The following is a 60,948-nucleotide window of genomic DNA, read 5'->3' on the forward strand; positions in this document are numbered from 1 at the left end:
ATTAATAAAATAATATTGACGATGACTACATAAATGTAACTAACACCTCACCGCTTACCAATGTGAATTCTCTGTATGTATAGCTGCTTCAGGACGCAATTGACCGTTCATTGAGTGTGCGAAATGGTGGTTGGGATAGCTATGTTTCATACATTGACTGGAAAAACGGCGAAAAGACATCCGATAAGTAATTGAAGACGCCGAAACTAATTCTTTGGTTAAGTAATGAACTTGTTCATAGGAAATCAATGATGGACGAGGTAGAATTGGCATTGACGTTGTACATTAACGAACTCCGTTCAAAACATTTGTCGATAGCATGCGTCATGGCCATTGGTAATTTGAAAATAGTTTGTATGCGTGACACGTATTCAGCGGTTGATTTAAGGCTTCATCTGAGTCAATTACCTAGAATGCCTTCCTAAAATTCTAATTACTGTAAAATAGCTTTAATATCGTTCCTCATTCGGAAATATTTTCGATATTAAAGAGCCGCCGGAATGTGTACTAACCGAAAATCAGATTACAATGTGTCCAATTTCCTTTTCGAAGCGTGAATGTAATCGAAGCCCCGTAAGTATCACTTTAAAGCCCTAATACCTGCGAATGTGTAATACACCGATCTCAAAAAGTCCTCCGTTTTCTAAGAGTTTTCTTTGAATAAGACCCATTTAAGACTGAAAAACTGTACAACACTGTCATAAGTGTCGAAAGTGGCACGTGAATTCAAACGTTTAACATCCTTTAGATTTCCCGCCATTTTCAAAAACTAATCATGTGACAGAGGAAATAAATATTACAACAACAAAATCTTTGCCATCGTGTGTCAGGCATTCAAGCAAATGATATCATGTTTTTTTTAAGGTCATGATGTGTATGTGCCGGAAATACTGCATTTTTGTACTTTTCCGTGGGGCGCCAATTAATTCATGAGTGCGGCACCGTTTATTATTTAACCTGTTAAAACGCGTAGGCATAGTCCAAATCAGCGAGCAGTGATACTTCTATACATGTCATTCAGTTAGCACATTTACACGAACCAACTTTGGTTGGAAAATAAAATCATGAAAATAATGCATAAAATTCGCAGCTATTGGGGCTTTAGGGAATATAGGGGCTGCAAACGACGCACGCGTGAAGGCAGGTTGCTGCATAGTGTCTAGCCGAGTGCGTTTGGTCAATGTCAGTTAAACGAGCGCGGAGGGTGGAGTAATAACGCGGACTTTTTGTCTGAAGCCCTGTTTAATCTCCGCGGACAGGCCTGTCGAGATCCGCATGGGGCGGAAAGCCGACAAAATGCACCGGCGGATTAGGGAATGTACCGGCGGACTCGCCAACGGCACGTTATTTGATAAGATTTGATGTCGTTTCCTGCCGACAGAACGGAATGTTTACCAAGCAAGGTATGCTCCGGGAGAACAAATTAACACATGAAGCGAAATCCAAACAAGATAATGAATACTGAAGAGTGACATGAAATCTACCTCGCTGAGATATATGATAATAAAAAGTTATCATATATACCTTAATACCTACATCACATCAAAGGAATCGTTTACTTAAAGACGGCTACCTTATCATGTTGATGTTTCATCGGCTGTAAATGTCGGATGTATTTTCATTCTGTACGTATAGTACATATCCCTTTCCTATTCCCCATAATCGTGTCAAAATGCCAGGTGCCCAATTTATCAACACAGCCCGGATGTGTGTTGAATGTTGATCTTCTTGTCGACAACTTCTATAAGCAATGACAAGAATTCACTTTCCAACGATGACATGACACAATAATTTTGAACAATACGTCGTGTTTGCAAGACGTATGCTTTGTATCAGCATATTTAAGGAAGGATGAGAAATGTATTTATATTTTATTGAGCGAATAAAATGAAAATATCAGTGGTTTACAACCATGGTTCCACTGACATAACACATTACGAGCAACAAGCGAAACTTGTCGACATTTTGATTTTATCATATATTTGTTCACTGTCTGTTTGCCCTTGATTTGCCTGTCTGTGAATTTTCTGTCTCTCTTTCGGCATAGTATCTGATAACATCAGAAATAACCATTGGAGGTAAAGTGAAACAGAGGAAAGGTTCAAGAAAATGACAAATAACCTTAGAGCTCTAATCGACGACACCTATGAAGCTTCGTTCTCAGAGCAAATAATCTTTACATTTACCTGAAAGAGGAAAGAAACACAACTAACAAATAACTTTTTATCAGCCTCGATTACATCAAATTGACAATTTGAAGTATCTCAGGAATTAAATTTATACATTATCATGCAGAGATTTTTGATCATTAAGGGAGAAAATGTACTCAAATTTACTAAAGTTTTACATTGAAAAGGTACAATTCATCCTGTTCATATAAGGGAACATAATTTGACTTTTACATAATAAGATAGCGAAAATTTAACATTCTGTGCAAGTTCTAAACTGAGTCTTCAAAGCTGTACCTACGATGGGTTTAAGAGTCAAAATATCAGGCCCCTTGGTGCATTCTGTTATTAATGATGAGCCTGTGGCAAGAATGACAGTAGTAGTGTTACGAACATCTCTTTCCATCGCGGTTTGCCGTGCCGCCCATGGTTCCAAACTAGCAGTGATCGATCAAATGCACGTTTGGCGTCAACAAATTTTACCAGGATAGGAGTTGAAACTTCTAAAATTAACCTTCCATCACGAATCTGTTGCAACGTGTCTTCTGAACAAAAATCATTCAATTGTTAATATCTAAAAAAAATCGCATCGCATTTATTTACGCTGAGAAAACAGCTTAAGGTCGTTAAATCTATTCTGCTTTTTCTCGTTAAGAGCTAACTAGAGGTTCAATTCAATGACTAATATGTGAGAGTTGTTATAAAGCGGCTTCTACAAGTAAGCTTGAGCGTGCTCTTCAATCCTTACCGGCTGTAGTAATGTTCTCGCTCCAACATCTCATCAGCGTCGCCACACTGAGCAGATAGCCCGCAAAAGAAAGAACAGCATGTAGGCTACGCCGTTAAATTTACATTTCCATCATAGGTTCGTAAACATTTGATGTCCCCATCGATAAAATGGATCTCAGTGTAAATAGAGGGCACGTTTTTGTGAAAATTCCATGCCGAATGTCTTCAAACAGATGTCGTTTTCGCTTATCTGATCAGTTGCCGGTTTCGAAAAGTATCAGCGACGTGCACAATCAAAGTCAGGATATTGGCAAATAATTGCAATCAGAGTCATTCCATTTTATGAGTGGTTTATGAACTTTTTAAACGGAACATTCCCTGTGGACGGTCAGGCTCGGAAACGATTCACTTGTAACACTCCTTTTCATGGTGCTCGGCTTTTTACCATGTAAAAGGGATAAGGTAAATATAGAATATTTAGATCAAAATGAAACTGTTCCCTCAGATGCAATAAACGCTGGGATTTTTCCCGCTTTACACGCTACAACAAAAATTGAAGTCTTAAACGGCGCGTCCCCCATGTTAAAAACAACAGCTCGCGGCACTTTTTTTCCATCTAAATATAATCAACATTTCAATGTCTTCTATTCCTTTGTAATTTTCATTGATGGCAACAGGACCAATATACATGAGCGCCCTCAGCCGAACAACTGCTCATAACTTTCGCGGGGAGGACAATTGGGTGCTCCTTTAGAATTGATGCGTCTTATTTGTTAAAGCCGACTGCAGTGGACTTTCCTTTCAAAAAAACCCAAAAAAACATGTGCAATAACTTGTAAACCATGTCTTTTCTTGATGAGAATGTTTTTGTACAGGGTTATTGCTTAATGTAGTACGCACCTCGAAAATGAAAGACTTAAATTTTGCTCAAACTTTCGTCGATGAAACTTTCAATCATTCTCTTACGAAATTACGACTAAAAACCCAGGGATCACCGTTAGGCATTAGAGAAACAAATTACCTAGCATTTACCAATATTTAATATTCAAAATGGCCGCCATCCCTCTGTTAACTCTACGACGAGGCAAAATAAAATGTTTGATTTTCGAAACACTAAGACGGTAAAACTTTTCTGACTTCAAGAGCTTTTAAATGAGCCCTCACATGTGCTAGATTAGCAAAGAACTTAATTCAATTTTTCTAATGTTACAGACTTGACGCAATGTTACGTGTTACTCAAACACCATCTTGAATTTTCCGGATATAGACTGATAGCGTCAGATTTCATATTTGTCTCTGGATTTCAAAAGAGTTTCTCGCTCTGCAACCGTTTGTCGTGGTTTCGGAGTGTCGTAGAATGAACAGTATGCATCCTTTTTGAAAAAACTGCCGCCTGTTCGTGAAGATAGCTACATCCCTGTTGGATAACAACACAATGTAGCTTTTCAGCTACACACCGCAATGAAGTAAAACCCATCCATTTACTTTATTACATGCCTCGTATATCGATCGTCGCGCGCTCCATAGGATTCAATGGTAACTAGTAGATGACGTCGCGGGCCGCATAGTCATCACTGGACTGAAAGTGAACCGGAACTATTTTCAACTTGACAACGTTTTGATGCAAAAATGTTGAAATATCATGTTTTGCATAGAAAATCCGAGTTTAGGAAATTTTGTGGGCAAAAATGATAAACCGCATAACAGTTGTTTAAATATATCAATGCGCCTTTCGATGATAAAAATCGTTCTATTTTTAACGCATTTTCATCTAAGATGGAAATAAAGCATTTGATTATCATTTGCCAATAAATCTTAATATTTTGAGAGAAAACTGTGTAAGAGAGACATGTAATAAAAACATTATAGCCCAAACAAGGGACTATGTACTCTCGGGGCAGGAGACCATTTGCCCTCCTTACGTTGGGCAAAAGGTCACCTACCCTCGGACATATAGTCCCATGTTTGGGCTATAATATATAATATGCAGCTCTTACTGCTACATGACAAATCACAACATTCAGAGAAGCAGGGAAAATGATGATGGTAGTGGTAATGTTATGGAGGTGATTGGGATTCAAACAGCGCCATTTCCTATCAATGTCACAATGTATGGAGAAATAGGTCGGGTCGGGTTCTGACCAAGCAATACAGATGCACAGTGATATTTTTATCAGGCGCCTCTAGAAAAAACTGGTCACACATTCAAGTTGTTTTTTTCCCCGCAGGTCCTCCCGTGAAGAATGAACTCATTTTGCCATTTTATCTTCAAATAAGGAATCGTGGATGCTCTAATATGGCTGCTCTTATAAAGAGCTTTGTGAAAATTTCAAGAAAATGGCAACATTACCAAGTCAATTGAACTCGGAGACCGTACATGACCTATTGCAGTCCTCTGCGTTAATACTTTCCGTTACAGCTGTTGGCGCTATCCAGTTTTGATATGCACATCAGAGTATCTCTGTTGGAGATAAGGAACTGGCTTTGCCTTGACATTTCACCTTAAAGTGTGTTCTCCGATCTGTTGACTTGATAAATCAGTGTGTCTCCGAAAATGCGGGTTGTAAATATATCCAGTTGCTTTTGATTCTGGCCTCCTCAGTGTATTATATCCCTCCTCATGATCAAACATCGCATCACCATGTCCATTTATCAGGCGGTTCGATAATCGCGGACTGTCCAAGAGTGAAATGATGGAAGTCCCGGATGTAATCGATCACTTCAAGCAGTAGCAATGCTTTACGGTATCGGGCTTACACCATATTGTGATATATATTCTATGTGCACTTTCGCCACCCATGACTTAGCAAATGATGAGAATAGATTCAGTGTGTAGGTCAGCTCAGGTCTGTTCAGTGTAATGGTAACACTGTTAAATTTATCCTTTGAATTTGGATACAAACACAGTAATTACGCCTTTGAACATTGTCGTTTCTATTTATGGAAATGTGGTAAATCAGCCATAGCATTTTTGCAAGTTGTTGCGGTTGTGCAAGCGTGCCGTATTACAGCGCCACCGCTCGTTCATGTTGGAGTGTGATGTCAGTGGAATCGCTCTCTCACTTTGACCGACTCCGATATCTACAATCAAGTCGTGATTCACGGGACAGGCGAAATAATACTGACGATTAGTCTTAAAGAAATTTGCGTCGACACTGCCACACATGGACGCTGGCTGGTAACCTTGTTCTACATTTGTCTATTTAGTCGATGGTTTGTGAGCATATTTATGATAATACATTAAAACCTGTCTTCGTAGTCACCCGTACAGAGCGGCCACCTCTTTACAGTGGTCACCTTGTGGCAGTCTCGAGACATTGTATATGTAAAGAGCCCTCTCCAGAACAGCCACCTCTCTTCTTTGGTCAGTGACCAAATATTATTGCTTCACTTGGGTACAAAACCTGTGTATAATGGTCAGCATATCTGACTGTGAATGACCTTTATCAATCGATTCTTGGACTAAAAGCAAGAGATTACCCAATTTGGACCAACTGTTACAGCTGCATCACAAGTGTTTCAGAAATTAAAATCAAGTTTTATGATTTTTAGAGATTTATGATATTGAATTTTATTATAATTGTTATTGTCTCCCGAAGTCACCACTCGAACACCATCTGCACAGAATGTAATGCAACACCTATCCTCTAGAAAAGGCTTCCGCCATATAGTGGTCACGTTTTCATTGGCTCGAGTGTGAGCCACTATACACAGATTTGACTGTAATATCATAATAACACGTAGCCATGCATAGGCTTTGTCTATTTATACCACTCTAGGTCATGTGACCTATTGTTCTTGCCATCCATTTATCCCTAAAAACACGACTGACATCTATTGTTCTAATGCAAAATAAGTAATCAGTCTTACTTTTATTCATATGTAAATAAGTAATTATCACACTTTAATGAAAGAAAATCATTATCATATCAATAAAAGTGTAGTGATTACTTATCTAAATATGAAAAAAAGTATGACTGATAACTAATTTGCAAGAGAACAATAGGTCAAGTCGAGATGTCTAAAGCATTCACACACATTCAATAACAAAATGAAGACAATTTGTTCAACTGATATGTTATAGCATCACATTTTATAATTCGATTTTAACTTTCTTTGGACCATGCTCAATGTAAGCAACATGATTTGTTGATGAAGACTGTCCATCTTTAGATTCGGCGTCTTCTTGGGTTGGACCAATCTTGTCTGTTTTGTAACATTGTTTTGTCGTAACTTGAGAAACTGGTTTACTAACAGATTCCTCTGATTTAACACTAGATGGAGGTGGTAGTAATATATTCGACACATGCTTTTGTTGTGCAGTAGACATACATTTGAGGCGCGTAAATCGTCATCTGATCTGTGATCTGTTTGTTCTTTGATAAGCTGCTCATCGAATCCCTGATGGTACAGAGTTGTTGCCGCATTCACCTGAAATTATCAAACACAAGACATATGTGACAAATATCATGGAAATAAGTACAGCCTTTTTGTAACGTTTGTGGAATAGTCGAAAGAAATTCTGTGATACTGCAGCACACACAACGAATTGTTTAGGTCAATGAATTTAATTTTATAACGTTACAGAATTCGTTTTATGTATAAATATTTTAGTAAAAGAATAAATTACCTTGCCAGAATATCCAGTGTGCTGGCAGTCTGGCCAAGCCATCTTGCATATTTGCTTTGTGTAAAGACGTATATTTTCTGGCAGGAGAACTTGATTATCCCTTGGCAAGGGTCATCGATGTACAATCCCGTCCGGTGTTATCATCGCCAATATAAGTTGAAGTACACATCGTGGATTTTATGCGCTCCGTAGTAGCGGCTGCTCTTATAGGGCAGTTTGCCCGTGTAAAATCCACTTTGGTTGTTTTTACATGGCCGTCCATGGAACTCTAGGAAGTCCCTTGGGTCATCAGATCAGACAAGTTGACAAGGTCCATCTTGACCAGTCGAAAACACGAAAATGGTATTGAAAGCCTGATGCATCCACAAGGCAATCGCATGCATCTACAGATTGAATTCCTTCTTGCTAGCCAATAGCCAACAAGATAGAGTAAGGCAAGCCATTTTATTTAACCAATCAGACTAAAATAGCTTCCTTCTACACAGGTGCATTATACCACTATGTAGCCCTTATTCAAATGCATATTTGTAGTTGACCAGAGCCCTTGTCCGACTTGTCTGGGATAGGTCATTCTCCCAAACTCGCATAATGACCTCTGCAGCCTCTGTGAACCTTTTGACGTACAATGGGTCACTCCATTCCATTGTGGGAATTCAAGTCAAAAGTAGACGATTTATTGACAGTAATTTTCAAATTTTAGAGAAGATTGGCCTGTTTTTTCGTTGTATAAGTCGTTAATCGCACCTCGTAGGTGAGCTGTTACAGTTGTAATCACCACACTTATGGTCAGGAACTTGTAAACATCACTCGGCCTTGTGATGTTTACAAGTTCCTGACCATAAGTGTGGTGATTACAACTGTAACAGCACACCTACTCGTGCAATTAACTATACAAATATAGCCATGCACCAGAACAGTTTTTCTCAGATAGTTTCTTCTATAGTTATCTATTAGATTTTTCAGTTTCCCCGATTCCAATACAAGCTGTATTGATTTCATGGTTTCTCTCAAGAAGACGTTCCAGGTGTTCAACTCAAATGGGAAACGAGTGAGGGCGCTCGTACTGACACTCACCTCTGAAGGGAGATCGTTTCCCGCACCATACCTCGACAGTTGCTAAGTTGCCAAGTGGACAAAATAACTTTACAATGTCATGAATTTGCATCTTTTCATTGTATCGCCCAAAAGTAAAACAAGATAGATTGCGATCAACAAAAGGTCTATAATATTTCTTAAATGATGATATTTTATCGTCGAAATAATTTATGAATAACTATTCTTTCAGATGTCGCGATGCAACGAACTCTGAATTTGAATTTAGACCCTCGAGGGTCTATGATTTAAACTTCTATATCCTGCCCATGTGTGAAAACCAAATCTCAGGGACAGCAACTATGGCAGTTCAATGGCGAATGTGTCTTTACTTTTTTATAAATTCAAAGACTGTCTTTATCTCGATTGCAATTTTTACGCTCGTAGTTAGGGGAATTACGAGTTTAGGTACTAATCTGGATCGTAATGCTTTCAGTAACTGAAGTGGACACCAAGATGTTGATTGCACCACAACTTTAAATCTTTATTCAAGATGGAAAACGTAACATTCAGCGTCTCAGGTCTGATCGTCAGTGTACATTCGCTCTAAAGTTATATACCTTTTATAGACTTACACAATTACAAAATTATTATCATTATGAAATGGTCATCACATGGAAATTTCCCGCCAGTTTTTTATTGTTTCTTAAGATTAAACAACATTACACCATGGAATATCCCGTACTCGATCGTTCTCATTCTACATTTACAAATAATGAATTAAAAGTATGACGCTTTGTCCAATCTCCTTCTCGTACGATCTTGACCCGACCTTTACACGCCTTGACCACGTGAGGGACGTTTCGAGATAAAATCTTTACAAGGGAGGGCGTTACACAATTATAAATGAGCCATTATAATTGACTTTTCGGTGTTGCCCGATAATCCATGATAATTTCTCTTACAGGTCGTCAAGCTCGCAGAAACAATATAATGTGAAACCACGTTCCCTATTTACTAAGGCAATTATTACAAGTATTTCGACGTTTACCGGTGTTTACCAGTCTGTAATTACCGCAGGGTACATGTTGTAAACTAGATACAGTTGTTCTGAAGGAGTATGGTTAGTGTCAGGTTCTGGGTGCTTGGCTAGCGCCCTCTACATTTTGTTATAGTGTAGCACTTTCATTACCCACATATCTGATTTGTGTGTAGTTCAACAATTTTAGCGCGGAGTTTTTTTCCGGTCTTCAAAACTTGCCGTTGTGAGGGTATTTTTAAGGACAGAAGACAGACATGCATGCACCGTAGCTCTCTTCACTTATTAATCCTCTTTCTACCTGGCTCCATAGACATCGACAAACCTTAGAAATTATACAACTTGGGAGATAGAGGATTGAATTCTATATGTACAAAGATGTGAAAGAGAAAGACAATCAATTTCCTTTCTGTGCTGATGCATGCTCTCAATACCCACTGCTCTGAGTTCAGTCTTTCCAAAAGTTGGAAGTTGAAGACGATCGGCCCTAAAACTAATCGAAGATATCTTTTCAGCCAATTTTCTAATTGAAATGATCGACAATATGTCTACAAGTCGTCACTGTCCGTATCACTAGAGACGCCATAGCATCGCGCTGAAAACCCTCGAGTGCAAACGCAACCTGGCAAGACATGACAGGTAATTTACGCGCTATAAACCATTCACTTTTGTCACTCTATCTATTCCGCTCTAAAACTGCAAGCTCCGTCCTTTACAGATTTTATGGGATAGAGACCCAAGTGATCCGCGAAAGCATAATAAAAATATCAAAAATTTTGTGTATCATGAGGATAAATCAATTCATTGTCAAATGATTAAAAATGGAAAATCAACATTATAAGACATTAAACCATTAAATTTCTTAATATACGACAATCCTGTCTTATTTTGACAACAATCATGTACGCCGAAAAAATGATAAACCCTGGGATGGGATAAAACATAACAGTTAGATAAAATCATGACTTTGGATGACAGCAGGTGTGAAAGAAAGCCTCTCACTGGTGGTGTATTATTGTATTCTAAGTTCAGACCCAGGCTTAGGGTCATGATAAATAAGAAAAACTGGTCCGCGTTCACACTGTATTTGAATCTCCCGCCTTTGAATCACTTGTTAACATCGCTTTGGGCAAACTGTCAGGGCACAGGAAAAATTACGTAAGTCAGGGCTCTTTAATAGATGGTATCAAACACGTGTTTTCTATCAAGATAATCGTCTCCGTTTACTCATCACCCTTCTACAACCATGCTTTACTTAAATGACACTTTAACTGCAAGCTCTAAGCTAATCACTTAGCGACACACTGCTTTTTGTCCATGCCTGATGAGTTTCTGTTTCTTAACCAATTCCTCAGACCCGACATGAATTAGGCCGGCCCTGGACCGACCAAGAGCTAAGCTACCCAGCGCGTTCACATTTGTTTCTTAAAATTGTTCGCGCCTCAAAATGAAACACAAACTTTTGTTCAAATTTACCTCAAGCAAACTTTCAACCATTTTCTTTAAAAATCAAGAATAAAAATTTGAAGTCACATTCCAAATTTTGATACTGAAAGAGACAAATCACCCAATATATTTGAAATTCAAAATGGCCGCCTCCCTGTGTGATCTTTATGGGGGAAACAAATTCTCGATTTCGACAAAACTTAGCCGATGGAAACTTTGCTTAATCCAAGAGCTTCAAAATAAAAACCTCCATAAGTGGTAGACAAAAGCATAATTTTAAAAGTTTGAGAGTCCTGATATCTGTCCCGTGAGGCGAATTCTACTTAGAAAGAGTAACCACCTCAAAGGCGATCTGAATTATGTAGTGTGAACGTTGTCACTGTCTCGGTACGGGCCTAATAGATACAAGTCTAATTGATACACACACACACACACAATCACACACACACACACACACACACACACACACACACACACCAAAAGGAAAAACGTTTCAAAATATACAAATGAGATAACCTCTAATAATAAGTATTTACCAAAACCACGGTGGGTAGGACGCCTCGGGAATGGATTTTAGAATTCTAAAATTGGAACAGAACTATCTTGGTCTACCACTTGCGGGAGTAAATTTTGATGCTGATGAAGTACAGAAAGTACGTATCTGTAGGCTTATTTTTGAATGAAATATAATTTAATTTTATTCTACGGTTAACAAGAGTTAGGGGCCATTTTTGAATTCAGTTTCAGGTGTCGGGGAAATATTGAGTAATATTTTTCTTTAGTACTAAATTTTTACTCTGTGAACTCTGATTTCTATTCTAGATTTTCAAAGAAAATAATTTAATGTGGTTTCCCTACGGAAGGTTTGAGCAAAATTTTAAGTCTTTGAACCATACCGAGGTACCTTAAAGGAAGAATATGTTTCATTATGATATTTGAAAAAAATGTCATTTTGGCATTAACTTTGACAGCTTTCATGCAACACAGATTAATAGCTATCAGTAATCGGATGCATATCGCATTCTGAAAAATCTACACCGCATTCAATGATATTGGCAATGTGCAGCGGCTCGGAAGGTTGTTTCTGACTGGTAGATAGTCATTATTTACAGCAACTGCGGAGAGTCTGAAAGTTGGTCTATTATCTTGCCTGATTGGCTGTTTTGGAACAATTTACAAAACAGTTAGTTCCAGCCAACTAATAGCTTAAATCTTCTGAGACGCTGCACATGGGGCCCGGTGAATTTTCGTCAGCTTTACTTGACATGTTTGATTACTTGGCAAAAGGCCAAACCTTGACTCCATGTGCAGGCTATTGTGTCTTATTAATATGCGGGTGTTAACCGTACTCGTATCATGTCTTGGTCAGAATCTCGAACATTCTATATATCACTTTATATGATGGTTTGCGAAGATATTAAGGAGAAAGTAATTTTCTTGTAAATCATTGACTACTTACAGTTCTGATCAACATCTTATCGCGCCAAAATCTTATCTGTGTCTGTCAAAATACCAGTTTGTGCGATAAGGAGCTAGACATTTTTATAGACATAAACGTTAACCTCTTTGCAAAGGTTCGCTAAGTCCTAGGATGCTGACGACCTTGCTCTTAGGCTGCATTCACAAACACCTTGGGGGCAGGAGAATTGGCGGGGGATTTGAAAATATCTAGGGTATGTCGGGTGGCACTTGAAGGAATTTTGGAAAAACAAATCTGTCTCTGATTGACATGAAATCTGTGTTGAGTTGTCATTTATAGCTGTATCGTTTGGTTAATTTTGGGTGGTTTTGTTTTGTGTATCCATTGTAGTTTCTTACTCTACTCTCTGAAACGTGATAAAAATCCGGTTTTAATTTATCAACACAGCCATATGTTTACAATCAGTATTGTTATTGCTTAAATTGAATTATTTTCCAGACTAGAATTCATTTGTCATCGGTCTTTGCACATATGCAGAGTACCATGACAAGTGAATAATTGAATTAAAGTAATATTTTTGGGTAAAATTCCAATTTGTTGTCCCCATCTGCATTTTCAAACACCCAATTCTAATCAAGTACATTTATATCAATTGTCAAGCACTTATAAAAGCACAGATTTAGCTATTTTAATGTTGTAAAAATCATTCATAGTTTTCTCATAGGATGTCATGTATACTGGATCAACATTTTCGATGAAGTTCCAAAATCAAAGTTTTTGTGATACACTCCTGCACTTGTAACCATCCTGTTCTAATCAAGTACATTTACATATATATATATATATATATATATATATATATATATATATATATATATATATATATATATATATATATATATATATATATATATATATATATATATATATATATATATATATATATATATATATATATATATATATATATATATGCCCAGAAATTGCCAGTTTTACGTTGGAAAAATATTGCTCATAGTTTTCTCGTAGACAACCATGTAGAATCCACAATAAAAAAATCTATTTTTTTATACACACAAGCACTTTTTATCTCCCACCTCAAGTAAAATACATTTTCATAACATGTATAAACATGTATAAATGTACAGATATAACTTTATGGGAAAATTAATAATGGTTTGCCCAATAGACTCCCATGTAATATCATTTGATATTTCTGGACGAAGCGCTATATCGGCCACATCTTGCTTTCTAATAGTTGCACAAAATATGGTGCCCGCTGACCCTCCCCAAAGACATTGTGTAAAGTTTCATAACCCTCCAAAATGCTTGAGAAAAAATTTCTATAATTTCTGTCCAGTCCCTAAGAATGGGATTTCAAAATTGTAACAAGCCACAAGGGGGCATTTTAAGTTTGTTACGGAGGGCATTTGAAAAAAACAGGACTTTTTTTGTATTCTCCCGCGCCCAAAGAGGTGTTTGTAAATGCAGCTTTATTCGATAGAAAAGCTAAAAATGCAGCCTTTCTTTCATACTACTTGCATGCCTTGTAGTAGTGTGAACATTTTCGTGAAAAACAGGGTTATTTGAATTAAAATCTGGTTATCAGTGTATTGCCGACATTCTTTCTGTTTCATTGACATCGTTCGATTAAAGACTCAACAGTTCGTCAAAATTGTGACGGAGAGCGTCCGAATATTTAAAAACTGGTCGCATTCTTTCATTGTCAATGATTTTTCAAACCACGCCAATCCAAAACTAATCAAAATTATGCATGTTCTTCTGATTATTCCTACTGATAACACGACCTTCGACCCGACGAGTTTTAGTCATCACCAGAAAAATCCCCGCGGACACAAGTCTTAGACTAAAATTAGGACGCTTTGCAAACCGACTTACTGACCCTACAGGACATTTTAGTGTTCTCAAATCTTCTTAATCTCTGTCTGTCTTCGGCTCTGTCTCTTCCGTCTTTCGCTCCCCTCTCTCCTTGGAGTCTTCCCTCTGTCTATCTCTCTATCTCCCTCTGTTTTTCTCTCTTCTCTCTACTGACAAGGTATAGCCATCCAAGAATATCTAAGTCGATGCCCTGAATTGCTTCTTAGTCTTCAATAAATGTCGTCACTGTACCTAGTTCACCATGGCAACCTTTCAGAGTTTTTCTCACCATTTCATGATATTGAAACATAAGTATATGAGCATATGGAAAATGATTTACTGGGTTCCTTGTGATCAATGTTAAAGCGATGTATTCGTTGCTTCGCTTCGATAAAGTTTGTATGTGCGATGTGTGATAGTGAGCATGCGTGCGTGAGCGCGTCACGAACTCTACAACGTGCGGAGCGGTCTCAGTCAGAAAAATGTAACAACTTAGCCGGCTATTGAACCACTCTTTTTGGGAGTGGAGATTTAGCCGAGCGGTTCTCTCTGTGGCCTCTCCGCTAGGCTACTGATGCCGTATGTTGTGGGTTCGAACCCGATTGAAAACTAGCCGTATTTCCTATGTATCAGAAGCACATAGACGGTGATAAATACGGAAAGAAAAACCCTGTGACTTGTTAGGCCGACCCCGATATAATAGTGTTTGGTCGGCCGTAAATGAGTTGCAGAGATCTATTAAACAATCACTGCTTACCTGAACATGTGGTAGAATGCAATATCGATATTTTCGTTAAAGGATGATGAATTATTACTAATGTACAAAACGAAAACCACACCATGTCAAAAAATTGAATTGACATAATTCCAAAGTATATTTTTGGTTTACGTGGAACATACCCTGATTAATCTAATTGGTTCATCAGAGCTGAACTGCGCTCCTAAGATCAAGCACGATGATAAGTTTGTAACCGGCGGCTACATGTGGATTTCGTCTTCTTTGGCAGCGGCTACATGACTGTTTCCTGTTTAAGGTGACATTTAAGCGTTGTTGGATAGACGAGGCAATGACCCATGTCCGACCCCTGTCTTCAGGTATCAATGCTCATCCTTTCCTATCTGATCCCGTGTGATGTAACCACGATGCTTTTCCCTGACAACAGACTGTCTTTGAGATTCAGTTCATAGATATTAAAAGATTGTCAGTTCCCCAAGAGATCGTGAAGAACTGCTCTGTATAATACTAAAGGGTGAATTTTAGCGACATAACACCATCATGATCGTCGAGCGGATTCAGCGCTGGCATTGACGGTCATGACATTATAAGTCTTTCCCGCTAGTCTTTTTGTTTTATTATAGTACAGAATCCCGGCTCCTAGTTCCCCCCCCCCCATGGGGAAGTATATATTTTGTTTCAAATAGAACAATAATGACAAAAACAAGTATCTCACTGAATAAAAGTGCAATGGTAAAAACGCCTATGCTGAATATTCATGTCAAAATTTGACTTTCTCTTGAAGTTCGTAATCAATAAAATCAGTAAAATCAAAACATTTCCACTGATCGAGCAAAATCGTTTAAAGTAGCTGACGTTATCACAGCGTCTATCACTGCAAAATTCAGTTTTATTTTTTACATCAGAATTCAAGTCTGAACCAGAATTTACTCATGAACAATGTCAATTCAGTTTACACACGTACAGATTGAGTTGACAAGCTTGATACCGTGTAGATCGAAACGCTTTAGGGAGTAGAACAAGAAATTGTAGTTTACAATAAAAACAAAAACAAAATAACTGATGAAAAAATCATCAAAAGTTATAGATGCTTGGTCCTTTTACGATTTTTAATATACTCATTAGGTAAATGCACTGGCGTTTTTTAAATCTATAAATCGGCAACACAATTATTTCATTTATTTCAAGAAAGACTGAGAGGTTCAAATTCACAATTCGGTGTTGATTTGTTTTACAGTATTGTAAAATCTCTAAAAATTCTGGCAGTCATAATAGTTTTGGGCCGTGTAGATTTTAAAAATCTTACAAACGTTTCTTTTCTAACTTTCCAAATGCCATCTATTACAACCGAGAATTTGTTCATCTGTAGCAGATAATCGTCCCGCAAGGTTAAACGAGTTCACTAAAACCACTTCTCAACCACTTTTCTCGCCGCGTGCCAGTTTTGTTGCCACGACTACCTTCCTGGATAAAGCCACAAAGTATGATTACTGACGCAGTCATTGCATCCGTGTTTCTCGGCGTCCAAACGAGGCTATTTAAGGATAAAGAAGCACCATGTTTCTCCTATGCGCGACTGTCCCGTTGCCACGACAACCATCCAGCTCCAATCCCAAAACGTATATATGTACGCATAGATATAATTAGTGCATTCCCCTTGATGATATATAAGGTTGACTTTTCCAAGAATGTACTTCTTTGTACTTTAAAGTCGCAGCAAGGCAAAACTTAAGCAATTTAATGAATGGAGGATATACAGAGAGTTGTTAGGGCATCAGATACCCAGATTATGCCCGTAAATGGTTCCGTGCATTTAAGTCCTCTGAACAAGTAAGGCATCGCCGAAATACGCAATGACTCCCCTAAACACACACGGCTTATATTACTCTGCAATCGATAATTGGCATTATCTCAGCAAACAGTTACAGCTGTTACAATTCAAAGTCTTTATTTAGCCCATTTCTCCACTCAAAGCACACAGAACATTTTTCCTTTGCACACCCCCCCCCCCAGTTTTTCACAGTAATATTTCTATGAAGTCACTTTTAGATTTTAGCTAGATGCTTTTGGACATCAAACATTAAAAGATGGTTGCAACGTACAGTTTCAACAATGTGACAATTGAAGTAACGCTGACCCAAGCATTGGTCTTGATAATCACTCAATATGCAGTCGACTATACTGGCAATCCATGAGTTGAAAGCCTTTCATTTCACGGGTGCGTGGTTCAGTACATTGGAGGCGAAAACAGGGCAATCGATCATGTGTGACGCATGGCGCTGGAACAGCAACGCTTATTGCGTGCTTTGCTTACAAAGTAAAGTTGTGAAAGCGATGTATCAATAACGAATATCCTGAGTGCTGTTCAGCTGGAAATATAGCTTGATGTCGCACAGAGTGGTTAAGTTCAACTTTCTTACCAGGGAAAGCTTTTCCATTCAAAAATAGGCTATACAAGTAGAGTCGATTGACAATTTCCTCAGTCAATCAACCGAAGTCACAGTGTCTATTTATCTTAATTTTGTCATGCTGACCATTCCAACTTTTTTCTTTAAAAACATTAAACGCATAGAGGTTAGACTTGAGAGTTGGACTGTTCTACCATTTGGACTACTGAGTGAGCTTGAGACAGATAAACTTGTAGAATCATTGACCTGCTGTCTATCTGTCTGTCTGTCTGTCTGTCTGGCTGGCTGCCTGGCTGGCTGCTGACTGTCCATCCATCCATCTATCTATCTATCTATCTATCTATCTATCTATCTATCTATCTATCTATCTATCTATCTATCTATCTATCTATCTATCTATCTATCTACTCTCTCTCTCTCTCTCTCTATCTATCTATCTATCTATCTATCTATCTATCTATCTATCTATCTATCTATCTATCTATCTATCTATCTATCTATGTCTCTGTCTGTCAGTCTGTCCGTCCATCCATCCATCCACCCATCCACCCATCCATCCATCTATCCATCCATCCATCAATCCATCCATCCATGATCTATCTATCTATCCATCTATCTACACCTCTACCTGTCTGTCAGTCTGTCTGTCTGTCTGTCTATCCGTCTTTTTGTTTGTGTGGCAATATGGGACGGTTTAGGACGACTGCGCATTTCAGAAGACTGTGACACTTTACACAACTGAACATTTAAGATCATAATGGATTATTAAGAAATGTAAAGAGACACTGACGATAGTAATTCTAAGGAAACTAAATTTTCAAGTTGCTAAGAAATTAATAAAAGTCAACTTATAGTAACGGTATATAAGTTAGCTCGGTTCGTTGTTTTTGGCACTTACCGAGAAAGTTTAGCTCAGGACATTTTATGTCAGCAAACAAATCTGAATTTTCGAATTTGCAGAGTTGAAGTAGATCGACATCTGCAAATATTGAAACACTTCCTCTATTATTGTGGCACTACATGATGAAACTATGAGATATTGGACTCAAGGTTTAAAAAATTTATGTTGACAAGGATCTGCTAAGGGAACTAACAATTTTGACGAATGAAAGAAACGGGCAGACGCAAAACAAAGTTATTATACCTGTCAGATAAAATATGCGACTATAGATAATTCCGAGAGAACAGAACGATTTTTAAATTTACATGTATTGGTTGGACATTGCAGAGTCGCATTTGATCCTAGACTTCATTATATCCCTCGAAAGGGACATTTTAACACAGTAGCTATATAAGATTCTTTAATTGCAGTTTTCTCTTTAGTCACACGTGAAAGAACCTTCTTTACAATTATTCTAGTCAGAAATCTTCCCAAGGACATACAGAATGATTTCCCAGTGGTGAGTGCTTTCATAATTAATGCACCTTCTCTTCATTTTTCATTGTAGCAGCGTTCAACAATATTGCTCAATATTGCCAGACTTTCGCGCGTACAGTGTTAAAACTAATAATTATTTAATTACGCACTTATCGAAAAATTTGGAACAAAGTCTTTATTCATCTTTGTTTGTGAGTTTTATTCGTGTTCATGAACGCGCGGGAATTAAAATACTGCAGCCGAAAGGAGGCTTCCATTGTAGTTGTACGGTAAAATTGTTTCCACTTCGGGCCCGTGGATAATTAAATCACGCGACTATGAAACGACACCAAGAGTACTAAGCTTAGTGTTTGGAAAAAGGTTTAGCTTTATTTCGATTGAGGTGCGCACTTTCGCATTTAAGGTATTATGCTCCAACTTTCGTCAAGGAATCTTTCAACCACCTCTCTTTCAAAATCAAGAATAAAAATCGTGGGTCACAGTGCAAATTCTGATACAAAAGAAACTAATTACCCAAGATTTACCGATATTTGAAATTAAAATGGCTCCCATCACCATGTTAACTCTATGGAGAAAAATAAATTTTCGAATTTTGAAAAACTATGCCAGTAAAAACTTTTCTTTTGCCAACAGCTTTGAAATGTATCCCCACAAGTGGTATATCAGAAAAGAATTGTGAAGTTTGAGAGTCCAAATATCTGTCCCCGAGGCGCGTTCTACCTTAAACAGGAACCCTATAAAAGCCGGATTATCGTAAATCTATGCAAATGTGAAAAGCCACGCTACTGATCGGACGTGCCGTGTTTGGTCCCAGAATCCCATCACTTTGCCATGTTTTAGGCATTCGTTATCAATGAATCTTGCATATGATGTCTGTGAATAAATAGCGACCGTAAATTTGAGTTGAAAATAAAGTGAAAAAATCCTCCGCTTTTTGTCGGAGAACACACATGTTTCAAATGTGTTCCTTCTACGACCGTTTGGCCCCTCTTTGCACATGTCCCGAAAGTGCCCATCATGGTTATTCAAATTTATCATACGGTCAAAGCGATGCTATGATAATTCAAAAACTCCCACCCAGAGTATGCAAATGGCTGAGTCGTCAGTAATCCGCTATTGTGCGCCCCCGTCCTGTAACTTCCCGTTTAAATTTGATCTGTTATCCTGACAAGTTCAAAATCAACCCATCGTATCAAACGTGGTACAGATTAGTATCAGCTGAATAAAAATGAGTGTAAAGACACCTGGTCATCTTGTTTAGTCTTTTTTCATTTAAGTAACTTTTGCTTACTTACTTATCGTTAAAGTTGGATTAAAAAAGTAAATAACATTTGACGATGCGGAACGTACGGTGTCGCATCAACGCTAAATACTTTAGTCAGCAGGCGATGTATTCTTACAATAGTATTTCCTTTGGCCTTTATATATTTAATCATATTTTGACAGTAATGGCCTAGAAAAAACAAAGGGAAAGCAATGTTTCAAATTCTACCTTTTCATTTACCTTCACGCCTCTTATTGTCTATGGTTTTATTTTACCCCATTCCTTGATTGACATGGACGAAGTATAAATTGGGGATATACATGCTAAAAAAAAAACAAACAGAGAAATAACATAAAAACTGCAAAATCGGTTAAAATCTGGCCACCATGGAACTCAATACCTCATATTTTCGTATCGGAATGCTAACATTAATGTCATTAGAATATACATCATATCATTAAAATACATAAGTTGTTTAGGCTCAGAGGAAATAGACTCTGTATCAACCGAAATCCTAACAGTTTTCCAATATTTTTATCTCGTGAGTGCTGAAGTCATTCAAAATGTATCAAAACCTGTCCATAGTGTAAAAAACAAAAATTCTGACAACCTGTTTTGGCGACTAATCGAATTGGGAGAGGAAAAGAGTTCAAATTAATGTTTTCGTCATTGGATTTTCATACTTCAAAACTTTTGTTGAGAATAAGGGGCTGGAGGTCAAAGGCTTCCGATTTCCACCCGATGCTGCATGCGGTAATTACCCACGGTCCCTTATTGTCGACGCGTCAACAAAAATGTAAACAACATTTACCAGTTTCATTGCAACGCCATTCCGATGATTGAACTATCTAGAAATTGGAAAAACTGTATTAATTAATAAATCATCACCGTAACGGGATTTAAACATGATTAGCAGATGTACCGACCGGTATTGATGCTAAAATACTATACCTGTATTCTGAAGTAACGTGTTCCCCAGATAAGACTGCAAATATTCTCAGATGAATATGAAACCGATAACTTCGAAGAGGGATGGTTGTTGTGGTATTGGATTTCAATATAGTAATACGTGTTACTATCAGCAGTGTTTTTTCTGCATTGAAAGGGGCACTTTGTGCCCATTCATTACCATTAGGGGGCAGACTTTACATTTTAGGGGACAGTGTTGACTTTGATTTTGACTTCCTAGGAAGCGCTTTCCCATATCATTACGACGTCACCAAAGCTGAATGGCGGGCGATATTTTGTCTTTTCCGAGGGATTTTAGGGACCGTCTCAGATTGTCGCATAAGTTCAAGAAGCGAAATTCATTCTTTTGATCAAACCCCTTCCCACCAGTTCAAAAGGGCGAAATGTTGATGTCTGCATGAGAGTACAATGTAGCAATGTCAGGCTCTGATAGCAGTGATGCTTTCAACACAGCAGTTTTCAGTATTCCCGATGCTGTTTTGTCAGTCCGGGTCAGCTCCAAAATCGGAGCGCTATACCATAATATTTTCCCCCTCTCATTAGCCAATCAGCGGCCAGCGCGCCATCAGTAAAAATTGTATTTCCTGGCAACCTCCACATGCGTCCTTCGTTACGTACGCCATACTGTGTCGAACTCCCGCGCCGTATTCTGTCATAATGTCGAACAGTTGTGTGGCCACTCTGTCAAACACAATTTCAAAATCGCGTACCAGTTTTATTCTGGCTAAGACAACCAAACCCCATATATCGCTGTGATTCCTAGACTCTGGCTTGAAGTCCTGCGAAATATAAATCGTGTACCTACACAGATCGTTCAGAATACCCCATTTGTGTCGGAGATGGCAGCGATACAAATTCTACCGTATGGGGAACAGTTGTGTGGCCACTCTGTCAACACATTTTCAAAATCGCGTACCATTTTTAGTCTGCGTTTGACAACTACAAACAGGTATCGTTTTAAAGCTCTGACATTGCTCTTCTTTCTTGCAAAATGTTATACGCGTACCTACACAAATAACCTTTATAACAGTATTTCTAATAGAGATGACGAACATCCACAAAATGATTCTCGGTACTTGAGCGAAATCGATAAACTTGGGGTAGAAATGAATCGTCAATATTTCGAATATTTGTTCACTAATCGGACTCCTTGTTGGACATGACCTTCTGCAGAGAACTGGATTATGTTGACTGTCGAAATTCGTCGAAATTCACAAGACAGGGGCTTAATAAGCGGCCCAAAACTGCCGATCACACTTGGTGGGTAATTTGTGACCCAGCGTGACTGTACTTTATTAATGATGTAATCTGGTCGATGATTGGCTGAATGCCGGAATACATTATCATAATGAGTCTCCAATTTTGGAGCTGACCCGGACTGTTTGTTGATTTTAGTGCGTTCGCTATTTTATGGAACGATAAGAGCTTCATTTCCGTAATCTTTGAAGAAAATTTCTCTTTATCTTATTTGATCAGAGATTTTTCTTGGCAAGGTCGTCATATTCATTTTGTGTCTTTTTGAGTAACAAAAACGACTACTTGGCGACTTGAAGTAGCTTTACCATAAATCCTCCCACACCAGTTACGTCACCAGTCAAGAGTTTTACATGGTCTACGCCGATACGATTAAAAACTCAATGATTGCATCGTTTTCAAATTACTGAAATGATGAGAACTTTGATGTTTTATTTTCCCGCACAGAAGCATCAGGCTTGAGTCAGTCACATATTTTTTTTTAGCTTTCCAGCATCAAACTTGTACACCCTTTTCTCCGAATCCCTCTGTGTTTTTTCAGTTGTTGACAAGTCGCCATGGTGTACAAACATTTAGTTTCCAAAGACTTTTTGCAGTCATTATGGTGCTTTTCGAAGAATTGCTTAGAGCCAGGAACTGGTTAACTAATAGAGTCATTTCGACATTTTCTCTGAGAATTATGCGTCTCATGAAGACTTAGGTATTCCGTGCTGTTTGGTCAACACAGTGAGAGTGAAATGAGGAAGTGTGGTTAGAGCAGGCAGACACTTATAGCACATTTAAAATGATACTTTTTATCTTCACAATTTGGTGAACGAAAGGTTAAGAATACAACGTTACTGCCAGTTAAATTGAGTTTTGGACACCAATGAGCTGGAAACGGTTACTGTAGAATTTGTTCGCTCAAGTGACGGTGCAGCTTTTGTTTATTTTTACACACAAAGAACTTGTGATCACAAAATAAAATTGCGGAAGTGAAGTTCACTAAATGAATAGAGGTCAAACCTCCTCATCCCCCGTCACATTTCGCTTTTTGAACTTATGCGACAATCTGAGACGATCTCTTATAAGTTGAAACAACAGCAAATTCACAGGTCACTACACTATGCGCTTGGATCACCATCGTATGGACGTCTTTGCTTGCCGCTCTCGTGCCCGATTTCCGCGCTGTGAGCAAACACTGCCGTATTAAGAAGTGTTGTATTTTTCATCACTTCGTGACTTTGGTTTTTCGAACGACTATCTGCCATGCTTTGATAGGATATATTTCTGCTCTGGTACTACCTGACTTTGGTTACTCTGCATATAAAACGGAGAAAACAATGCACCATTCGATGTTCGAAATCCGTAGGCCGAGGAAATATCGTGCGTTTCCTCTGAGAAGACCGATACGCCGGTTGAAATTCGGTCATCGACACTACTGCTATACTTCACACAAAACAAGGTCAAAAAGAAGAATGTAAAAGACAGCAAAAATCACGCGTGATTTCTGTGACGTCATGAAACCACAATAACAGCTCCGGAATAGTATTGAAGATGGCGCCCGAAAATGTTATGACCTTTGAAGAAGCATTTCCAGGGCCAACAAGAAAAGAGAGTGCCGACGAGCGTTCATGGGAAGTTGTGAACGAAGACATCAACTTTAAGATAATATGATACGCCTCCGGGACAGATATTCGGACTGATAAACTTTTACAATTCTTTTCTACCAATTGTGGGGGACTCATTTAAAGCTCTTGGAGTAAGAAACATTTTCACTATGTTAGTTGTTTGAAAATCGAAAACTTTAATTTCACTCTCAGATTTAACACAGGGATGGCGGCCATTTTGAATTTCAAACATCGGTAAATGTCAGGTAATTTGTTTCTCTAGTACCAAATTTTACGCGGTGACCCCTGATTTTTATTCCTATTGATTTGGTACGAGTAAGCTTATAGTTGAAAATCTCAATGACGAAAGTTAGAGCAAAATTTTAAGTCTTACACTTTCGTGGTACATACTACCTTTAGTGTTTTTAGAATTGTGTGTAATGTAAACGTTCTTTTGCTCAAGGGAAAGAAGGTCGAACTACCATTTTTCGTAAGGGCGTGTTATTAGAGGAGCTCAAAATAGTCGGAAAGGCAAAGAATTTACAAGACACGACTACAAGGAAAAGAAACGCTTCTGGCACTCGACTGCATGATTTGTTTGCAAATGACGTGAATCGTGAGATAAACATACAAACTATCCATTTGATGAGACATAGTGAAGTTACACATTTCCCGCGAAAACAAAGTAGGCGCTCGAAACGCATGGAATTGCAAAAGTTATCCAAAACAAGAGAGAGATGGTGGGAGTCTGATAAATGTGTCAAATGCAATTTATAGTAAATTTTTAAGAGGTTTGTCACGATTTAATCACACGACAATTTACATGGAAAAATCCCTCATAAAATGACCGCCCATTTTCTTAAAGACAGCAATCTTGGACGTACAAATTGCGTAGATTTCCAGTAATATTCCACAGATGATTTCTCTGACTTTTCAAGACGTACAAGCATGTATATCTTACTCGTACTGAATTCAAAAAATCACCAAAAATAAATAAATAAAAGAAGATTATAAGTTACCTTGTGCAAATTTAGACTTTACTAAGCAAGGCCTATAAATGACCAATAAGAATGCTACCAGAACAAACTTTGAAACTGTTTTGGTCAAATAAGTATCAATAAAACATCATTTTAGGCGATTTACGTGAAAAATATACTTGCTATGTAGTTGTGTAAACCGTCTTACAAAGATTTCTTCGCTGAATACAGACATCACTGCAGTGTAGGTGCTAAATTTTGACTTATGGATATTGTCCCACATGACGCAGAACGTATTATCAAAGCATGTCGGAAAAATAATAGTTATTGCTGTGAGTAATTTTATATATATAAGTCAACAAAAACTTGCCGCACGCATCGCTTCAAAACTTGCGTGCCATGTTGAAGCCCCTGTTTACCGTTTCATCCAACAAAATCGGCTCGTCATCATCGCACATTAAAATGAATGGCCCACGCACAACCTTAAGGATTCATGATATCGTATTAGTAGCATAAATTGACTCGATGTGTGGAGCTGCCTAAAGCTCCTTTCGTGTTCCTTAAAATGCTGAAAGGTAAGTATTTTGCAGTGGCTAAAAATAACCGATTCAGTAATAATGTCAAGCTAAACTGGTGAGAAGAAAGATAAAAAGACAATCGCATAATCGCATTATTTCTGCAAAATGTCACTTTCAAAAAATATATTTATTGGCCTTAACTCATTCCTCTAATGGGATTCTGACGTAACAACAACATCGACACAACAAGAATGACGAAAACAAACCGTAACGACGACTGCGACGACGATGGTAATGAGAGACGAAGAGGCGGAGGCGAAAGGGGAACAGGAACTCCAAGCCTGGGTACTAAAGACTCTGTTTATTTTTTCTTGAAATGAAGCTAGTCAACCAGTAATAGTCTGCAGATTACGGAAAATCGATACAGCTAGCGGAAATTAGAAAGTTGCATATGATAGGATAAGACTACCTGAAGCTATGCTTTCTGCTCTTTACACTCAAATTTCAGACGTCATATTCCATTTAAAGAACTCTGTCCAACTTATGAAAATTGTCTCCATCATTAGGTCACGTGATTCACGCGAGTTTATATAGACCGCATCCCGCATCCGAGTATTGTTGAGCTCTCCTTTCATCGGGGATAGGTTGAGATCTACAATTGCATACCAACGTCATGTAACGGACAAATGCTAATCAATTTGTTTTCGTGAAGTTTGTGTATTGCGCTCCCCTTGACTAACTGAACGCCGGCAACCTGCCCGAGTGCACCAAATTGTAAAGGTGGAGGGCACCCTTGACTTACAGCGGACAGACGCATACCGTGCTGTCGTCAACGCATGAACACTTTTCGCCGCTATTTCAAGAAAAGGCGACGGTTTATCACAGCCGGGTCGGATTAGGGCCATGGATACCGGGTATAACTACACGGACGAAGAATGGGCGGCCGTCGAAGCTAAGATCAGGGAGTACATGCTGAACCAAAACACTGATGCGGCAGCAGCGACAAAAAATAGCTGCAACCGTCGACGATGAGATGGTTGAATCATACACGTCATGGACAGCTACCAGCAAATGGAACTACCTTTAGATTGGAGAATAGGGCTGATCAGTTCATTCAGTGTAAATATAACGCTTTCAACCATCGGTAATATCATCGTCCTCACGGTTTTGCTTTTCAGCCGGCGGCAACTGTCTGAACTGAACTTGTTCTTGATCAACCTGGCTCTAGCCGACCTCACCATGGCCATATTCTGTATGCCCTTCACCTTCAGCACTATCATGTACGGTCGCTGGATATTCAACACCGCAATGTGTCCCATCGTTATCTTCTTGCAGCAGGTAACTATCTTAAGTTCCAACATATGAATCTGCATGCGGGGAATATTGTGTTTTACTATTAAAAACTAAATGAGCAACGACAACGTTTCTTATTTAATTGTATCAACAATACACACAAAGAAAGTTTGAAACGACGCAATATTCCACATTCACGAACTTCTGAAGTTAGCTATAGAATGGGTTATAGACAGTGTACAGTACTGGATCGTGCTATCATGATTCACCTTTCATCAGATATGCACGACTGGAGCCTTAGCATAACCAATAACGGGTGCGATTGTGAGTATATATTGTTTGCAGTATGCAGTGTCTCTCAGCGTGTTTACTACACATTTGCAGTTTATCTCGTAATGAAATAGGGACATGACAAAATATTTGACTACTATTTTGCACATAATTTAGATTTCAAGCGACCACTTTTTGTTTGATGCTCGGTGCTAAAGAGTATACTCATCAAATTTTTTGTACGGTTTCTAGCTTAAGGTAGAATGTACTTCGAAAGTGAAAAACTTAACTTTTAGCTCAAGTTTTCCTCTACGAAACCCTCAAACCATACTCTTACCAAATCAAAAATGAAAACCAGGGGTCATCGTGCAAAGTTCCATTATAGACAAAAACATTACCTAAACATTTACCGATATTTGAAATTCAAAATGGCAGCCGTGATCCTTGTGTTAACTCTATGATGCAAAACAGTTTTTTTCGAATTTCGAAAAAACTAAGACGGTGAAACATTTTTTTACTCAAAGAGCTTCAAAATTAGCCTCAACAAGAGGTAGACCGAAAATATTGTAAGAAATTGAGAATCCAATTATCCGCCTTTCGTAAGCGCATTCTACTTTAACCCTTTCACCCCGCTTTCCCTCTCTAGAGGTCCAACTCTTCTATAGAAAACTATGAGACTGGTTCAACACCAGGTCGTGAAAGGGTTTAGAAAGGAACACACACATATGAGAAACTAAAGGGTAAAATGTGATTATAAGGTATCACGTGATGGTTATTAGTAAAGGTAGTTTCTAAAATCAAGTCATTGTGGATAACAAGTAGAAAAGAAAGAAAACTCCACCGAATCTGTAGCTAATGCCTCCGAGAGGGGTTGATATTACCAATAAACAACATTGTGTTTCTTACATTCTACGTTGAATTGCACTTAAGTGTTATCAGGAAAACCATGGATGATTTAATACACACGGTTAGCGAGAGCTTGTGGTGAAGGTAGCTTTGCAGAAAAACGTATGTTTTAGATGAATACTACCTGCGGGGCAACTGGTTTAATGCAACAGGTTAATAGCCATTGCACTTATGCTTAATCCAAATCAAACAAAAAATGTATCGCTGATATCGTTAACGCCTCGAAATTGAAAAAAAACTTACATTTTTGCTCAAGATTTCCTCAAAGAAACTGTCATCCGACCTTTTTCAAACTCAATAATAACAATCCGGGGTCACCATTCAAACTGTGTGACTTTAAATCTACCGATATTTGGAATTCAAAATGGCCGCTATTCCAGTGTTAACTCCGAGGCGGGTTATCATGTTTTTGATTTTCACAAAACGTGCACGATGAAAAGGTTGCTTACTCAATGAGCTTCAAAATGAGCTCCCATAAGTTGCACACCACAGAAGAATTGTCAATATTTTACAGTCCAAATCCCTGTCACTCCGGGGCTGATTCTGCATTAATGAAGGTGACCATGCACACTTCCTCGTCATAAATCATGAAAACACGGTTACCACGGCGAAGCGCCGATTTCTGATGTCAATCGTAAGTACCCCCACTGATAGTGTCGGCAGGTGTTCGATGTTCACGTCTTACCTTTCACAACGGCAGTTGTGGACAGCACATAATGAAAACCTGTCAATACTTAGCTTATACCCTAAATACTTGTCATCCCACAATATAAATCTCAACAATTGATCGACATTTTAGAAAAAATACTTTCAACACTGAAATACTAGTATTATTAAATGCGTCTCCGAACTATAGATTTTGCCACTTCTTCTATCTTACACGAACACAAATCACATCGTGAAAATATTATATTAAAGGAAGGAGAAATAATTGGGATGGATATCATAATATTACGTTAATTAGATATAGAATAGCGATGCAAGTTATATAAGCTACAGATACACAAATATAACGCAAGTGTTGAATATCATCTCGTCGACGATATTATGATATGAAGTAGACATTAAATAAAAATGGCGTAGTTTATCACATTAGCCTAGTAGACCTATTGTGTTGACGATAATATATAGACATATACACAAACATATATGTACACATATGTTATATGTATGTAAGTATATATGTATGTATGTATGTATGTATGTATGTATGTATGTATGTATGTATGTATGTATGTATGTATGTGTGTGTGTGTGTGTGTGTGTGTGTGTGTGTGTGTGCGTGCGTGCGTGCGTGCGTGCGTATGTATGTATGTATGTATGTATGTATGTATGTATGTATGTATGTATGTATGTATGTATGTATGTATGTATGTATGTATGTATGTATGTATGTATGTATGTATGTATGTATGTATGTATGTATGTATGTATGTATGTATGTATGTATGTATGTATGTATGTGTATCTGTGGTAGATAGGTAGGTAGGTAGGAAGCTAGGTAGGTAGGTAGGTAGTTAGGTAGGTAGGTAGGTAGGAAGGTAGGAAGGTAGGTAGGTAGGAAGGTAGGTAGGTATGCAGGCAGGCAGGCAGGCTACGTACGTACGTATACCCTATACCGTTCGACAGCATTACAACAATGCCATATTAGTTTCACTATCAGTTTGATTTATATTGAATACATGTGGCACATGAAGGTCATTCGCCCCTGGATAGAGAAACAAACGATTTTGTCTTCATTATTTACTGCATCCGCACAGTGAGGCTTTATTTTTGCTAGATAATCAAGAAATACAACTGAAAATTATCAGCCACAAGTCACGCATCACATATCCGATTTTGATGCTAACAGCGCCGTTTGTGAAACCAGATTCTCAGAAATTCTGCAGAGGCATAAAGAACACGGATTAAAATTTCAAGCGATGATAAATCCGTTACAATTCCGCAGCCTGAGCTATTTGGTGCCGATGAAGGAAAATCTGGTGAGTTTGCTCAGGGCGGCAATAGGATCCCTTGAAAGTTTAGAGCATGTGGGAAAATGCAGTGCCGTGGTGGTAATTTGATAAAAGCAAAAGGTGTTTGACACGTTTATTAGCGCTTTCCTAAGAGTGTTAAGCTAGGGCGACATGGAATCTGATGTTGATTGCTTTGTCCTGATTCGAAACTGTCAAACAGTGCTGCACGACTTTCGCTTGCTGTCTCTCAACAAACATACGAATAAGACAAAATAGGACGAACATATGCACATACGAGGAAAAGCAAACACCACTTGCGTTCAGCTAGTTTTGTTCCTAGAGTTCCAGTCATCAGATGTCACACTCACTATAGTATGTGCCTCAAAAGTGAAAGACTTCAACTTAAAGGTATACTGTCAACTGTTCCAATTTTGCCACAGTTACCATGGAAAGAGAAAATCTAACCAATCACAGATTTTAAGCGGGTGGCCGCTTTTTTTAACCAGCGCCCTCACACGGGCATTTGGAATACCAAGGAACACCCCCTTTACCATATATGGGCATATTTAGATTACAGGTGACAGTATACCTTTAATCTTTGCTCAAACTTTCCTCAAGGACCCTTTCAACAATTCTCTTTCAAAATCAAGAATAAGAATCAGGGGTCATTGTGCAACTTTGGATACTAGAGGAACAAGTTACCCAAGATTTACTGATATTTGAAATTTAAAATGACGGACTCTGCTGTGACATGTAAAATGTTCGATTTTCGAAAAACTAAGACGGTGAAAATATTTTTTAAACCAAGAGCTTTAAAATGAACCACCACAAGTGGTGAATCAGGAAGGTATGTGTAAAGGTTTACAATCTGAATGTCTGTCCCACAGGCGCAGTGTACCTAAATTTGCGTGTGTAACAACAACGCCACGTTTTTGCATCGATCAGTGATAGTTGTTGACCTGTTGTAAAACAAGTGCCCTGCTTTACAAACTAAATGTGTTATGGCTATCTCGTACACGGGATAAACAAAACGACTACGTTTAGACATTAGTCTCCGGTGTATTTCTTGATCAAATTTCAGTATGGCAGACCTAAGAACGAATAAAGTACGCATTGTAAGATATATTCGGAGTACACTTAAATTCAAGAAGACGGCCGATGTCCATTACATTGTCACCGGCCATTAATCAAAAAGAAAAAAGGCGCCGGGACAAATAACATCATTCCCTGTTTTACCCAACGAATTGGAAGATTTGACAGATGGTCAATACCTTAATGAGGTATATGAATGGAAGATAGCGACGACGACAATGTTGCTTAATATATTCAGAATTTATGAATAAATTTGTGACTTGTACTGGTATAATATGTCTGCACTGCGTTTCTTTTTGTAATTGACAAAACGCCGAAACATTCCATTCAGAGAAATGCTATTTTAGAGAGGATCGTAAAACATTCTACCTTGTGTTTCTCGATGCTATAAAATTTTCACATTTAAAAATGCTGTTCCATTAGGTACACGTAGCACGGAGAAACCTTTGACAATATTGTGTCGCTGCGTATCAAACAAAATGTCGCATCAAAATCAGCTCGTCACATACGCTTCAAAATAATTTGTATTGATTGTTTGTCACTGCTATTTCCACATATTATAAAGACCCAATTGCATTGTATTACGATAAAGTTACATGAGCTTTTGTTCTTATATATTTAGAAGAGGTTAGAGAAAGCATCATTTCTTCCAAGACAAAATGTGACACTCAGTCATTCCTTGCATGTACATTTACAGTTGCGTAACTTATTTTTTTCAATGGCGCCCCTGACGTTCCAACGCTAAAACCCGAAAGAGGCGACCAGAGCTAACTTTATTTGACCCATAATTAAGTGCAATGTTTGTTAAATCATGCAATTCTCTGAGCGGCATCTTGATCCAAATGAGTGTCTCATTTGACGTGACCGTGGACACAATTTAGGTAACATCCGCTTCAGCATCTTATCTACTAATGAGAAGACAGCTTTATTCCCACAGCCATGAAACCTGACTTTTACAATGGTATACCAGGTTACACAAAGCACTAATTGCAGTTCAATTTCTACTCATTTTAAAGTGAAACCCGAGGGAGATTCAGGTTGCTAAGCTACGGTTGCTTATGGATATCTGTGATATCTATTACAGCAAAAGACCTTGAGCTTCTCTAGATAGTATAATGATTATTTGAAAGTAGAAGTGAAGACTTATCCAGGTGCATAGTCTTTCCATCTCTCAAGTAAACATTGGCCTGCCTCACTTCATGCAGCAACATGATAGCATAATGTAAACATATGCAGCATTTTCCCCTGAAAGATTAAAGTTATTCACCGTTTTCAAATTAAATAAGGAACACCTCTATAGAACTTCGAGTCTTTGTTTATGTTTTAAATGAAACCTTTAACTTGCTATGAACCTTTTTTCTAAAACTAGCTAAGATTTTCCACATCATGGCAGAAGTTTCAAAGTAATGTCTACTGATCTGGAGTTTCAATTCAATCAGAGATATATCATATTGAATAGATAGAAATAGATTGTGAATTGTATTTGATCGATATAAACAACCATGGATGCATCGGAAGTCATGAACATCGACTCAAGTGAAAGGATCAACTATAACTTTTGACAATTTGTTTTCACTGGTTCTGCCTTTAACGTCAACTACGGTTCCTTGTATTTCTTCCAAAAGCATATTGAAACTCTAACTATTTAACTTGTCAATGCAGAACATGTCGTGCAAACTGTGCTGTTATTGTTTACATCTGAATTCTAGTCCGGACCAGAATTCAGTTGTCATCAAATTACAACTACACATTTACAGGCTGGGTTGACAAGCTGAATACGATATCTCAACATGTTATTGGGAGTACAAAAAGAAAGTAATAATCTTTATTTTTTCAACTCGATAGCCTTGATAGGTATACGCCTCTTTCACAAGGGGCGAGTTAAAAAACATAAAACATACAGCAACACAACAAAATCGACAACAACATAAAATGATCAGAAGGTGACAGCATCAGTAAAACTTTGTAAATAAAATTTATAACAAGCACGTTTAAAAATTGAAAGGCTTGTACAGCCTCTTATTGATGTGGGCAACTCGTTATAAAACCTCGGAGCAGATACTCTAAAAGAGTCTGGTTGACATTTATTGAAAACAACATTAATGAAAGAAGTCATCAAAAGTTAGTATAGCTACTGGTCGTTTTAAGTAATTTCATAGAAATAAAAATCTCAATTTGTGCTTTGAGTATAGAAAACATATATATATAAGGAAGTGTAAACACAACATCTGGAGTAACGCATTCTAATGACAGAAAAGAGTGTACATGAGAAATTACCCCGGGCATTAAACGATCGCTGGGATATTTTGTGTCAATCATTTGCATTTCATGTATTATTCTATCTCATTTCATTCTATTCATGTTTCGTTGACCAGATGTTAAAAGGTGCGAAAAGAAAGTGCAAAAATAAAATTTAAGATCCCTTCTTCCTTTTTAAGTAGTTTGCATCTCAATTTTAAAAGACTTTTGCTCACATATACCCGACAATTAATCTTTCAACAAGTATTTTTTAAAATGAAAATAAAATTCGGGGGTCAAATTTTGGTCCCAGAGACACACATGACCAATTTGGAATAATTCAAAATGGCCATCTTTCCTGTATTATCTCTATGGGGGATAACAAAGTTCCCGGTTTTACAAAACTAAGCTTGTGAAAATTGTATTATTCCAATAAGCTTCACAATTAGCCACCATAAGTGGTAGGCCAAGAGAAAATTGCAAAAGTGTGAGAGTCCGACTTTCTTTCCCTGGGGCGCGTTTTACCTAAGGTGCTTATAAGGGGCTTTGGAGTAAATTGAGCTACATGTGAATGGTTGAAGCGTTATCATACCCTTAAAGTATTAGTTTTCAAAACCGATTATAGACTGTGTTCTCTACCAAAAATTTATTACCGGAGGCTTTCTCACAACAGACGACGTGTTACCGTATGATAATACAGTAATATAACGCATAGGGATTTCTATCTGCTGTTGCAGAATAATTAATCATCGCCAATGTAATGAAATGTTTTTGTCACATTTGCCAAGTAATTAAGTCCAGGCAAGGGCGATGAAGCAGGTCTGCAACTTTCAATTTATCTCGCGTGGTCGCTCCGCAAATGACAACACCGGGGGGTTTACTCATGGAATAAGATACTAATGCGTTTCAATGGCAGCTGGAACATGGTAACTGTCTTATGAAATGCCAAACAATTAACTGAAGGGATAGATGATGGAATATGTAACAAGGTCTGTATAGACCCTCTGACTGGGTGTCTGATGTAACCCATTTTGAGAGTAATCTTTATTTGGAAACGAGTGAAGACGCGCTCACACCACTGTTCTCGCCAAGATGGTACACACGTATTGACTAGTTATGAGGGTAACAGCATACTTTTGTTGCCTGAGGGACTGAGAGTAGCCTAAAATAGTTAATTTCCCTCGGCCTAAGGCCTCATAAAACAGACTGTCGTCGGGCGACTCTGTTACCTGAATGCTGTTGCCGAATATGGTCATCTACTGTTTTTTTATCATGATAACACACATCATCCAATTTTCTCGCCGAAAAATCGAGCTCCGCCCTTATCACCACTCGTTACGGTCGCAGACGATACCGCCATATTCTTTACGCGTTCTAGAATATGCGCATGCGCAGACGTTACATTCAATCTTCCCTAGTCAACAGTTGTTCTAAAATGTTCAGTCCAGTAACTTGCTCTTTGCATGTATCAGCGCCACAATGATGCGTAGCATGTGACTGTATATAACCGAATCACAAAAGGTAGTTTGGACTAGTGTGTCAAATGCATTACAAGTGTGGACTTCAAAGCTGTGTGTAATTTCTGACTGTATCAAAATAAAAAATCACTGAACTTAAACACGGATGGAGTCGTATCCAGTGTTCAGTTCCAGGACCGAATATAACTTACATAAGAAAATACAAACCACTTTAACTTGCACGCTCAGTGTCACATGTCTAAATTCACGTGTGGAAACTTCGGACAACTATGACCTTGTAATTCGCAAAACGATAGACCTTACATGTAATTCATATCTAATCAACGTAGGCATTAACGCTGTGAACTACAGTACATTAAATATTAGCGTCGAAGCGACGCGGTTGTAAATTATACCGCTTCACTGGCCAGTGTCGAATCTAAATTGACGGCGACACTTTATGGGGATATTAGCTCTATGAGTTAATAATATTTTCATGACTTTCTTCACGAAAACAAATACTTTTCTGATTTTCTTTCTCCCTTTAGTATTTTTAAGTAAAACCTTGCAGCCTCGCAAACAAAGGCACTGTGTTCGATGTAGGGTTTATGCGCCATGAAAATTTTCACCATCCTACTGTTTTTTGAAAATCGGAAATTTAATTTTTTGTCCCAGAGAGTTAAAATAGGATGGCGGCCATTTTGAATTTCAAACACCCGTAAATTTAAGGTTATTTCTCTGGTCCAAAACTTACACAATGACCCCTGATCTTTATTTTTGATTTAGTAAGATGACATGTTACAACTTCGTTGAGGAGAGTTGGAACAAAAGTTTGTCGGCCACTTCTTACCACTTTAACAAACAAATTCTAGGCCCGACTAAAATTAAGTTGTCCACAAAAACTGAACATCAGATATTACACATAAAGGCTGTGCCAACAATCTGAATACCAGGTATTTCAGCCTGACTTTAGAAGAACAAGATTTTGCAAATTGCAAAAACAAAAAAACAAACAAAAATAAACCCCCAAAACAAACAAAGCCACAAAATATTTTTGAAAATACGACACAAGCTTCATTTAATGTAGTAGTAACGGCAAATGGAAAGAAAGTGGCAACTTTACCCTGAAAAGGCACGGGAGATTTTATAGTGTCTGTCAGACTGACCAACATTTGAATCCTGTACAGTTTACTTTAGATACTCAACGAGGAAAATTTCGACAGAAATGAAATCTTAGTAAATAAATATTATTCCAATCAACCACAACAGATCCTTATTTCAAATTAGTACCGTTTTCAGCCATGGCTAATTAGGACACAAGCATCGTCACGTTTACCTATCAGTCAGTCGACCTTGGTGACTTTATTGATCACTTAGTGTGCAGTTGACAGGTCGCATTTTTATTTATCGCCTTAGCACATCTCATTGTCATAACAGTGCACTATCGAAAGGGTCTTTAACACTGAAACGAGAGCAAAGTTTATTGAACAGAGCGATGTAGTGCCGATCAATTCTTCTTGCTTGACATACATCAATTTACAGAAGATAACTGGCGAATATTGGAGACTGTATCAAGGCATCGCCGGATAAAATTCATTAATCAGACGACGAACTTACAAATCATTCTCTGCGTTGTATGTGAGAAAATAAAGACAATTTGACTTTTTCATGATTACTCAATGACACTCAAATCGGATTCCGACCTTTTTACGTCGGTAACAAGCCTGATGGTAGCAAACGCCGCTGGTCGACACTTCGACCTTTTTCTACTGAGACACTTAATTTGTACGTTTGGATGTCAACACTTGAATGAGATCGTTCTCTTCTGTCACCATTGTTCGAGATCGTCGACCGACAGAGAGTCTTGACTCGGTATAGAAAACATCTATCGGAAATTGAACGAGTCAGCATAGGCTGTCGAATCAACACAGTGGTCCCTGTATCCCTGTGTACCTGTTTCCGGTCACGGAGATTATTCAGGTCAAGTACACTGAACATGCTGGGTGATTTAAGAGGCAATTTGTCTTTATGTATCATCGCTTCGCAACTCGCAAGTAATTAATCTTAGTGATTTATTCGCAGTGGTATATGAAAAAAAGAGAAAGTAGATCAACAAGGGTCTAAATAATGCATTTGGATTACTTGGTCGGGAGTGACTCTGAGGTCGTACAATCTAATCCGATGGACACAGATTTAAGTTAACGACGATTGAAACAGATCGAGGCACCACATCGGAAGCCTCAGTAGCTCAGCTCCGCGAAGTAGGCGCAGCAATGGTGGAATATATGCGGCCACTTGTAATACTAATAGCCTACATCTAATGTCAATCATTGCATTATGACATTTCAAAGTAAACAACGGATGGTCGGTTCTAATTCTACGTCCGTTTGATGGAAAGCACAAACCACCTGATCGAATTAAGCAACTTTATTCTTTGAAGTAATTCGTTAAAGCAAGATTTTGCTCAAGAGTTTTTCAGACTGTTTTAAAACTAGTATTTGTTACTTGTGTTGTATGTGAAGAGTATGTGCAGCTTTTTATTTTTTGTTGAGTAGGTTATGCCTTTTTGTTTTCTTTAGCTTTATGAGTACTTTCTTGAGACAAAGAGTAAGTTAAAATTAATTTAGTACCCACAATAACGCCATCCTCAATCCCATTCTGGAAACTTTGAAAGTCCGCTAACCACAGCTCAGCAATTAACAAACAATGCAAAAATAACAACAAAACAACGACGACAATGACAACGAAAACATCATCATCATCATCATCATCATCATCATCATCATCATCATCATCGTCATCATCACTGTTTTACAGTGCTAGTAGCCATCGTCATAGGAGATCACTCACTGTTATATACTAATGTGTGTTCAGTTCTTGAATAGGACACATGTGTCATGTCGATCGCGACTCAAAATTCTCTCTCTGCGATTTTCCTCAGTTTCATGTAGATTTTTGTGTGACACAGGCTTGGCTTCTTGGCACTTTCTAAACCCCACCTCATTGCATTAAAATTATAAAAATTATGTGATCGCATTTTGCTAACGCTTTTTTTTAACTAAATATCACAACACACGGGAAAGGAGAACTACCCTGTTCGACATACCGGTATACGAAGGCCGGACCACGTGATTTCGGAGACGTGTTAACTGATAATACGACAGTTTGAAGAATGTCTTATAAGTTTTAGGTATTTGGCAAAAATTGTTTGTAGATCGATCACGAGAACATTAAATATCAATTTAGCAAAATTTGACCCATCGCCAATATTCTTTTCAATATTCTTTCTGAAGACATTTTATAAGGCATGGCATCACTTTGTTGTGGAGGAGATACTCTTTACGACAGGCCTTGCATGTCCTCTAGCTCAGAAAATGTACATGTGAGTAGCTATTGTTAGCAAGTCACAATGGTCAATAGTGACGAGGCAAGGCTGAACATATAGCATTCGTGATCACGAACATTTAATATTGGGTCGTTTTCAGAGTACTCAGGAAAAACCACCATTGGGAGAAGATTTTTACATAACTCTGTTTCATTCGTTGTAGGTTTCGGTAATGGTAAGCGTCTACACCCTTGTAGCCATTGGCATTGACCGTTACTTCGCCGTCCTCTATCCGCTGAAAGTTCGCGTGACAAAACACCGCGCCAGGATGCTGTTTGCCTCGATTTGGCTGGTGTCTTTTCTCCTGGCTATCGTGCAGGCTGTCTTCGCAGAAGCAAGGAAAATTGACTACGGCGAGAAGTCGGTGTATCTGTGCACAGAGTGGTGGCCGTACGACTCGGCTGGTGTAATTTACGAGATCTTCATGGTGATGGTGGCGTATTTCATTCCATTGTTAGTTTTGCTGTTCTGCTACGTAAGAGTCGGCAGACGACTGTGGGGACGTCAAATACCTGGCAACGCCGATCGTCAAAGAGATAAATCCTACCTATCGTCAAAGAAAAAGGTAATTTTACGAAGAGAACTTAGGTAGAAAATGTCTGTCTTCGTTTGTCTGTTCGTCTGTTCGTCTCTCTGTCCATCTAACCCTGTTTTCATGAAGGCATCCTTGCTTTCAGACTAAAGAAGGGAGAACATTTTATGTGCAATTATACAATTCCTTGGAAAGTTGATTTAAAATCATCTCAGAGCGCTGATAGAAACGATAAACGGTCTAAAATGAGAAGGACACGCACGACAGAAACCATATACTCAGTTAAGTTTCGCTCATACTTCTCGGAAGGAAACTGTTAAAACTTCTTTTGCATAATCGAGAAATATCAGAGACAACGGGCATTTTTGTGGATAAGAAAACATTTGATGATGTAGCTCAAAATGGGCACTGTTCTATCTGTGTTAGCTGTCGGGGGCACTCCAGCAGAACACGACATTTGAATTTTCAATTTCGTTAAAAGGTTTCGAAATGAGTCGGCACAAGCTGTGGACCATCAAGAAAACTTGTCTCGAGGCGTATTCTGTCGCAGAACGATTCACTGGAATCCACTCTGAAGCATTGAAGTATGTAAGAACGTAAGAAATAGTGACAGCGGATGCTAAAACTATCCACTTGGCGAAACGAGGCAGACCTAAACGATTTCAACGACGGAATATATCGTTCAGTGATTATTTGAACTACGCCCTCCAGGTTTATAATTCCGTCCTCAACTTTATTCATTTCGTGTGAACTTATTGCACTCAAACTCAAGACGAAATAACCAACAATGGCAGCGGTTTGTCCGTGAGGAACTAAAGATTTTTGCCAGTGTCTCTTGCCTGTGGTTCAGCTTGAAACTGATAATACAATCTTGATGCATTATCACAAACGACTTTTCGTATTCACTTTCAGTGCAGGCTGTCACAGTTGTATCGTAGCCGTTGAAAGATTTTCTTTAATGAATCTGAAATTATAAAATGGAAACATTACGGAAGTGACTTACACCCTTATAATTTTCCTCTCAAATTTGCAGATCTGTCTAAGACCTTCATGGTGTATTTTTGCGTCGTTCGGAAAATGAGTGCGACCCGGAAAATACGACAGGAAAACATAATTGCTCGAATCATATAAAGGCACACAAGACATAAACGAAAAATACGTCCGTGTGTAGTACATATAGTGTGCGCATGCGCAGTTGTTTATAAATTGATTCTTTCGTTTTCTCTAACAGTATGCCATCGTCATGTTCGGATCAACATCATTCTGAAAAGAATTTATGAGATAAAAGCAAACTTTGGGAAGTTCGGTAAATATGCAAATTTCCAATCATTTGACATCGACTTGAATAGGTCTTTCGAGACATACATGCCCTAGTTGTAAAAGTCAGTTACATATGCAAATGAGCAATATCAGTAATATAAAATGACCAGATCAACTTGAAAACTGTCGTTATTTGCATGATCTGTCATGTAAACAATTAAGCCACCTTAAATATTCATTTCTTGCAATCACCACACAGAATCGACTAGATTTGATACCGAAGCAATGAGCCGTTCTTGAGTCATTGCGCAAACAGACAAACAGACAGACAGGCAGACAAACAGACACCGCTACAGTATCAATAAACGCCTGTGAAATATCAAGAGGACTACACAGAGTGTTTAAATGGTAATGAATACTCCAGCGCGATTAGTGCATTGGGTCCAATATCTTTGATCGTATAAAATATGATTCAGAATATTATACATTGATGGAATGTAGCCATGTATATCGACGAAGACTTCATCCAAAATGTTTTTGAGCGAAACACCTCAGCAGTTGCGCCAAATTTGGAAGCGTCCTTGAAGTTGAAAGACTTTAACCTTTGCTCAAACTTTCCGTAAGGAAATTTTAAACCTTTCTCTTTCGAAATCAAGAATAAAAATCTGCAAAATTTGATAGTGGAGAAAATATTACTAATATTTAACGACTCTTAAATTTTGAATTCAAAATTGGCACATTTCTATGGTAACTCTATTGCGAAAAATAACATTTTCGATTTTCACAAAAATGTGACGTTGTAAACTTTAGTTACTCGTCCAGCTTCAAACTGAACCCCAACAAGTTGTAAACCAAAGTCGCATCGTAAAAGTTTGAGAGTCCGAATGCATGTCTCTGAGGCGCATTTTACATTAAAGGGGCAGCTCATTTATAAGCTTTATCAAAAGCAAATTGGCCAACATGATACAAATTTCAAAGCAAAACAACTGTAAATACTCAATGTCAACAACAACTAATGCGAGAACCAGGGATTGAGAATTGCCCCTTTGAATACACAGGTGTCGTGTCTTTTCAATGTCTCTTCTTGAACACGAAGCTCACTGTCGGTCAGACAAATAAAAAAGAAACATTTGTCTATGAAAGCACAATTATCATCGTGCACGATCATTCACCCAAAAATAACGGTCAGCCTAACCGTCAACGTACCTACAAAGACGTTTGAAATATAAATATAAAACTATCCAAATGTTATAAGGTTATTCTCGTATCATGATATAAACCCTAGGGTTAAGTTGTGGCATAATCGTCTTATATGCCGTATTGTCTCTCTTACTCACAGTGTTGTCCCCTGGAAATGTCATGCACTCTCCTTGTTGCAACGCTCCGATGTTATAATATGGTCTCATCTCTTGGGGATATTATTATTAGAGTCAGAGTCTGATTAATCGAAATACTTGGCTGTCATTCATTCTGTTGGAGATTTGACAAAAGCCGGTAATACGTCGACATTAGGTTTTTGTTAGTGCTTCATGAAAAAGGAATTTTAGGGCCGAAAAAAGTGTTTCTGTTCACCGGTCAACGTCACGTCCGGACTGGTGAATTAAGTCACTTTTTCTTCCTTGTGTGTTTTTGACACAAATCATATCAGGGAAATAAAAAGACTGTGTGGAGGTGCCTTCTCTTTATACCTATATTCATGTTTGCTTCACTATTCAGAAAGCGATATTGCAATGCTGCCACTAAATGAAAGAATCGGTCTAACATGAAATTAGCCAGAGAAAATTTGGAGAAGTGAAAATTAACACGGCATAATTTTTGCCAAATGTCGAAGGCCAGAAAACTGTCTTTATGTTTTGTCCTGACTTAATGTACCAACTTGTAGATTTGTTCGCTTGTTTAGTTTCAGTTTAGCGTCGAGTGGGAAATATTGACATCAGCTATATTCATTTTTTCATAAAAAATAGTTTCCCGAAATAAAGTTAGACCACAATTTTACATTTAAACTCTCTTACAGTTCGTTTAACCGCCTGTATTACCAAGCTCAATAGTCCTATGCTGTGCCAATCAATAAAACGTTTTTGATGATGTAGCTTAATCGTCAAAGTCCTCTTACAGGTTCCATGATGCTTTTCGCGCCATAGTGCGTTACTTTTGCCATTTGTGATTTATGCTACCCTGACCGATGCATTCATCACTGATTTAAACAGAAGGCGAAAATTGTTTTCGATCGTGAACTGTATCACCGAAGAATGCGGTACAACATACATTGCATTATGTTTAAGTACGTGCATAGAGCTTAAAGCGGCCGCAGAGGTGCGTTGTGGGATAACCGGAAAGAAGTCCATAAATGTACTACTAGGTTCACACTGAGGCCCAGGGACGCCTCTGGCTATTGCGCGAGTGTGAAAATGTAAGAAAATATTTTTGATTGCGTTCAAACCGCATCTGAATTTCCCGCTTTTCAGTGACTTATCGACTAAATGTTAAGCGCTGCAACCAGGACCGACCCGTCTCGTTCACTCTCACACACACACACATACACATACACACTATTGATCGCAATGACAAACTTGCGCCGAATCTGCATTCATCCCTCAGACCCGATGCACTGAAAAAGTAGACCGGCCTACGGCAGGCACAACGTGTTCACAAGTTTTATAAAACTAGGGCTGACTCAGAGATGACCTTCACTCTGCAATGTGAATGTTGCATCCGTTATCAGAGGGTTAAATTGTTAGATTTCAGACGTGCATAGCATGCAGTGATGTGACATGCTAATTGCTTAAAATGCGTCCGTCTATTGAAATACGGCTCCCTTGGTCTCGTCGTCTCTGATGTGTACAATGATCGACACTGTAAGGGTCAATGTTCATTTAAGGTCTGTTAAGCTGTCACTGTCGCAAAGCCCCAGGGTTTACCATCGCTCACTCACAGCCAAAGCTAGGTAACCATGGCTTTCCTATCTCTTCCCTTTGTAGCTCATTGTTCACAATGTATGAATCCGTAGGGTACAAATTAAAGTTACGGGCCGTTCTCACGGGTGCCCATAAAATTGACAAGAAATGCATCACTTTGAAATGAAAGGATCTGACTTTAAGTTACTCTCACACTAAACGATTAATATCTTCACGAAACAACGTCAACATATGCAGATTTTGATGTACCCCGCAAGTCACGAAATTTGGCACAAAAAGTTAATGGTCGCCGAGAGGTCAATGATATCGAAAATCGATAATGGCAAGGGGGCAATTCTATCACAGTCTCTATTTTTCCCAACATGCATGCAGATGATTACACGAGATACGTTGAAACAAACAAGATTGCATCGAATTCCTTCTTTCCCTGTTCAATTTATATGGAAAAAGAAAGGTGTGTGACCTAGTTGCATAAACTGTACGGACAAAGTCTGCATGACTTCGAGGGCAAACGATGCAAAACGCCCGACTAACAATTTATGTCAACTTGGGAACAGCTTTCTCAGAGATTTTTACCTATGGCGGTATCTCTAATTGTCGGCACCATTCCATTGAACAGGTAGCTCATGTTTATTAAGTAGTCTTGTGGAACATGCTGTTGCCCTGACCGATGCCTTCCTATTAGCTGATAATTGTTGAATTGCCGTGAACATCACACCTGTTTTCTTTGGTGTCAGGTTTCAAAGCGCGAAGCGAAAGACTAGCCTGCGACAAAGTATCAATGATAAAGAGGTGCCGGTAGCGAGGTATGTCATTCGATGCCTTTGCATGCGTGACCGTATAAATTAATGACATGGCTTGATTTTCTTTCGAGGACTTCCAAGTTGAAAACACTTTTAAACCTTCACTTTGGTTCTTGTCTCCCGCAGTTCATCGCGGTTATTCAACTGAATTTAACCACACCGCGTGTGTGCCAGCAAAAGTTGAACGAATAACACCCTTCTATAAAAAATCATACGTCATGAAGTCATACATTGCGAGTCATCAAGCCATCAGGTCAAATCATCCAACATCTCCATTTATGGCACGACAACTGAATTTCATCACATCGACACGTACCCGCAAATATCAAGCAAATGGCACCCCCTCTATAAAAACAACCTGTACATCATAAAGTCATATATGGCGAGTTATGATCCTATTGTCACAAAGCCATCGGTTCGAATCACCCGACATTTTCATCGTCGACGATGAAAATAACAACGCAACGAAGACAATAAGTGGCGGGAAATTATCGAACGATACAAAGACACAAATCGTAAGGAACCAAATAGCGGTAGCGTGTTATAGGCCCTACATGTATATAACAGGTCATAAATGACTATTTGGTTCAGGACATCCAATGGATGACTAGACTAATAGCATATAATGAACTGTACAGAGCAACACTTCAACTGAATTTTTAAACTTCGCACTGTAGGGAATCAAAGAGCAGTCCGGCACCTCTTTCTTATTATCCCTTGAAAATTTTGCCATGGTCGTAAAATCTGTCATCCTTGTCCCCTTTTTCAAGAAAATGTTCTTAAAACATCTGCTCAAGAGAGGCTATTCACGTAAAGGGATGATATTTTACCCTGACATCAAAAAGGCAAATTTAACCCTTTGAGCGCCAAAGTATATTTTTCTGCCCTTCATTAAATAAACTCCTGTCAATTTTTTCCCAGATTTTTACCAAAATTTTCAGAAAAAAATGTAGCCAATGAAATTTGATGTCCATTTGGTCCAAAATTATCAAAACATTACAGAAAACACTCACAAAAATTGGTAAAACTTTGCACTGAAATTGTGAAGGAGAAATTAAAGCGCAGTGGTCGTCGCGCTGCGCATCCTCCTGAGGGGGTCCCCTCTGTTGTAAACAAATCCAAGAACGCCGCACATGTTACGGGTTGATTGTAATGTTTGCGATATTGCCGCTTGTTAAAATGGCGGCTGATCTGTCACAAGCATACCAACTAACCAAATGTAACACGCAAAAAAGGTCAATTAATCTAAGTTAAATATCTGCTGAATATTGAACAATAATTGCACGCTGGATTGAGATCACATTTGCTCATGATTTTCTTGAATCAGTTGAATGGGGCTCGGCTACTGTTATCGCTCGAGCCATAGAGCTAGACGTACGCATGTACGCATGTATACGCCAACAGACTATCAACGACCGGGCTCTAGTTTTCGACATCGCTAGCAAGGACGAGAGCTTTCATTTCAAGAGGCTCGACAGGAGTACAAAGACAACAACCCAAACTACAGAAATCTACAGCTCGCAGAGCAATGTCCGCTGCAGCAAGAAGCATCTCTGCATCTGTTCCGTTCCGTGCTCTGTATGAACGTCTGTGTCAAACCGGGTATATGACGCGCTACACTCGGCTGTGGAGAATCCAACTCAACTACAAAGTTTACCCCGTTTGGGGGTGCAAACGAGAATTCCGAGTACAGGTATCAAGTCAAGCGAAGGACCTTTCATAGGTCTTCTTGTTATGTGGGGGTTATCTCACTTGAAAGAGGATTCAGACCTACCCGGCAATCAGGAGGTACAACAACGAAGTTTGCCCAGCACCGGTAGGCCTACACCAGCTAGCGGTTGGATCACTGCCATGACCATGCACAGGACCGGGGCACAGGATCTCTCGATACGTCTATGCACGGTGTATAGCCGTGCAATTTTCCTGCCAAATGCCGCGAAAACCCGCTCGTTTTGTCTATTGTTTCCTGTCATTTTACTATTTCTTACCACGTAATACTAGGAGAAGTAAGACATGGTGATCAACAGTTGGTTGTGGGCCAAGTCGTCGCGGGCCGGTACGTGTGGGACCGGATTTTCTATATCCGTGTACGTCAACGAGGTGACCGTCTCCCAACAACATCTCCCGTGTCCTGCTCTGGCTTGCCGATCATGGTCTTGAGTGTAATTTTTGTGTTAGGCATTGTGCTTGTTGCTGGTCTACATATATAGGCAATGTTGATCATTTTAGTTATGTATTTTCACTGTACTGTACATAGCATTGTGTACAACCAGCGTGATCGCGCGCGATCAAAGCTTTTTGTTCACTGTGTCTGCGTGCAGTAAACTCAGCGACATAATGTGCTGAGTGTAGTGTCCCAATGTTCGTAGCTCTACACGAGTTTATAGATAGAAATACACCACTGAAGTTCGTTTCCGATCTTAATATTTTACTATTGCATGATGTTGATCTTACAAAGGCCTTAACAAAGTGGGGGACTGCTCCCATCTCACTCCTATTGAAGTTGAGAAGACTTATTATGTTTACAAAAATTTATGTTTATCAACAAAAAAATCACGCACGCGCAGCGCGACGACCACTGCGCTTTAACAGTGCTCAAAGGGTTAAATGCCTTTTGCAAAGTTGTCAACTTGAAAGCAGCTCAGGGGGTGGCGGCAGCGAGTCGGATACTATCGTCTGCTGGCAATTATTTTCGAAAGGTATTGAAATACCTTTTCTACGACCGCCAATGAAAACTTGTCTACTTGAATGAAGCCCAAAGCGAAGGCAGTGAGTCGGATACGGTCGTCTGCTAGCATTTTTTTTCAAAGTTTATATTTTTTACATTAAAAAATGACAAGTTGTCAACTTGTGAGGAGCACTAAGGACAGGAAGTGAGTCGGATACTATCTTCTGCCAGCATTTTTTTCGAAGGGTATTCGCATACGCTTTTTATATCACAAATGAAAGTTGTCAATTTGAAAGAAACCCTAAGGCGGGCAGTTAGTCAGATACTGTCGTCTGCTAGCACAATTGTATTCAGATACCTTTTTATGATCAACAATGAAATGTTCCATAATTATCTAGGTTGTCGCGTTCCCGTCGGAAGATAATATCAGAAAAATAGTTGAGGGGGCGTGAAAAAATATATGAAAGAGAAATGACTTACGGGAATCATTCTTGAGGGAGATGGAAGAGAGGGGAACTGGTAGGCTGAGGAGGGGACATTCTGTAAATGGTAGTTAGAGGACATTAGGTTAGAATGGTTGCCTTCCTCCTGATAGTTCGCATCCAAAATCCATTCCACAGGTATATTTTCACCTAAAATATCCTGGCTATTAATTTCTCAAAATAAAACGGCTGGTTGGCGCAAAAAGTGAATTTCACATATGCGATACATGAGAAGCTTCTCTCATAAGGTCATACACTGTAAGTGATCGCATCTTTTGTGGTGCACTTTTAACTCCGGCTATGCTATTTACCTTATTCTTTGCTCTGACTGTCGAAATACACTGGCCGACAATGTTGTCAGATGGAATGAAAATTTGCCGGTTAAAGCACAACTTAAGTTAGCTTAAGCAGTTATTTGCCAAGATGCTTTAAGAGAAACTTCAATACATATCTACCGAATATAAAGTAAGGCATGTTTAACCTCAAGTTCTCATGAAGGACATTTCCCTGATAGGCTCCATTAACAATTTAGACATAAGTTTATTGCTGGTTAAATTTATAAACAAATACGTTGTTACACCATCAACAAAGTTGTCAGCCAGGTGCTTACGACAGGCGTCGTTAAGCCGACGTATCGGCGACATAATCTACTGACAGGCAACGCTGGAGCTGCCTCTTACGATAGAGCGAGCTGCCATTTGAATGCACAGAGGGATGATGCCAAAATTTACGTTAACGACATCTTTCAAGCTCAAAATAGAACCAGACGTGAACATGAAATACTCCCATGTTTCGGTATATGTTGCAGTTGTCTGTAACATAACCCCTTTCTCTGACATTATTGCAAGTATTGAAATACACTATGTGCAACTCCATTTGAAATTATTGTGATAAGTATCACTAGCAATATTCATCTTGTATGACTGCTGGCAAATTATTTTCGAAAGGTATTGAAATACGTTTTCTACTGCTAAAATGAAAGGTTGTGTACTTGAACGAAGCCCAAAGTGCGGGCAGTGAGTCGGATACTGTCGTCTGCTAGCAATTCTGTTTTTCGAAGGATGTACTTTTTTATGTTCAAAAATTAAAAGTTTTCCACTTGAAAGAAGCACTAAGGGCAGGTAGTGAGTCGGATACTGTCTTCTGCCAGCAATATTTGAATGAAGCGCAAAGTGCGGACATTGAGTCGGATACTGTTGTCTGCTAGAAATTTTTCTCGAAGGGTATACGCTTTTACGTTCAAAAATGACAAGTTGTAAAGTTGTGAGAAGCGCTAAGGACAGGCAGTGAGTCGGATACTATCTTCCGCCAGCAATTTTTTCGAAGGGTATTCGCATACGCTTTTACTATCTCAAATGAAAGTTGTCAATTTGAAAGATAACCTAAGGCGGGCAGTGAGTCAGACACTGTCGTCTGCTAGCACAATTGTATTCAGATACCTTTTTTACGATCATAAATGAAATGTTCCATATTATCTAGGTTGTCGCGTTCCCGTCGAAAAGATAATATAATAAAAAAAAAAAGAGTTAAGGGGGCGGTAAAAAAATATATGAAAGAGAAAGGACTTACGGGAATCATTCTTGAGGGAGATGGAAGAGAGGGGAACTTGTAGGCTGAGGAGGGGACATTCTGTAAATGGTAGTGAGAGGACATTAGGTTAGAATGGTTTGCCTTCCTCCTGATAGTTCGCATTCAAAATCCATTCCACAGGTATATTTTCACCTAAAATATCCTTGCTATTAATTTCTCGAAATAAAACGGCTGGTTGGCGTAAAACGTGAATTTCACATATGCGATACATGAGAAGCTTCTCTCATAAGGTCACCATACACTGTAAGTGATAGCATCTTTTGTGGTGCACTTTTAACTCCGGCTATGCTATTTACCTTATTCTTTGCTCTGACTGTCGAAATACACTGGCCGACAATGTTGTCAGATGGAATAAAAACATTGCCGGTTAAAGCACAACTTACGTCAGCTAAAGCAGTAATTTGCCAAGATGCTATAACAGAAACTTCAATACACATCTATCGAATATAAAGTAGGGCATGACGTATTTGACCTCAAGCTCTCATGAAGGACATTACCCCAATACTCTTCATTAACAATTTAGACATAAGCTTATTGCTGGTTAAATTGATAAACAAATAAACCCATTATACGTAGTTGTACCATCGTTGTCAGCCAGGTGCTATCGATAGGCGTCGGTAAGCCATCATACCGGCTATATAATCTACGGACAGGCAACGCTAGAGCTGCATCTTACGAGAGCGAGCTGCAAGTTGAATGCACAGAGGGATGATGCAAAAATTTATGTTCATGACATCTTTCAAGTTCAAAATAAAACCAGACGTGAACATAAAAATGCTCCAATTTTTTAGTATATGTTGCAGTTGTCTTTAACATAACCCCTTTCTCTGACATTATTCCAAGTATTGAAATACACTATGTGCAACTGCATGAGAAGTTATTGTGATAAATATCACTAGCAATATTCATCTTGTATGACTGCTGGCAAATTATTTTCGAAAGGTATTGAAATACGTTTTCTACGACCAAAAATGAAAAGTTGTGTACTTGAAAGAAGCCCAAAGTGCGGGCAATGAGTCGGATACTGTCATCTGCTAGCAATTCTTTTTTTCGAAGGGTGTACTTTTTTACGTTAAAAATTAAAAGTTGTCAACTTGAAAGAAGCACTAAAGGCAGGTTGTGAGTCGTATACTTGGATGAAGCCCGAAGAGTGGACAGTGAGTCGGATACTGTTGTCTGCTTGAATTATTTTCTAAGGGTATACTGTTTTTACGTTAAAAAATGACGAGTTGTCAACTTGTGAGAAGCGCTAAGGACAGGCAGTGAGTCGAATACTGTCTTCTGCCAGCAATTTTTTTCGAAGGGTATTCGCATACGCTTTTTATATCACAAACGAAAGTTGTCAATTTGAGAGAAAGCCTAAGGCGGGCAGTTAGTCAGATACTCTCGTCTGCTAGCACAATTGTATTCAGATACCTTTTTTACGATCATAAATGAAATGTTCCATAATTATCTAGCTTGTCGCGTTCCCACGATCATAAAAAGAGGTTGCCTTCCGCCTGATGGTTCGCATTCAAAATCCATTCCACTGGTATATTTTCACCTAAAATATCCTGCTATTAATTTCTCAAAACACGGCTAGTTGACGCAAAACGTCGATTTCACATATGCGATACACGAGAAGCTTCTCTCATAAGGTCACCATACACTGTAAGTGATCCCATCTATTGTGGTGCACAGCATATTTATTGACTCCGGCTATGCTGTTAACCTTATTCTTTGCTCTGACTGTCGAAATACACTGGCCGACAATTTTGTCAGATGGAATAAAAAATTTGCCGGTTAAAACACAACTTACGTCAGCTAAAGCAGTAATTTGCCAAGATGCTATAACAGAAACTTCAATACACATCTATCGAATATAAGTAGAGCATGACGTATTTGACCTCAAGCTCTCATGAAGGACATTACCCCAATACTCTTCATTAACAATTTAGACATAAGCTTATTGCTGGTTAAATTGATAAACAAATAAACCCATTATACGTAGTTGTACCATCGACAAAGTTGTCAGCCAGGTGTTAACGATAGGCGTCGGAAGCCGACATATCGGCGACATAATCTGCGGACAGGCAACGCTGAGCTGCATCTTACGAGAGCGAGCTGCCATTTGAATGCACAGAGGGATGATGCCAAATTTACGTTAACGACATCTTTCAAGCTCAACATAGTACCAAACGTGAACATAAAATGCTCCCATATTTCAGTATATGTTGCAGTTGTCTGTAACATAACCCTTTTCTCTGACATTATTGCAAGTATTGAAATATATTATGTGAACTCCATTATAAGTTATTGTGATAAATATCACTAGCAATATTCATCTTGTATGACTGCTGGCAAATTATTTTCTAAAGGTATTGAAAACGTTTTCTACGACCAAAAATGAAAAGTTGTGTACTTGAAAGAAGCCCAAAGTGCGGGCAATGAGTCGGATACTGTCGTCTGCTAGCTATTTTTTGCTGCCAGCAATACTTGAATCAAGCCCAAAGTGCGGACAGTGAGTCGGATACTATAGTCTGCTAGAAGTGTTTTTCTAAGTGTATACTGTTTTTACGTTCAAAATGACGAGTTGACAACTTGTGAGGAGCACTAAGGGCAGGCAGTGAGTCGAATACTGTCTTCTGCCAGCAATTTTTTTCGAAGGGTATTCGCATACGCTTTTTATATCACAAATGAAAGTTGTCAATTTGAAAGAAACCCAAAGGCGGGCAGTGAGTCAGAAACTGTCGTCTGCTAGCACAATTGTATTCAGATACCCTTTTTACGATCATAATAATCAAACATATAAACTAACAATGTCATTGTCATAAACAGCTACATGACCTTGAAAACTGTCATGTTCTCATTATTAACATTTGTAAAAAGATTCATCAGCTGTCTGTCCGAGAATATCTAATTTCTAAACGAATAACTATGCAAATCAGTATTAATTATCCAAGCCACGACAAACAAAAGTATTCATTTCTTGCCACTCCCAATCAGAATCAATGTAACAGATAAGATGCGATTCCGCACCGATAACTTGAGATATCGTGCATGCCCACAGACAGACAGATATAAGTATGACAAGAGCTGGCCAGGTGAGCTAAACACGATATCTTGACCTAAAACTCCGTTTTAGGGTTATGTGTGTATGTGAACATGTTAGCTAAAGACGACATCTTGACCTAAAAATCCGTTTTACAAGCTCCCAGGAGCCCAATACAATGCTACCGTTTACGGCCTTTATTAACCTGGGACTTTGCTTCAGGGATGACATACGTAATTATGGTAATTACGATTGTTATTTTCGACTGCTTCCGTTGTCAGCATGCAGTCCCTTGTCCAAACACTGGGCTCACATCCATTACCCACCCCAGGGTCCCTTGATTGCTTTTGGCGACCTTCTAAGGTGACGTTCAGGAATCATTGACTCATGACTCCCATTCAGAGCTAACCGATAACACCGTCGTTTGAAAACATTTATCTCAGTCCTGACGAAGGTCACCCGTTTATATCGAGGTAAATATATTTCGCATACACGGAGTTGAAGCCAAAATTAATGAAAAAAACAGTATGTTTCTAATCTTAGTGAGCTGGAACCAACATTAGCTGTGTCAGACCTTTTTCTCGTTAGACTGAAAAAAGAATTATGTCATAAATATTTTACTTTTCGCTGAGCAAGGCAAGCTGCATGTCTGGGACAATTATGACCGTCACGATTTTATCCCTTTCTGAAGGCCCGGCCGGTGGTAAAAAGGTATACTAAGTCTTCCTCATACTAACCCACCATTAATACTATACTACGAAGTCACTCTCTTGAGCCGGCGACTTTTATCTTCTTGTTTTCGTTGAGCAGAATACCGAGACGCGGTTGAAACATAGTCCTCGGAGCGTGCATCTCCATCAAGCATAAAAACATCATTTTGTACACCGGCGCGCAATAGACAGATCTGCTAGAGAAGTGGAAGGTTTCATTGAAAGGGATGACTACTGTCCGTCAACTATAGCCACTTTTTAAAATCACATAGAATCTTTGCACGCTTCTTGCATAGCGCTTAATATCGCCACACACAGAGACACAGACACACACTCAGAACGAAACAAAAACCAAAAAAAACAAGGGCATCACCATGGTGAGTCAGTTTCCTCAGAAAACGGAATCGAAAGATTTTCAATCTACAAAAACCAAAATCAAAACAAAACCCAGGGAGTATATTTTGAACCTAGCGCGTAAAGTACCTTAGTCCCCTCTTCTGTGCAATCTTACTGTAGATTAGAAGGAAGACGGACTCGGATTTGAAAGTCAAGTCTCTCAAGGGGATGCAAATGAATGATGAAAATGTTGTGCCACACTTTCCAGATTGCTGGTCAGCCTTTTGCGATAGGAAGACGAGGCTTATAATTACACGAGATCTCACTTCGTTTATAGCTCATACTGAAAACCAGCTCATCGGAAAGATAAGTAACGATGTGTCCACCCATGCATTTTGAATAACAAAGGAGCATTACAGTGCGTTACATGTATATTATATGCCACATCATCCTCTGATAGGGATCAAGTACGCTTACTCTAAATCACTTTTGAGGGAAATTCACATTTTAAAATGCAGAGGATTATTTCAAAGACAGAAGTGCCTTTCGTCGAGAGATTGAAAATTGAAGTGTATCTTGACTGGAAACGGTATAATTATGACCACCGCTATCTTGTGCATATATATCATGTCTCGAAAATTGGAATGTATATTTGTCAACTAAGCCAGCAACAATCACAGTGCGAATTAAACGTTTTCCAAGTCTCACTAGATCTTTGTGCCATAAAATTTGAGAACAATACGACCTCTGCCTCTTAAAAGCATCTCACCGTTGAGTATTTATGCCTCAGTCCCTCACCAGTCGTACTGAAGGACTGTTATCCAATGAATCACTAACACGCGGATGTATTATAAAATTATGTTTACGTGTGTACAAGCAAAATTACAATTTGTTGCTTGCCAAAGAGATGGTGCTCCGGGTAATATAGACATATTACCCTCAGGGCGACATCACTGCACGAGTCAGGTTATATATATATATTCCTTTAGGTGTTATATCTCTTTTATTCTCTGTCAAGTGATTGAATCCAGGCCAATCACGATACATATAATCGCATTGGAAGACGTTGAAGGATTTGCTGCTGATTGACTTAATTTAAACCATGAGGACTACTTGTATCACAAAAAAATCATCAGATAGGATAATTATGCACGGAACTTGACGTTAAGTGTCCATAAAAGTCACAAAATTTCAAAAAAGCACGAGCAATGTGCCTTTGTGCCACAAAATTGGTCTTCTTTATTTGCTAAAGTGGGCCTGTGAGGGTGTAATTTTCTCAGAAATCTATGTTAATGCAATGTATTCCACGTTCGCTTGCAATCAAGGATCGGAAGAGGTGGCCCGCTGCCGCTCGACGTCAGTATGGAAAGCTACCTTTGAAACCTTCAATGAACGTCACTTAGTCGTCCCTTGGATATGGCAAAAGTGAGCACCGCACTGAAACAAGGTGCAGATAAGAAGTCGATGTAATCATGAATAGTTAATTGCCCACACATGACTTCCTACTATTGTGATTGTGACCATATAGATGAGAACTTTCCTTTCATCAAACCTAAAACTTCCTTCAAGTTTGCTGCAGTGTGTTATAAATGTGTCGCACTATAAGAATTTACCTGAAACACGATTTGAACTAATTTGGGATAATTTGATGGTGAAGTAATGTTGGTTTAATCTGCAAATGTAATATCATTTGCTTTTCTTTTTAAGCTATACACTTGTTTTTTTATGAGTAATTGGTAATATTGCAACATTCAGCTATGGGCATGCCCTAACACTTTTGAAAAATTTGAAAAATGTGAAGATCCAATTATCCCAAATTAGTTCCAATCGTGTTCCGACTACGCTGAGCTAATGATCACAATAGTATCACAAAATACTCCTATACTACGAACTCCAGATCTCTTCAACATTATTACGTTGCCACACATTGTGAATCCGAGAATGTAATGTTTTATGGACGGGTTGTGAAAGAGCTACTGGTTATACCATAGCTCCATAGTGAGTTAAGGCATGTGAAAGTTCCTGTACTTTTATGAAATGCCTTTGCACTTGTAATTAAGACTGACATATATAATATTACGCTTATCCAAACGTGTTCCACTACCTATCGGCATCATGAGTCAAAACTGAACGCATAACCGCATAACCTAAATTTGCTGCTATTTTCGGCGTTCAGGTACACAGCACATCTGCACGCATCGTCTCATTTCACAGAGACACAGCCAGGCAATTCCAGACATTGTAACCCGCGGCGTTTTGATATGAAACAATTTAGAGGCATTTGGGCGAATTTAAAATTGGATGGGGTAGCACTGAAAGTGGTTCGCAACTTTACTGCCCACAAAAGATTTGAAACTTCTCCCATCCCGCCCATCAGCGTCCTTCCTTCTCCACTGCTGGACTATTAATCCTTGTAGCCACAAGTCATCCCTTTTACAAACCTGTCCACTCCCTTCTCTCCGTCGAGTGATTTACCCTCCAGGAGTTTAACGTCACCCAGTCCGTTTGGTCTTTTCGTAGTTGCTATCTGAGGAGATCAATTACTTTTCCCTCGACGCGACGGGGAACATGCCCGCCCTCCTCGAAACCGCTCACGAACTCCTTTTTGCTAAGAGCCGTTGCTATGACGGTAGTCTTGATTTTAAGACTGAATAATGTTGAGCTGTAAACCGCGGTTCAAAACCGATTGAAAACACTCTGGATATTCTTTTCAAAACCACTTTACAAGCACTACATTCACATATCATATATGTCCCTAGTACACATGCCAACACAAACACTGTGCCCTCGTTTACACACTTTATACCAAAGTTGAAGTGAATTCCTTGTTAAAAATGTTATTGCGGTGTAATGTCCTTCGAACTATTACTTGTTAGTTGCTCGAGGCTTCTCCGTCATCGCGTATTTGATTTATGCCTGATTGAGATCTCGGTCCACCTGACTTCCAATCGCCAACAAGTTTCATTGTGTATATTGAATTGGCATCATGGTTGAATTACCAAGAGCAGTGAAAAAGTAGAAGAAATCTGTGCGTTTATATCTTTCTTGGTTTTAGAATTTTACTTGTTGTCCATAACCGCCGTACCCCAACTTTTCTCTCTAGAATTATTCATGCAGCAATTACCCCAAGAGTCATGATTATATCATCGGCTCTTACCGTGTTACAGAACACATTCTCTACATTGTACATCGGTACATCGTGGGCTTCTACACCAACTTCCATTTTAGTGTATCGAAAAACTGATAAGAACTACAATAAAATCGATGTGATACAACAGTAGAGCCGATGTGGTCAACGATTTCTTAATGACATTGTATGAGGAAAGACTGCATCATGTTACACTGTCAGGTGCAATTATTATGAGTCGATCATGGAAGAATCAATTCCGTCTGTAAAAGTTGAAGCATCGTCTAGCAGGAGGTCAATTTTGCAGACGGAGTTGACTCCTTCATGATGGACTTATAGTACCTGGCTGATAATTGCACTGACAGACTGAGTGTAATGTGACAGTCTTTCCTGATAAAATGAAATTTAAAAAAATCATTGACCTCGTCGATCTTACAGTTATTCTATCAGTTTTTCGATACACTAAAATGAAAATGGTTGTAACATGTTTAATCCTAACGGCTACTCCATACAGAAACAGCGAAAACCAGCGCCTGACTACCATTTAGCGTTCATAAGAAACGGAACGGCTGATACACAGTTCATGTATGATGATCTAGGTGAACCACGGTGATATTACTTCATTTTCCGCCTTCTTTTGTCGTGTGGGTCATGCTTACGTGCACAGCATTACACGAACCGACGTAGCAAATTGCCTCTAATCTTACTGTTAGGCCACATAAAGAAAATCCTTTTTTACCGTCATTGGATTTTTGAAAAACCTGCCAGCAAGCAAGGGGGAAAAACAAACACAGACAAAAAACACAAGTGTATTGACATAAGCTCAGTTTTAATTTGGCTTCTTTTAGAAAAATAATTATTATATTTGCAATACCAAAATGTTGCCAAAATTGTCGCCATTGCATGAAATGACTATGAAACTATGAAAACGCGATGCTCTGTCTATGCTTTTGAAAAACCCACAGAATTTGTGGTGCAGCGAAAATATGCAAGATTTCCAGGTCTCGCAGTTCTTCAAATCCCCAAGGCGCATCCATTTTTAAACATGTATCGCTCAAAGCGAAGGTAGTGTATTATAACATCTCATATTCGAGAAAAATGGGGTGACTGAAGCATGGTTACAACTGTTCTTTCAGCACGCGAAAAATATTGTATGTGATATCTGCCTAACTACAAAGCTTTGTGTTTCAACTGTCTTACCGAAGCCTTTATTTAGCTCTGCGCTGCTCCTATTGTTGAACGGTCGGTATATTACACTTGATACAAATGTTTTGTATATTAAAGTAACCTTTATCTTGTTGTATATTTTACCATTCTTATATATTTGTACGTACATTAAATTTACTTTACGTCTCTCATTTCACTTGAATGTTTTTATGAGCAATATCACTACCAATTTTCATCAAATTCCTTGGGTTCACCACTGATGTACAGCTTCAATTAATAATTCAATATGCAATATTTTAAAGTGACTCGGATATGGAACTGAAATTTTTTCACTACACTCGTATCTTTTATATCCACAAGTTTGATATATTTCTTCAACTTTGGTAGAGTCCTAAATATATTCCTAATTGTGATAAATCGTTAAATTTGCAAATGCTATTTAAACATTCAACGAATTTCATGATTTATGAGAGTGTTTGCCTGGAAATTGAAAGATTAAACTTTATGAGGAAAATTCAAATCATTTCCAATCGAAATCAACAATAAAGTCCCGGATCACCGTGCAAAAAGTTATACAGAGAAAAAATTATGCAATAATTCCCGACACATGCAATTCAAAATTGCTGCCAACTTTGTGTTCCCTCTATGATGAAAATTCGATTTTCATAACATAAGCCCGTGGAAACGTTAGTTAGTCCATTAGCTTCAAAATGAGCTCCATAAAGTGGTAGGCCAAAATAAGTGTTTTAAGTATTTGACAGTCCGAATGTCTATCTCAGAGGTGCATTCTTCCTTATTGCTTATCAAACAATATTATTGACATGATACTGCAAAATGACCTTGAAGACAATTTTGATTGCAGAAAGATTTTTTTTAAAAAAATGGAAATTTCTCAAAATCTCACCATTCTGGCTGTACTATACTTCACTTTGTTGGACACATCTGAAAGGTCAAACACAATTATACACAATTATATCGTGTCTTTCTGCAATCTCGATATTGTGAAAAAGCGAAAAAAATGTGCTGTAGAGTTGACACAGAGATTGCCCGCCTTCTCTAAAATTACTGGAGCTGCTAAATATCTGTGCGATTCACTCATTATAACAAACTTGCCTAGGTTATCAAATTTCATTTTCGCGTGATGTACACGGACAATGGTTAGAGCTTTCTCTTTGGCGTGTACGTATCATGGTGTACGTTTTAGACCTTTAATCCCAATACACATCTTACTGGAACAGCAATTCACAATAAGTGACATGAATATATATTGCTAGTTTTTTACCACGACGTGCCGGAATGCAAAGTGTGTCAACAGTACTAGTTTTACGATGTAAATGAAGTGGGGATCGATTAAATTTCTTTGTTGATAATAAATAGTTCACAATATGTTTTGGTACATCGACAAAAGTTGACATGAATAATTTACCATGGTTTACAGTTTAACAGAGAAAACACGATGGCAAGTTCATATAAAATAATTGAAATGTATTTGACTTTAAATTTTCTATTGCAGGTAATAAAGATGTTGATATTGGTTGTCGTGCTGTTCATGATCTGCTGGCTACCCCTTCATGTCTTTATGTTGGTGACTCGATTCTCGCCTTATATATACGGCGACACTTATCACCAGGATCTGATGAGAAAGATAAATTCAGTGGTCCTGTGGCTAGCCATGTCCAACAGCTTCATGAACCCAGTTATCTACAGTTTTCTGAACGAGGGTTTTCGGGTAAGTGATCGATGCGCGACATCCATTGCTATAAATTTAGCCCTCTAATTTAAGGTTGCAAAGTATATAATGTACACGCTTACATGCGATAGCGGGGTGCATGATAACGCGACGTGAAGTTCACAGAGATATTTCCACTTACGTAGGTCTCGTCCGTTGCTTGCTTCAAAAGCAGTCGCCAGGTAGAATCACTTCGTAGCGTACGTGGCATACTGCTCTTTAAAGTGTTTGGTTGTCACTGCATTGACATTTCATTTAAAAAAGCCTGTAGCGATCAAAGAGTAAATTACCCATCCCGACGGATAGAAACGAATACTTGAACATAATGTAACTTCATAATAGTTTGGAAGAAAAGAGTCACATTACAAGGCTTTATAATCATGAGAGAGCTTAAACCTACATGTACGTGATCGGGGACTCGAATTCAAAGCAAAGACCTTTTGAACGACTTGGATACTCACAACCAGACTACTGCATACATAAGTGGTCTGCCCGTCTATGAATTCTCCTTTGCACATGCTTCACCTTAACTATAGAACTTACTGCCATAAGGTTTCAAAGATCTTCAGCATTGCAAGCTTTCAAAAGAAACCTGAAAACGCGTCTGTTCAACGGAGCATATAGTGTGTCTTAAGGCCATTGTCTGGGCTAATGTCGGTCAAATGCTCAAAAATCTAATTTTATTTTTTTCCTTCATTGTCACCCTCGACATGTATACTTTCAAATAAGCTATATCATTCTTCAAAAAATATTAACTAAAATCGAGAAAAATCGTGTTTTTTTCCCACTGACCCCTGGTCAAATTTTATTTAGTCTAATTATATATTCAAAACAGGTAAATCGCTATTTTTGGTTGCCTAAAAACTTTGTTGAGTTATGGCATCATGTATGAAGTAGTGACCATTTGCTTGCTTATTGAAGAGCTTTTTCGGAGGTAAAAATATGGCGTTGTGGAAATTGTGAGTTTGAGACTAATTGCAGTCTTAAAAAGCCAGATCAATGAGTAATCGGGAAGAAATTTGCAACAAATGATTCTGTTTTATATTTTGTGTGGATATTACTGTAAGGCATATGAAGATTTCATTCAGTATAGCAATTAAACCAGAAAACAAACCATATTAGACGTTATGGTGTCCATATACATAACAAGTAAAGAATCTCACATGAATTTCATTATCATGCTGATTATAAAATCAATGTTTTTTTGATAATTAACAGTTCATTTTTCACTTAGAAAGCAATTACAACCAGGCTTTTGTAAATAGAATTCTAACTGACAATTTAAACTTGTCCAATACCCTATTTTGAGGTCGTAAACTTTGCATGAAGTATGAGTATCACCTTTATGTTGTAAACATTTCAATCCAATACTCCTAACAATTGTGTTTTGTACTGCATTCGTTTCTTGTGGCAGTAATAACTCTTGAAAGAATAATTGGAATGCAATGAAAATCAGCCAACATATGTGAAATTAAATACTTTACAAAACAAACTTCAAAAAACAAGGTCATCCAATCATGTCATAGTAGAAACTTGACGGAAAGTTGTGAAATTTACTAATTTTTCAATCTTACCGAGATGACTATGATTTAATTTATATTGACATCTTATACAGTCATAGATTTAGGTTCATATTGTAATACATATACATCTGAATGCTACAGAAAAATTCGGTTGTTGTATGACTTTTCGTTCAATAGATATCTTTGCCACAAATTTCCTCATATTTTTAACCCTGTAATTGTCTCCACGGCAACCGAATATCCGGTTTTCCTCCCCCTGCACTGCATTTTACCATCTACTGCAACAAAAGATGACAAACTCTGAAAACAAGGTACTACACGGTTAGTGTTTTAAAATAGCCCCTACAATAGCCTTAAGCCAGTAGGCGTCACAGAGCAAAACGACCGTTTACATGCTTGGTTTTTTGGCGCTTAACCTTGTTAATTGACAGGCTCATGTACCTGCACAGAACTGAAATTTGATATTGATGGATGACATTATCAGTCTATCATGTACAGACAAATGACGCCCATACGGGGGTGGGGGTGGACTGACGCATGATTTAATTGCTGCGAATTATAGTTTACTCCCTTTCAACTCACATGTAAAATTTCTCCACTTTTTTCAGGCTGACGTAAGGGCAATGGGTCGACGTGGATGTTGCCGGGCGCACACTCACAACCTGAGGCTTCGAAAGCGCCATCGCTTTTCGACGTCGTCGATGTCGACGGCATTTTCTTCGTCGGGCAAAAGATCCACAATCACACGCATCGATACGGAGATCGGAGTACCTGTCTCATCTGTCTCGCGAAACAACCTCGTAAGGTCGATCGAGTTTGATGAAAGTGCGAGGGATTAGAAAAGGCGCTCTATTTCTACTGTGAAGGTCGTCACAGGAGCATGGCATATTGTCTATTAACACTGATTGCGTGGGCAATACAGCCTGGGTATACCATTCAGACAATCCATTTGAGATTTTGATGGTCAAACTTTTACCCTTTCCCAGATACTCCCGATGTTTTGACAGGCTGTGTCCCGAAAGTTGAAAAAAGTGTTTGATTGAT

General features: G+C 38.6%; 1 protein-coding gene across 1 annotated transcript; it reads left to right on the forward strand.

Moving 5' to 3' along the window:
* The first annotated feature begins 26,488 nt into the window (after positions 1–26,488).
* On the forward strand, positions 26,489–60,743 carry LOC139119000 (substance-K receptor-like). Its single transcript, XM_070682609.1, has 4 exons — positions 26,489–26,773; positions 38,195–38,596; positions 58,166–58,381; positions 60,513–60,743. Exons 1-4 carry the CDS (start codon positions 26,489–26,491, stop codon positions 60,741–60,743), a joined length of 1,134 nt encoding a protein of 377 aa, XP_070538710.1.
* Positions 60,744–60,948: the final 205 nt, after the last annotated feature.

This window comes from Ptychodera flava, chromosome 19 (assembly GCF_041260155.1).
Source record: "Ptychodera flava strain L36383 chromosome 19, AS_Pfla_20210202, whole genome shotgun sequence".
Taxonomy (NCBI): domain Eukaryota; kingdom Metazoa; phylum Hemichordata; class Enteropneusta; family Ptychoderidae; genus Ptychodera; species Ptychodera flava.

Excerpts from the sequence above, each read along its gene's own strand:
- LOC139119000 (XM_070682609.1), top strand. The coding sequence starts at position 26,489 with ATGGACAGCTACCAGCAAATGGAACTACCTTTAGATTGGAGAATAGGG. Across the intron at positions 26,774-38,194 it reads TCGTTATCTTCTTGCAGCAG|GTTTCGGTAATGGTAAGCGT; the intron begins GTAACTATCTTA and ends CATTCGTTGTAG. Across the intron at positions 58,382-60,512 it reads TTCTGAACGAGGGTTTTCGG|GCTGACGTAAGGGCAATGGG; the intron begins GTAAGTGATCGA and ends CACTTTTTTCAG.